At 40.0% G+C, this 71,573-nt stretch overlaps 5 protein-coding genes, 1 long non-coding RNA gene and 1 pseudogene across 6 annotated transcripts in view; all 7 read right to left on the bottom strand.

Annotated features, from left to right (window-relative positions):
- Window positions 1–585: 585 nt before the first annotated feature.
- On the bottom strand, window positions 586–7,166 carry LOC146522381 (uncharacterized). The gene is made up of 10 exons (XM_085140914.1): window positions 5,850–7,166; window positions 5,685–5,726; window positions 5,095–5,386; window positions 4,868–5,004; window positions 4,377–4,671; window positions 4,037–4,188; window positions 3,656–3,953; window positions 3,368–3,513; window positions 2,855–3,110; window positions 586–2,220 (listed from the first exon to the last, which is right to left on the bottom strand). The coding sequence occupies exons 1-10, from the start codon at window positions 5,878–5,880 to the stop codon at window positions 1,902–1,904; spliced, it is 1,968 nt and encodes a 655-aa protein (XP_084997040.1). The 5' UTR covers window positions 5,881–7,166; the 3' UTR covers window positions 586–1,901.
- A 7,259-nt stretch (window positions 7,167–14,425) lies between these two features.
- On the bottom strand, window positions 14,426–16,536 carry LOC146522380 (C-type lectin Cal-like). The gene is made up of 5 exons (XM_085141061.1): window positions 16,312–16,536; window positions 16,043–16,188; window positions 15,581–15,827; window positions 14,601–14,779; window positions 14,426–14,521 (listed from the first exon to the last, which is right to left on the bottom strand). Exons 2-5 carry the CDS (start codon window positions 16,179–16,181, stop codon window positions 14,460–14,462), a joined length of 627 nt encoding a protein of 208 aa, XP_084997187.1. The 5' UTR covers window positions 16,182–16,188; window positions 16,312–16,536; the 3' UTR covers window positions 14,426–14,459.
- Window positions 16,534–19,241, bottom strand: LOC146522379 (fucolectin-like). Its single transcript, XM_085147936.1, has 6 exons — window positions 19,211–19,241; window positions 18,638–18,712; window positions 18,186–18,392; window positions 17,042–17,336; window positions 16,684–16,835; window positions 16,534–16,596 (listed from the first exon to the last, which is right to left on the bottom strand). The coding sequence occupies exons 1-6, from the start codon at window positions 19,239–19,241 to the stop codon at window positions 16,571–16,573; spliced, it is 786 nt and encodes a 261-aa protein (XP_085004062.1). The 3' UTR covers window positions 16,534–16,570.
- A 2,639-nt stretch (window positions 19,242–21,880) lies between these two features.
- Window positions 21,881–31,038, bottom strand: LOC146522378 (uncharacterized; the record flags this gene model as incomplete). The annotated part of the gene is made up of 9 exons (XM_085141063.1): window positions 21,881–23,659; window positions 23,734–23,912; window positions 24,996–25,242; window positions 25,517–25,662; window positions 28,198–28,495; window positions 28,584–28,735; window positions 29,084–29,378; window positions 30,491–30,627; window positions 30,728–31,038. Coding segments are annotated over 9 exons (1,827 nt in total), but the record flags the coding sequence as incomplete, so codon positions are not given.
- Window positions 31,039–42,319: 11,281 nt separating this feature from the next.
- On the bottom strand, window positions 42,320–50,289 carry LOC146522377 (uncharacterized). Its single transcript, XR_014870725.1, has 3 exons — window positions 49,193–50,289; window positions 49,016–49,057; window positions 42,320–42,422 (listed from the first exon to the last, which is right to left on the bottom strand). It is a non-coding gene; the product is annotated as an uncharacterized LOC146522377 (long non-coding RNA).
- A 14,762-nt stretch (window positions 50,290–65,051) lies between these two features.
- On the bottom strand, window positions 65,052–67,258 carry LOC146522376 (uncharacterized; annotated as a pseudogene).
- Window positions 67,259–69,517: 2,259 nt separating this feature from the next.
- The window catches only part of LOC146522375 (uncharacterized), a 9,220-nt gene continuing 7,164 nt past the window's right edge, over window positions 69,518–71,573 (bottom strand). The window contains exons 8-9 of the mRNA XM_085140954.1: window positions 70,021–70,199; window positions 69,518–69,941 (exon numbers count right to left, since the gene is read on the bottom strand). Of these exons, the coding sequence (XP_084997080.1) occupies window positions 69,880–69,941; window positions 70,021–70,199 (241 nt within the window). The 3' untranslated portion in view covers window positions 69,518–69,879. The remainder of the gene's footprint in view (window positions 69,942–70,020; window positions 70,200–71,573) is intronic.

The raw sequence follows: 71,573 nt of genomic DNA, 5'->3' as shown, positions 1-71,573 counted from the left end.
CGAAACTCAACTTTACACTGATTCAACCTGTCCTAATTTTTTGGGTGTGTCTGTCCTTACTTGGTTTATATTAGACACTTGTCAACATGCTTCAGTTAACACATTACTCAGATATGAGAGTTGCACGCTCCCTGAAACTACAGGATTGTACCACACCTATAGGTGGATAGGATTGCAGGTTTTATACTGGTTTTCAAAAGATTGCAGGTTTTATAAAACAAACATTTCTCTAATCATTTCTGCCGTAGCACTAAATCTGTATATTACTAATCCTCTCTATTGATTATAGTTAAAATGGTTTGGAACAATAAATAATTTTGAAATAATTGGTTGGCCATCTGTCTTGTTTTTTATAGGAAATGCAGAGCATTTTTGAACTGAAATAAAATGAAATGTAAAAAATATAGTTTGAATATATGTAAATCAATTACCTGGCTTCAACACAAACATATTAGTTCATGTTAATTTGGTTCGATGTGAATACATTAGGTTGGTTAAATTTCAATATATTAGCTTGGTTCAATAATTAAAATATGGTATGTAAAAAAAAAAAAAAAAAAAAAAAAAAATCAATTTGGATCAATGCAAAATTTAAAGTTTCAGTCAAGTCTTGTAATATTGTTTATATCAACATAAAAGTATCAGGTCATATCAAGTGACTCAATTTGGATTCTATGAAGTCAAATATTTTGGATGTGACAATTGGACATCATTTTCTTTAAATTTGAATAGGGTTATTCTTTTTACAGTGTAAAGAAATGTAACAGAAACACGTGCCCTGTTGATCTACAATCACAATGTTCCCTTTGTGTAATCGTGTCCTTTTAGAACCGGGTCATTTCATTCCCAAGTCAACGCGTCACACAAGAACCAGTCATCAGAAAACAGATCAATCATCCAGGGTACCACAGCTCATTGCTGTTTCTCTGCAGAATGGATATTTTGCTTTTAAACATCGATATGTCCCATAATGCTGTTCTCACAGTTGGCTGCAGAAAAAAAATATTGTGCTGGGAAAAAACAAGGTTGCAGGTTTAGATTGTGAAAAACTGTTTTACTTAGAATTTAAATATGTTTTCCAACCCTGAAAATTTAACGTGTCTTGCTCCTGTTCATATAAAATTCTGAGGCTCAAACAGGCAAGAAAATACTTTGATTTAAAAAAACAAAAAACAAAGCTTTGGCTTGCCCCTTTTCACTTTGAGGCTTGTAACGCTGAACATATTCACAGTACAAAGACAAAACTTCCCATGACTTCATTTAAAGCACTAAAACTGTTATAGAAAATATTCTAATGTGAGCAAGTGGGAGTCGCTGATTTATTTACCCAGATGTTCCCTTAATGAGTATGAATATGAGTATTAAACCAAGCACTCACAAGAGAAAGCGTGTGCCCTGCATGTGTGCTATTTTAATATTTTAGCATATTAAGAGTCTCAATATTTTTTCCTCAAGGTCAATATTAAAATACGCAAACGTGTCTGTTGTTTTAATGAGAATTTTATTGCTTTGATGAATTTGTACATCAGTTCTGAATTGTTGAAGTGTGATCTGCATTTCATTGCTTTGGTCTTGACATAATACAGAACAAAGTTTAGCTTCCAACACATTTGTGTCCATAAATGCTTACACAATGAGACAATTCCTATAAGTCTGCCTCTGCACTTTAAATCAGACAATCAAGATGTAGCAGAGTTGATGTCTGTCAGCTCTCATTCAGGGGTTTTAACAGAAGTACTGCATTAACAGCTTTAGTCATGTTTTTAAAGTCAAATTCCCTTTCGTGCACACATTTCTTATGGAGCCTCAGCAAAGGATAGATTAAGAAATAAAGTTTCTAATCAAATCTATCTCTATCTTAAAAATATACATTTCAGCATACATGATGATATTCACCTTTACTATGAACGTGTGGCAATCGCGGTGCTGTCGAAGTAAACTCTTTGCACACCGTCCTGAGCACCTAAAGGGTTATGAGTTACAGTTAAATTAAGGCAATGCCCAGTAAATGCACGCACGCAACATTGTGGTGTAAGCAAACCTGATTGGCAGATGAAGTTGAGGCTCTCCTCACAGGGCTGGTCCTGCCACAGGAGGTGCTCTGTGCTGGTCATGCCCCCACAGGTGCTGGAGTAACAGTCTGAAACAAAATCCTGTGGCCAATTCAAGAAATTCATGGACTGTCCAGACATCCAGAACCACTGGTCTCCTCTGAGGGATCTGTTGAACAGAACAGATGAACAGATCTGAACAGATTTACATTTATCGAGATGTTGCTCTTTATGGAGCATATGGGTGTTTAAAAGCTGCTTGTTGAATTTCACATAAGCTGGATGATCCATATTTATCTTCTTGATGTTGTGTAGGCCTAAAAGAACAATGACAATCATTTTTTAAAAAAGAAAAAAACCTTGGTACAGCAGGTTTGTTGTGTTTACAGTGAAAGCTGTTTGCAAGGTGGCCTACTATTGCAGCAATGGCAGAAATGCAAATGAGAAAATGGAAGGACGCACAACGCAATGCAAAGATCTGCATCTGCATAATTTGATTTGCAAAGTTTGCAAATTGTCACAGACATCATGCGTCATAAGAGTACAGGGTAGTGCATCTGGCCTCTTAGTATTGTGCAGGAACCTTGAACGTAGATCACAAACCTTATTCATTAATTATGAAAAAAAAAATTGGTAGTTTTTGTGCAATTATACAGCACTTTTCCATTTGTTTGTTATTTTGTTTGTTTTAGAAGACATTTGCATTTTATCGCATCCAAACATACTTATGTTGTAGACCATCAGGACCAATTTGGGGGAACTGAATAGTTTGCGGACTACTGCAATAACTACTGTATCAGTACCTGCGCAGTCCCATCCAGACGTGGTCTGTGAGGGAGAAAGGAATGAGGCCCAGCAGCTGCTCCAACTCGCTTTGCTCCTGTTGGCTGTGAAGGCTGAGCAGGTCCCAGTAATAACGTCTACAGTACATCAGAGCATCGGACCAGCAGAGCCTCTCTCCCACCACCGTCACGTTCCTGCCACCAAGCTGCAGGCTCACAGGTGGAGGAGGGGTGGGGGGACGTGGAGGTGTCGGTGAAGGAATGATAACTTCAGGCACTGTAGTGATTTTTTTCTTTTAGTATTCGATTTGTTTAAGCCATATTTGGTGGTTATTGTTTTCCTTTTATTTCCCTTTTATTTTAACATGTTCCAATATTCTGTAGTAAAATTAGACACTGAAAGCTAAAAGTGCATGCAGTTAATTTGGTCCTATGTACCATGAGAAAAAGGAAAACAAAAGTAAAAATCCTACAATAATAATTCAAGGACACAAAACCTCCACAAGTTCTAGAAATAATATTCCAATACCCTACCAGATAGAGAAGCAAACACCTCCACTTCACACAAGGTCATATATCTCTTAGTTCCTGGTATGATCACAATGATGTAGCGACCTTCCATTTCATTACACTGGAATGTGTATGTTGGTGTACGCGCTAATGATTTGATCATGCCACAACTGATGGATGTAGAGAAACAAAAAAAACAGTGATCATTTAATCTATGTTTAAACATTAGTTTGTCATTTTTTTAAATAAGGAAAAAATATTTGAATTAATGTTTATGGAGATATTTTCTATTTATCAGAAATCAGATCTCACCTGGGGTTTTGGTTTCCATTTTGTTCCAGCGAGTTCCCGATCAGGATCTGCGCCCCAAGAATCCTTTCTATAACAGCATCCTGTCTGTTGATGATGGTGACAGCACTGACTTTATAGACAGCCAACAAGTCTACTCTCCACCAGGGATCCAGATCTTCTGAAGTATGTGTACAGCATCCTGAGTCCAAGTTTCCATTTCTGCACCCATCGACACCTTTTGAGGGCCCAAACACTGGCCCATACCAAGTTGATGACTGTGCTGTTTGTCTGCCTAAAGCCACGTTTGGAAGCGGTTCAACTAAAGTGTTAAAAAGAACAAGTATGAATGAGTACTTGGGAGGTGTCTTTCAGTAGATCAGATCCAGTCACTTAAAGCTCTACCTGCTGGGGCAGCATACACCTCCACTTCACACACGGTGAGAGTCTTCTTCTGTCCAGGAAGAAACACGTTCACAAAGCGACCCCCCATGCTGCCTCCGTCACAGCGGTATGTGTAGGTTTTACCCGCTTTGATATGTGAGATGGAAGCACACCTGACAGCAGAGAGTGTGGGGGGCAATATTACGTTAGTATTATGGGCCTCATGTTAAAAGGGAGGAAACATTGTGTCCTGAATGAGAATATCATATTTATGTAGTAATCTCTGAAGTATTTCTGTTCAACTTATTTAAAAAAAAAAGAAAAAAGAAAAGAAAAGAAAAAACAATAATCTAATCATTACCTGGGATTATTGTTTCCATTGTTCTCCAGTGAGTTTCCTATTCTGATCTCAGCTCCATCCAGTCTTTCAGCACAGCAGTCTCCTCTGTTGGTGACTTTTACAGCAGTGATTGTAAAGCTTCGCTGCAGGTCCACCCTCCACCAGGGGTTGGTCTCGTCTTCAGCCGTGTGGCTACAGAACCCATTGCTATAGAACGAGTTCCGTCTGCCATCGATGGCTTTGGACGCAGTGGCAACAGAGAGTGTAGATGACTGGGTAGCTTCTCCTTTGAGTGCCACATTGGGTAATGGGTATCCTTGAAGGAAAACCAAGAAGACAATAATTTCTTTTGGTTGGGCTCTGACAACCCTTATTGATAGATTTAAAAAAAAAAAAAAATCATTATAGTATTTTTAGTAATCAAAAACACACTGACATTAATGCCATCATTTGTTCTTTGACTCAGTAAATGGCAGTCTTTTTGCGTCAGCATCAGCATTGAAGGTATTTACCATAGTACACTTCAACCTCGCAGAGACTTAGGATCTTTGCACTTCCTAGTAGAAACACAGTGACGTAGCGTCCCTTCACAGAGTTACATGGAAAGTAAAACGCTTGTCCGTTGGGAATGTGAGAGATGACGGCACACCTGTGTATGAAACATTCAAATAGAAAAAGTATAAGAATGAAAAAAAGAATAGAATTCCTACTTATATGGTTATAAATGACAGTCTTTCACCTGATGCTTTCAGGGTCACTGATTGTTGTAGAATTTCCGATCCAGATTTCAGCACCATCCAGCCCATTTTCCAAATCCTGTCTATTGGTTATCATTACAGTCCCAATTGTATACACATTTACCAGGTCTACCCTCCACCAGGGATCAGATTCTGCATTGGTAAGTGTGCAAGACCCACTTTGATAGTTTGCGTCTCTGTTTCCATCAACTGCCTTACCAGCAATACCCACAGTGCCACTGGTTGAAGATTGGACAGCTTTTTGTTTCAGTGCCAGGTTGTAAAGGAGTTGACCTAAATGATTACAAAATATGTAAGTATTAATAAAAACAGAGAGGGACATATTTCTATTTTCACTGGGATAGAGCAAAAAATAAATAAATAAATAAATCAGAATCTTATTGATCTCAGCTGTTCCTGATAGAAACCCATGTTAAGTCTTTACTTTTTTTTAATTATGTAACTGTTCCACCATTGGATCTGCTTGTTTTTTTATCTTTATTTTTTTTAAAATTTCTAACCGGCATGTGGTAGTTTGCACAAGTTTGCACTTAGTAAATGTCGATTTTGTTGATCGCAGAAGAAAAATTACCTGCCAGTGTTCCAGATGTTAATGTTAACATGATGGAAATGCCTGTTGACATATATTTACAAGATGAAAAAACAGAATTATGTGTGAATGATGTGTACATACATGCCATCATCTTCATTTTAACTTTTTTGTTTAAGAGTTTAAGTTTAAGATACTTTAACTCACCAATGAAGCTCCAACTATGAGTCCCACTCATGGCTTTAGAAAGTATCCAAATCAAATCTATAATGGCATTAATTAAAACGCAGTAATTGCTGATACACCAACTGGCAGGTGGACTGACTCTCTGTTGTTTTCTTCTAAGCACTTCCCATCTTATACTATACTCCTCTATTGGTTTTGATATCCAAGAATATGCAAATTTTTAGTCAGTGATGTTTGCATGAATCATAACACACCCAAACAGAAATCTTCTTCGGACCAAAACTTTCACCTGCATGTTTCTGTCACATAGTGGGAATTTGTATTTATCTTGTATATTGTTTTTATTCTGATTTTGTCGTTTGTCATTTTATTTGCATGGTTTTAATCTGTTTCTATTGCATGGTTTTTAGTGTTTTATGTGACATAGTTTTTAATCTACTGTGGACTACACATGGGACAAATTAGCTGATAGGGACCACCTGCTGAGGCATGGGTGTATCCAGAGGTGGCCGATCAGCTGTGTAAAGACCTTTTAAAAGCAGGCTAGCTGAGCACTGAAGGAAAGAGGCCCCAGACTGGAAGGTTAATGCTAGATGGCCAGCGTGACACGTCGACCCAGTCCTGACTTCATGGAACGGCAACAGTAGGAGACAACGCGTGTGATTGGCAGCAGGGCAGAGGTTTATCTCTGTCTGCATTTGTGAGTAGGGTCTCTACTGTTGTTTACTGGGTGCAGCTGGGTTGGGAGAAGGTCGCCATGGCCATGAGCCAGGGCCACTTCTGGGACCATTGCTCTGGCCCCTATTTGTTACTTTACAGGACACCGATGCAAGGGGAGCTGTGGCGGTGGTCGCATGATGGATTCGGGTGCAGATCGCAAGCTGGGCTGGGATGTGATGGGCCAGTGGAAGGACAAGAAGATGGGAGGCTCTTTCTTGTCTGCCCAAAACGAGGCTGGCGTGGACTCCGCTCTAAACAAGGAATTCCTGGCCTGCTGATGGACCCATAATGAACATGTGGCATAATTATAGCAGGGGGGTAGTTTTAGAATTGTTTTATTTAGTTTTAGTAGATTGACAACATTTTATTGCGTACATTTTAAGGGTGTTTTTATTTGTGCTCCCTGGCCTAGTAATAAACTGTTTCTGTTCAGACCTGCTTCATCTCTGTGCCCGTAGTATCTGACTCGCTTGCCCCCCCCCCCCCTTGTTTTTTTAAAGAATCTTTCTTTTTAGCATGACATTCTGGTGCGACCACTTTAGTGTCCCCATTTGTTACAATTCAATGTTCAAATATTTATTAATTTTTTAAAGTTTTTTCCACTCGCCTTTTTACACATTTTAATTGCTAATATCACTACTTTCAAAGACACATAAGCTAAAAAATTACTGGGCTTGGCTTCTTTCCTATTGAATTATACATGCACAGGAGAGATAAGAACATTGATGGCCAAGGTGTGCTCATTCTCTTCTTAACCCCTCTCTCAACAAAGGCACATAAGCTTCACACACAACCTTCCTCTGTGTTTGACAGTTGATGTCACACACTGTGAAACTGTCCTTTCACTAGTTGACATCGTACAAAGATCCTGTATGATGAACCAAAGATTTCAAATTTTGATTCATCAGTCCATAATACCTTCTTCCAGTCTTCAGAAGTCCACTGGTGGCATTTCATGGCCCAGGAAAGCCTCTTTGCCTCTTCCTGTCAGTTGGCCCCAGTTTCTGAGTGCCGTTTGATGGTGAAGGAAACTGTATTCACTGACACCTTGACTTTCTTTGCAATTCCTCTATAGGAAATACCTACATGTTTAAGTGTCATGAAGGTCTGTCTCGCTTCCATTGTTAATTGCCGTTTTGAATCTCATTAAGGTAAATGATAAATGTTTGCATTATCAGTATACTTTTGCAGTGACTAAATTTAAATTATTAGATTAGATTATATATTCCACATACTAAAAGGAAATAGCATGAACTGCTCCTAATACTAACTGGGTATCTTTACAAAAATGAAAGCAAAAGCAAAAATGAAAAATGATACTAAACCTTGGCCCCAAACAAGTGTCGTAAAAGCAGAACAAAAACAGAACAGAATCTCACACTGAAAATTACGGAGCCCCGCAAGGGACATGGGAGAAAAAAAAATTAAGATGAACTTTTGCCTGATCTCGCAAAGGTAACTCGGGATCTCGCAAAACTTTTGTGAGATCTCGCAAAGGTAACTCGGGATCTCGCAAAAGTTGAATTCCAACAATGGTGGCAGCTACTTAGTTGTAATATCGCTCTTTCTGGGTCACAAAATAAACTTTTAAGATATTTTGAGGCATGAATGTAGCTGTGTAAACGTCAAATATCTGCTCAGTTTACAAGACATCACATATTTGCAAAAGTGCTCCGACGTTTTCAGAGACGTCTGACACCCACCACCTCTAAGCTAACAGGAGGTCGAAACGTACTACTGCCGGGGGGAACACTGCTCTCCCGGCATATTGTGCGTCGACCTCCCGGTCGGCTTCATACGGAGCCCTGCAAGGGACATGTGAGAAAAAAAATTACATTGAACTTTTGTGAGATCTTGCAAAACTAACTTGGAATCTCGCAAAACAAACTCGGGATCTTGCAAAACTTGATTTCCAACAATGGTGGCAGCTACTTAGTTGAAATATCACTCTTTCTGGGTCACAAAATTAACTTTTAAGATATTTTGAGGCGTGAATGTAGCTGTGTAAATGTCAAATATCTGCTTGGTTTACAAGACATCACATATTTGCAAACGTGCTCCGACGTTTTCGGAGATGTCTGACAGCCACCATCTCGAAGCTAATGGCCGGGGGGAACACTGCTCTCCCGGCACATCGTGCCTCGACCTCCTGGTCGGCTTCGAGCTGCGCCGCATTCTCTTCGGAGAATGCGGCTAAAACTTTTGCGACATCTCGCAAAATTTTTGTGAGATCCCAAGTGTGTTTTGCGAGATCTCGCAAAAGTCCGTCTTCATTTTTTTTTCGCCCATGTCCCTTGCGGGGCTTCATAGCTTCGAGTTGGCGGCCTAAATTTTGGCGGGTAAAAATTTTGCGAGATCCCGAGTTACCTTTGCAAGGTCTCGCAAAAGTTTTGCGAGATCCCAAGTTTGTTTTGCAAGATCTCACAAAGGCTCATCTTAATTATTTTTTTCTCCCATGTCCCTTGCGGGGTTCCGTAGAAAATAAGGAAATTGGGTGGTTGTTAAATTCTACAAGTCTAACTTGTAATTTGAACAAAAATAATTTCATGTTTCTATCATAAACGTAATTAAATCATGTAGGATCTGCATAAAATTCAACAACTTAATTTGTTCTTGTTGAGATTACATGATAGGATTTAGTAAGAGTGGTTAGTTGCTGGACATCTTTTTAATGTGTGGTTAATTTTTTCAAAGCTAAAACTTATTTACCCTCTGTCAGACAACAGGTCTGACATGATTTTTTTAAATATTGTGTCAGAGAGAAATTAGTAATTACAGGCATGTGTGTTGTATGCTATATTGTCCAAAAATGAAAATTAACATGTTCACACTTTCATCACTGTCCTTGTTTATTAATTTTTTTCCCTTCCACCGCCTGACAATTTTCTCAGTCGAAGTCAGCAGCTCTCTGCCAGCACTATACACAGTGCAGGTAGAGCACCAGTTTCCCCTCCTGAGACGCCTGACGGTTTGCCAGAATCTCTTCGAGGCAGTCCGCCAGTCTTTTTCCATGGCCTCTCCGAACTCCTCCCACACCCGGATTTTTGCTTCAGCAACTGCCCGAGCTGCATTCCGCTTGGCCTGTCGATACCTGTCGGCTGCCTCTGGAGTCCCACAGCTAACCAAGCCCGATAGGACTCCTTCTTCAGCCTGGTGGCTCCCTTCACCTCTGTTGTCCACCATTTGGTTTGGGGATTACCACCATTGCAGGCACCAACCACATTGCGGCCGCAGCTCAGTGCAGCAGCTTTGGCAATGGAGACGCTGAACATGGTCCATTCGGACTCAATGTCCCCAGTCTCCCTCGGAATGCTGTTGAAACTCTGCTGGAGGTGTGTGTTGAAGATCTTGCGGACTGGGGCCTCTGCTAGGTGTTCCCAGAACACCCTCACTACGCGTTTAGGTGCACCGGGTCTGTACAGCGTCCTCCCCCGCCACCTGATCCAACTCACCACCAGGTGGTGATCAGTTGAAAGCTCAGCCCCTCTCTTTACCCGATGTCCAGAACATATGGTCGCAGGTCTGGTGATACGATTACAAAATCGATCATCGACCTGTGGCCTAGAGCGTCCTGGTGCCACGTGCACTTATGGACACTCTTATTAGAGATGGCACGATACCACTTTTTTATGTCCGATACCGATACCGATATCATAAATTTGGATATCTGCCGATACCGATATGAATCCGATATAGTGTGTTTTTTAATCAATAAAACTGTTTTTTTAATATCTTGCTGCTTTTTATATAAGTTCATACTCAAGTTAAAAAACAACAACAACACTAAAGCTATTATGTTATACCTGTATGTAAAAAAAAAACAAAAAACAAAAAAACACACACACTGCACCCAAAATATTTCATAGTTCAGCAACACTGATCAATCTAATAAAGTTAAACCTACTCCATCCTCCCTATTCTGGTATTTTAAAGAGTACTTAGCAGAAATATTAAGCAACCTAACTAATAGGGTTGCAAACTCCCAGCAAAAGAATATAGGGAACCACCCTCTTCCTCATGATGCTTAATCAATGTAATCAACTTTAATTTGATGCAGGGTGAAAAAATTCACATTCTTTTTCAAGAATAATTAAATAGATTCAACATCTTTCTTCAACAGAATTGCAAAATTCACAGATGGTACTTTCCCAAAGGAAAAAGTACTACAGCTTACTAGGGTATATTAGACTTAACAGTTACTATATACAGTAATGGACTTCTATACATTTTACATCAGATTAAAACTTTGGGTGTAAGATTCAGATAATTATTAAATAATTAAAAGCTAGATATTTTAAATGAGAATAAGAAAGAAACGTATGTCTTTGTGCCCCCCTTTTCCCTGTTAATGCCCTATCGGCCCCCCTGGCTAAACTTTGCTAGATCCGCCCCTGCACAGTTACCAGCCGTCAGCTACGTAGAAAAAGATCCTGGTCTAGAAAGTAATATTAAATAAATTCTAACAACAGCTTATCAAGCTTAATAGTGCTGCTGTTGTTCAGCTGCTGGTTTCCTCTTTCTGGTGCAAAGTGGGCCAAAAACAAAGAAGAGAGACTGACTCGCAACAGAAAAGCCGATCAGCTGATCATTAAGCAGTTTCACAATTGAAGTAGCAGCAGGAGAGAGAGAGAAGAGGCAGTTGCTCTATATATCGGTTGTTAAGCTTAACGCGGGAATGCTTTACAAACATTCAGAGATGAACTTACACACTTGCTTTACTTCTCTCTGAGATAACTTCCTTGGAGATGAAATGTTTGCTAGCAGGCTACAAATACACACAGCCGCTCTATCACGTGACCACACTGCTCCGACGTGCTACGGTTATGAGCCAAGTTACGCCGTGTGCTTTTTTGATATTTAATGGATCAGATTACATTTTTTATTTCTCTCCGATATCCGATCCAGTAATTTAGGTCAGTATCAGACCGATACCGATACGTAATATCGGATCGGTCCATCTCTAACTCTTATATTCGAATTCGAACAAGGTGTTCGTTATGGAGAAGTCCAATAACAAAACACCGCTCGGGTTCAGATCAGGGAGGCCGTTCCTCCCAATCACGCCCCTCCAGGTCTCGCTGTCATTACCCACGTGAGCATTGAAGTTTCCCAGCAGGACAACAGAGTCTCCAGGTGAAGCCTGAACCTTCCAGCACCCCCCCCCCCCCCCCCAGGGACTCTAAGAGGGGGGTACTCTGAACTGCCACTTGGCGCATAAGCGCAGATGGTGTTCCCCGACCCTAGGCGCAGGGAACAAACCCTCTCATCCACCGGGAAAAACCCCAACGTACCAGCAGCAAGCTGAGGGGATATTAGAATACCCACCCCAGCCCGCCGCCTCTCACCAGGGGCAACTCCAGACTGAGACAGAGTCCAGCCCCTCTCCAGCAGACTGGTTCCAGAGCCCAACCCATGTGTAGAGGTTAGCCCAACTATATCTAGCCGGTACCTCTCAACCTCACACACTAACTCAGGCTCCTTCCCCACCAGAGAGGTGACATTCCATGTCCCTATTGTCAGTCTTGGCAGCCGGGGATCAGTCCACCATGGCCTCCGCTCCTGCTGCTGCTGTCTGGCACACAATGCACCCGAACCCTATGGCGCTTCCTGCGGGTGGTGGGCCTGCGGGACGATGGGCCCATGTCTCCTCTTGGGGCTGTGCCAGGCCGGGCCCCATGGACTAAGGCCCGGCCACCAGACGCTCGCCTTCAGGCACCCTCCCCGGGCCTGGCTCCAGGACGAGGCCCCGGTAACCCTATCCTGGGCAGGGTAAACTATTCCCTCGATGTTTTCTTCATAAGGGTCTTCTGAATCGCTCTTTGTCTGGTCCCTCACCCAGGACCAATTTGCCATGGGAGACCCTACCAGGGGGCAAAAGCCCCCAGACAACATAGCCCCTGGGATCCCTGGGACACACCAACCCCTCCACCACGATAAGGTAGCGATTCACAGAGAGGAATCACTACGTTATCAGGTGGTCAGGCGGTGGAAGGAATACTTCGAGGACCTCCTTAATCCCACTGGCATGTCTTCCGAGGAGGAAGCAGAGTCTGGGGATGAGGGTAAAGACCCACCAATTTCTGGGGGCAAGGTCACTGAGGCAGTTAAACAACTCCTTGGTGGCAGAGCCCCTGGCGTTGATGAGGTCCGCCCTGAGTTCCTGAAGGCTCTGGACGTTGTAGGGCTGTCCTGGTTGACACGCCTCTACAATGTTGCATGGAGATCAGGGGCAGTACCCCTGGACTGGCAGACCGGGGTGGTGGTCCCCATCTTTAAGAAGGGAGACCGGAGGTTGTGTTCCAACTACAGGGGGATCACACTCCTCAGCCTCCCTGGGAAAGTTATGCCAGGGTGCTGGAAAGGAGAGTTCGTCCGGTAGTCGAACCTCGGATACAGGAGGAACAATGCGGTTTTCGTCCTGGTCGCGGAACACTGGACCAGCTCTTTTTCCTCTTGAGGATACTTGAGGGTGCATGGGAGTTTGCCCAACCAGTCTACATGTGTTTTGTGGACTTGGAGAAGGCATTCGACCGTGTCCCTCGGGGTGTCCTGTGGGAGGTGCTGCGGGAGTATGGGGTGTCTGGCCCATTGCTACGAGCCATTCGATCCCTATACAACCGTTGCAAGAGCTTGGTTCGCATTGCCGGCAATAAGTCGGACTCGTTCCCGGTGGGTGATGGGCTCCGCCAGGGCTGCCCTTTGTCACTGGTTCTGTTCATAATTTTTATGGACAGGATTTCTAGGCGCAGCCAAGTGGCGGAGGGCTTTCACTTTGGTGGCCTCAGAATCTCATCTCTGCTTTTCGCAGATGATGTGGTTCTGTTGGCTTCATCGGGTGAAGGCCTCCAGCTCGCACTGGAACAGTTTGTAGCCGAGTGTGAAGCAGCAGGAATGAGGATCAGTACCTCCAAATCTGAGGCCATGGTTCTCAGCTGGAAAAGGGTGGAGTGTCCACTCCGGGTCGGGGATGAGTTCCTGCCCCAAGTGGAGGAGTTGAAGTATCTCGGGGTCTTGTTCGCGAGTGATGAGAGAAGGGAGCCGGAGATCAACAGACGGATTGGTGCTGCAGCTGCAGTGATGCGGACGCTGCGCCAGTCCGTTGTGGTGAAGAGGGAGCTAAGTGTAAAAGCGAAGCTCTCAATGTGTGTGGGTAGTGACCGAAAGAACGAGATCGCAGATACAAGAAATGAGCTTCCTCCGAAGGGTGGCTGGCCTCTCCCTTAGAGATAGGGTGAGAAGTTCGGCCATCCGCGAGGGGCTCAGAGTAGAGCTGCTGCTCCTCCACATCGAAAGGAGCCAGCTGAGGTGGTTCAGGCATCTGACAAGGATGCCTCCTGGGTGAGGTGTTCCGGGCATGTCCCACCGGGAGGAGGCCCCGAGGCAGACCCAGGACAAGCTGGAGAGATTATATCTCTCGGCTGGCCTGGGAACGCCTTGGTGTTCCCCCGGATAAGCTGGAGGAGGTGGCTGGGGAGAGGGAGGTCTGGGCTTCTCTGCTTAGGCTGCTGCCCCCGCGACCCGGCCCCGGATAAAGCGGATGAAGATGGATGGATGGATGTTTATTAATCCAAACTTTATTACCACATTTCATCATTACAGTCTTTGCCATAACTTTAGAGACATTATTATAGTCATTTATTGCTTTATATAATGCAGAGGAACAACTTCACGTGTTTTGTGTAAATACAATTGCTATGATTGCTATGAGCATTACTACAAACTAGACAGGAAACATTTTAAAGACAAATCATTTATTCATGACTTTAACTTATGAAAAAAATAAATGTGATGTTTTATGCAAATACTGAATTTTTCTAAGAATGGTTTAAAGGAGTGCAAAACAAATTCAAATGAAAACTATTTCTAACAAAAAAAACATGCATCACAGTTTATACAGTGTCATCGATTTTCCTATGGACTTGTTGGATCCTTGGTGCTGGAGAAATAAACTCTCTGCACGCCATCGTCAGCACCTGAAAGAACATGAGGAAAAGTTCAACTAAAGCAATGCACAATAAAAGCACACAAGCCTTAATGTGGTGTAAGTAAAACCTGATTGGCAAATGAAGTTGAGGTTCTCCTCACAGGGCTGGTCCTGCCAGAGGAAATGGTCCGTGCTGGCCACGCCTCCACAGGTGCTGGAGTAGCTGTCAGGAACAAAATCTTGTGGAAAATATAAGAAATTCATGGAATATCCAGACATCCAGAACCACTCCTCTGCTCTGAGGGATCTGTTGTAGAGAAAGTATAACAAACAGGTGTAAACTGATTGGAAAATGCAGCTATTGACATTTAACGTAAGCTCAATGATTGATAGTTATCTTAAAAATAACAAAATATGTTAAATATACTGGAAAATATTTGAATTTGATCATTTTTGCTTAAATGAACAGAAAATCCAAATGTAGTTTAGATTTTTGTGTTTTTGGATTAAACAATGTGGATTAAATGAACTGCCCCCTTCATGAGACAGCAGGTTTGTTTTTGCTCAGCAAACACAGCAATGCAAATGAGAAAACACAACAACACAAAGCATCTAACTTAAAGATCTGCATCTTCCAAGAATATTTCCTGAATTCAGATCATTAAGAGGCGGGGCATCTGACATGTTGCAGCAGTTTAAATTTACATAATATGCCTTCTTTATTGACTGTGAAAACCTGTATCCCCTATGACACACCATTTGTATAAATGATCAGAAAACAAGTAAATATTTTCTTGATTGGATTTTTTCTTTTTCGTGGTCATTGTGTTGTCAGAAGTTTTTTCTTCTTTGAACCATTTGTAGTTATTTTTATTCACTTTGTACATTGTTTGCATTTCTTTCTTGTTTATATTGTTGTTCCTTTGTTATTTGATTTGGTTGTTTCTTCTATTTCTTAGTTGTCATTTGATATTTATGTCTAGTTCTTTAATAAATTTTTCCATTTCACTTGTGATTGAAGAGAAGCACCATCTCATTTATATTATGTTATCCTGATTCATTGATCTGTAGATGTACATCAACTAAATGTATCTATAGCTATCAGTACCTGCGCAGTCCCAGCCAGACGTGGTCTGTGAGAGAGAAAGGAATGAGGCCCAGCAGCTGCTCCAACTCGCTTTGCTCCTGTTTGCTGTGAAGGCTGAGCAGGTCCCAGTAATAACGTCTACAGTACATCAGAGCATCGGTCCAGCAGAGCCTCTCTCCCACCACCGTCACATTCCTGCCACCAAGCTGCAGGCTCACAGGTGGAGGAGGAGGTGGAGGAGTTGGTGAAGGAGTAACAGCTTCTGGAACTACAAGGAAGTACTTTGTTTCAGGATTCTGTTTGTTTAAGCCATATTTGGTTGTTATTGTTTTCCTTTCATTTTAACATGTTCCATTAAAATATTCTGTAGTTTAATGGTAAATACAAGAAAAACAAAACAAAACAACAGTATAGATCTTACAATAATAATTTAAGCACACAAAACCACAACAATTTCTAAAAAATAGCACAACAATACCCTACCTGATAGAGAAGCAAACACCTCCACTTCACACAGGGTTGTGTAAGTCTTTTTTCCTGGTATGATCACAATGATGTAGCGACCTTCCATTTCATTACACTGGATTGTGTATGTTGGTGTACCATCTAATGATTTGATCATGCCACAACTGATGGATGTAGAGAAAATTTTAAAAAGTTTCAGTGTAACTCTTTTAAATATAATGTTCAGTTTTTTAATAAGGAAAAAATGTTTATGGAGAAATGCATATTTATCAGAAATCAGATCTCACCTGGGGTTGTGGTTACCATTTTGTTCCAGCGAGTTCCCAATCAGGATCTGTGCCCCAAGAATCCTTGGAATATAACCATCCTGTCTGTTGATGATGGTGACAGCACTGACTTTATAGACAGCCAACAAGTCTACTCTCCACCAGGGACCCAGATCTTGATCATTGTGTGTACAGCATCCTGAGTCCAAGTTTCCATTTCTGCACCCATCAACACCTTTTGAGGGCCCATACCAAGTTGATGACTGTACTGTTTGTTTGTTTAAGCCACGTTTGGAAGCGGTTCAACTAAATTGTTGAAAAGAAGAAACAAGTATGAATCAGTATCAGGCAGATGTGTTTCAGTAGATCAGATCCAGTCGCTTAAAGCTCTACCTGCTGGGGCAGCATACACCTCCACTTCACACAGGGTGAGAGTCTTCTTCTGTCCAGGAAGAAACATGTTCACAAAACGACCCTCCATGCTGCCTCCATCACACCGGTATGTGTAGGTTTTACCCGCTTTGATATGTGAGATGGAAGCACACCTGACAGCAGAGAGTGTGGGGGCAGTATTATGTTAGTATTATGGACTTCATGTTAAGGAGAAAGTAACATCAAGTAATTAACTAGTCCTGTGGTCGATAATATGTATATTGTAATTGCTGAAACATTGCTGTTCAAGTTATTCTAAAATAAAACAAAAAAAGAAGAAAATCATAATGAACACTGACTGATATAAATTCATCATTACCTGGGATTATTGTTTCCATTGTTCTCCAGTGAGTGTCCTATTCTGATCTCAGCTCCATCCAGTCTTTCAGCACAGCAGTCTCCTCTGTTGGTGACTTTTACAGCGGTGATTGTAAAGCTTCGCTGCAGGTCCACCCTCCACCAGGGGTTGGTCTCGTCTTCAGCCGTGTGGCTACAGAACCCATTGCTATAGAACGAGTTCCGACTGCCATCGATGGCTTTGGACGCAGTGGCAACAGAGAGTGTAGATGACTGGGTAGCTTCTCCTTTGAGTGCCACATTGGGTAATGGGTATCCTTGAAGGGTATCCTGATTTATATAATAAAAACACAAAGAATAATTGCATGTCACAGTCCTGGGTTATTTTGACCCAGCGTTCTTAGGTTTCTTGTGTTTTTCTACTTTTTTAGTTCATGATTTATTCCATGGTTCCTAAGTTGTTTATTTCACTGGATTCCGCCTTGTGTCTCTGCCCTCTGTCTCCCCATGTGTCTGTGTTTATATTGTTGTGTGAGCTCTCGTGCCGTGGTTCGTGTTTCATTCTGTTATGTTTTCCATGTTTACCCAGTGTCTCATGTCTGCACACTCCCTTGTGTTTCTCAGTGTTCCCTTCAGTCTGCATCTCTGTATATTTCCTGTTTTACTCTGAAGGTCTGTGTCTCATGTTAGTGTATTCTGTTTTGCTTCCTTGTCTCGTTGTGCCCAATCAGTTCCACTGGGGTTGTCACCTGTTCCTTGTTCCCTCGTGTTCCTGTCTGTGTATTTATATTGTGTGTCATCTCGTCCTCGTTTCTGGTTCGTCTGTGTTTTTTCCCTGCCTCATTCTGTGTCATCTTCCCGCATCTCCCTGCATCCCGGTTTCAGTTCAGTGTTTTGTTTGTTTCTCCCAGTATAAATTTCTTTGTTTCTGTTTCTCGCCTGCTAAGTTTTTGTTTGTTTCACTTACCAGTTTAATAAAGCTCACCTGCATCTGAAGCTGCCTGCGTCTTGCGTCCTAACTTTCAACCTCCACTCATCTGCCATGGCAGACATGACATTGTAATGTTGTTAGAAATTAAAAACACCCTGACATGAAAGCTGTCATTTCTTCTTTGACTCAGTAAATTGCAGTTTTATGTATCAGCATCAGAATTGAAGGTATTTACCGTAATACACTTCAACCTCACAGAGACTCAGGACCTTTGCACTTCCTGGTACAAACACAGTGACGTAGCGTCCCTTCACAGAGTTACATGGAAAATAAAACGCTTGTCCCTTGGGAATGTGAGATGATGGCACACCTGTGTATGAAACATTTAAAGAAAAAGTAAAGAATAAATATAAATAAGTCCTATTGATATGATAAATAATGACTTGTGGTTATAAATCAAGCTCTGTCACCTGATGCTTTCAGAGTCACTGATTGCTGTAGAATATCGGATCCAGATTTCGGCACCATCCAGCCCATTTTTCAATTCCTGTCTATTGGTTATCATTACAGTCCCAATTGTATACACATTTACCAGGTCTACTCTCCACCAGGGATCAGATTCTACATTGGTAAGTGTGCAAGACCCTCTTTCATAGCTTGCATCTCTGTTTCCATCAACTGCCTTACCAGCAATACCCACAGTGCCACTGGTTGAAGATTGGACAGCTTTTTGTTTCAGTGCCAGATTGTAAAGAAGTTGACCTAAATGATTAAAAAAAAATTATTAATGAAAACATAGAGGGCTATTTTTACATTTTTGCTCGGAATAAGCAATATACATATAAAGATATAGATACAGATAAATCAAGGTCCAGTGTCAAATTAATAGTTATTATATTTGTATTTGCCTGCACTGAGACGGATTCATTTTATTAAGAATGAAACTTTGCTCAATTATTGGCTGTGCTTTCTAAATAAAAATCTTTATTTTTTTAATTTTTGCAAACTTGTGATAGTTTGCACTTAATAAATGTGGACGAGAATGTTGTGATTGCAGAAGAAAAGTTTACCTGCCAGTGTTCCAGATGTTAATGTTAACATGATGGAAATGCCTGTTAACATACAGACATTTAAAAGATATTTTTTTAAAAAAAAAGGAGTTATTTTTTTGAATGATCTCACTGATGTGTACATTAAATTCCATCATCTTCATTTTAACTTTATTTTTTCTTAAAGAAAGTTTAAGATACTTTAACTTACCAATGAAGCTCCAACTATGAGTCCCACTCATGGCTTAAGAAAGTATCCAAGTCAAATGTATTATGGCATTAATGAAACGCAGTAATTTGCAGGTAGACTGACTTGCTGTCTCTGTGATTTTCTTCTAATCACTACCAGTCTCATGCTTTACTCCTGCATTTGTTTCATTTCACTGATCATTACATTCAAAGGCACATAATCTTACCTCAAAATCAATCAGCCAGATTGAAGATGATGACACTTACATTTCTCAAGTGTAATATTTAATTTCAACACTAAGGGCTCTGACACAAACAGAGATACCTTTTATACATTTAATATATTGCTGAATTTACAACAAAAAATGTGGAGGGATATATAATAAAGTAATAAGCACACATAGTGTATAAAACTTAAGTTACTATGACTATGTGTAATGAACCAATCAGCAGCATTTTAAACAGGGATCAGAAGTACAGCTGTATATGAGTCCAACTCTGCAGTTACAGTTTTCCACAGCATCGTTTACATCAGGGGTGTCAAACATGTCCTGGGGGCCAGAACTGACCCGACAGAGACTCCAATCTGGTCTGCTGGATGGTTTTGGAAAATGTGCAGGGCATACATTTGTGGACTTCTTATAAGTGTACAACTTTTCCTGCTGATAAAAAGCTCCTCAAGAGCCATTTATAAGTTTTCATCAGTCAAATAAAGATATAAGGTTTCATACATACAGGAGATCTAGGCAGTGAGCTACAAGAGATTTTTCTGTACTTTTACACACTTGTCATGTAGAAAAACTGAAATGTGCTGTTGAAATTGCATTTTTACAATATTTAAGTATGTATAATAATAATATACATGCGTTTAACATGATATAAGCCCAGTCAGATCACAAGAGGATGTTTAGGTTCACTTCACAGGGAACAAAATCTTGTGGCCAATTTAAGAATTTAAAATAAAAACATCAAAATAGATTTAAACTGAATGAAAATGTTGCCATTGATGTACTACTGGCACCACCTGTTTATACTGAGTTTCATATATGCTACATGGTTAATAATTAGCTTTAAAATAATAATATGTTTTACTATTTTTTTAATAATTTGGTCAGAAAGACACTGAAAAGACATCTTTCTAACTCTGAAAGCTGAAGGTTGGCTTTTCCACATGAATCGTTCAGTCCAAACTGAGTTAAAAAAAAAAAAAAAAGAAAAGAAAAGAAAAATTTCACTACAAATAAAATTGGGATTTTATCATTTTTGCTTATCTGAACAAAAATCTGAATTAAATTTCTTTTACGTCATCTTTGTGGATTAAATGATGTAGATAAAATACCTGCCCCGCTAATGTCACAGCAAGTTTGTTGTGTTTTCAGTCAAAACTAAAAAACAAACACACCTGTCTGGAGAAGGCAGCAATGCAAATGAGAAAACACAACAACACCTGACTTAAGATCTGCATCTTCTGAGAATATTTGCTAAATTCAAATCATTAAGAGGCATCTGACCTCTCAGTAGTTTGCATCTGTTCAAAATTACGTCAAAATCAGTTTGCCTTTTACACTGACTTTAAATTAATAATATTTGTAAAATAATATTTGTTAAACTTTTTTAGTGCATGTAGTGAAATGGGTTCATATAAAAATGTTTTTGTAAAAACTATACTTTAAAATACTTGAATAATATCAACATTTAGCAATAAATCAAAACTAAAAATTGGATGTGTTAATTAAATATTTTGCAAGATTTTACAGTTTTACCCCCAGAGTCACCTCAGTATACATAAGGAAAAACTGTTTGCAACACGTCTAGTCATGCCTGTCTGGAAATGCTAGCAATGCAAATGAAAGAAAAAAAACAAGGACACAGCCTGTGAGTTAAAGACTATATCTTTTGAGAAAATCTTCATTTGCAAAATTCAAATCATCACTGTGTATGAAATGAGAGCAGGGAAGGGCCTCTTTCTATTTTGCATAAACATAAACTGAGTAAATGAGCCTTCTTTATGAAGTAGTACATGGGAACACAAACTTTATTTCAGTCTAAATATTTATTCTAATGAATATGTTTGGCTTGAAACACAATCATAGAAAAAGAGACTTTAAAAAAAGAGACTTTAAAAAACAACAACAAAACAAAACTATTATAAATTCCAGTAGATTTTCTTAGTGTACAGGCTGTGATCAAATGACCTGTGCTGTGCTCTGAGGTTTAATGCTCTTTGTTAATTTATAAAACTAAATTCAACAAGATGCAACCTGATGTCTTGGCTAATATCCATCCTGTATACTCAGAGTACATTCATACTAGACTGTTTAAAGTTGATGTAAAGGTGGAATTCAGTGAATGAGTCTAATCATTGTCAGCTAAAATTCATATTAAATCCATCACAGTACAGCAAACTAACCTGTTTATTCTGCACTAAACTGCAGAGTATTTTCATGCAACCTTTAAATAACACAATACGTTAGTACATTGTTAGTATGGTTTGTTTTGCTGGACATTTTACAATACCTGACTTAAAATTGAGGAGTTAAATGTAGGCTTTAAATTTCCAGTTTCCAGTTGTGATACAAATGCACCCAAACAGTTTGTGTTTTTGTTGATGTTTGTAGAGTTGATAGAAACATTGAACTCAAAATTACCCGCCACTTCTCACTCCTCTTCTATAGGGCTAGCTAGATTCTGAAGTAGTTGTGCCATAAAAATCAAAAATAAAACAAAACAGAACAAGCAAACAACAACAAAAAACAACCCAAACCCCACCGGCCCATTTTCACCCCTGACTGTGACTATGACTATGGTACTATAAATTATTCAGAAGTTACATGGTTGTGCCTCTTTCTTCTCTTCGTATGCAATAAGCACTGGTGGCTCAAACCAATTCCCACATAGCAAAATTGGTATGGTCTGGATCTGGCCCACACAATGTGCTTACCCATGGCCCACATACCGCAAAGAATGACGGCCCTTTGGTGGCCCAGATCTGGTTTGCCAGAGGTGCACAAGCACAAGGCCAGTTGCAGACACACTGGTGGTCCTGTGCTGGCCCATGTGTGGACCTCTGGCAAACCTGATCTGGGCCACCAAAGGGCCGTCACTCTTTATGGTATGTGGGCCATGTGCAAGTTGTGTGCAGCCACGGGCCAGTTGCTGACACACTGCTGGCCGAGAACAGTTTCAGCTTTTGCCCGGATGTCAGCCTAATGTGTACCTTAATCAAGCTATGTAATAGAAACATGTGCCAGAACATAATAGTGCAAACGTAACAAGATGATACTCTGTCCAGACAGTGAATGGCCTGATTACTGCAAATGCTCTACACAACATGGCACATACTCCTAATCACACACTTTTTCTAGACTGAGTGCTTCTTAACTACATTCACACACATTGACACTAATGACATGCAGACTGGAGGAGCCAGGAATCAAACCACTAACCTTCCCATCACTAGGTGACCTGCTCTACCTCCTGAGCTACAGCTGCCCAGTGGTAAAAATGAGTAAACCCTCACTAGGTTTTGGATAAAGTGTAAACACACAAACCTGTCAAACCTGCATTTGAAACATTGGCTACCATAGCAGTATAGTATTGCAACATGGCATTTGGGTTTTCTAACTAAAATAGGAAAATAGGAACATAAACAGTGCCTCATTGCCAGACCTGGCCAACATCTGGTTGACATACACTCTGCCATGACACCAGTCTGTCAGAAGTGCCAGCTTGATGCAAGATCCCGGCCAGGCCTGCTTTGTATGGGGCTGGGCCACATAAACCAAACCATAATTGGGCCAGATATGACATGCCATCATGCATAGACAGTGCCATCTATGCCAGGCCTGGCCCATATCTGGATGACATACGTCTTATCATGCCAGAAGTCAGCCAGCAGTGCCGGCTTGATACCAGATCTGTGCCAGACCTGCTTGTTATGTGGGAATGTGTGTGTAGTGTTAAAAAGTGCTTAAAAATGTGTGCTCTTTTCTACACGTAAACTGTTTGATATTATAATATTTCATAATTCAGAGAATTTGTACTTCAGTTTTGGCTTTATCAAGACATTTCATCACTACAGTCATAACTTTAGAGCTAGTTATTATAGGCACATATTTCCATATATAATGTAAAGGAGTAAGCTCACTTGCTTTGCATAGATACAATTACTACAAATGCTATGAGCGTTACTATGAATCAGAAAGGAAAAATCTACAAAGAAATTATTTATATATGACTTCAACTTAGTGTTTCATCAGGATTGGCGATATGAAAAAGAAAACAAGGTGTGTTGTGCACTTACTGAATTTTTGGCAAAATTGTTTTAAAGGAGTACAAAACAGGTTTTAAGTCATAACTATTTCTAACAAAAACTATGTATCACAGTTTATACTGTGTCATCTTGGTTCCTATGGACTTGTTGGATCCTTGGTGCTGTAGAAATGAACTCTCTGCACAGCATCGTCAGCACCTGAAAGGACATGAGTTACAGTTAAAGTAATGCACAATAATTGCATACAAGCCTTAACATGGTGCAAGTAAAACCTGATTGGCAGATGAAGTTGAGGTTCTCCTCACAGGGCTGGTCCTGCCAGAGGAAGTTATCCATGCTGGCCACGCCTCCACAGGTGCTGGAGTAGCTGTCAGGAACAAAATCTTGTGGCCAATTTAAGAAATTCATGGAATATCCAGACATCCAGAACCACTCGTCTGCTCTGAGGGATCTGTTGAAGAGAAAGTAATGGACAGATGTAAACTGACTGGAAATGCTTCTGTAGAATAGGGAGCACTTGTTTACATTGAGTTTGACAAAAGCTACATGATTGACATTTATCTTTAAAATAACAATTTATATTAATATTTTTTAAATAATCTAGTCAGAAAGACACAAAGACACAAATCTTTTTTTAAGCTGAATGTTGGCCTTTCCAGTGTAATTTTCAAAATTTTCAAAAGTCTTGTTTGTTGATTAAATAATACAGAATAAATAAACTGCCCTTCTTGTGTTACAGCAGTTGTGTTGGTGTCTGGGACAGGCAGCAATGCAAATGAGAAAACACAAGAACACAAAGCATTTGATTTAAAGATCTTCATTTTCTAAGAATATTTCCTAAATTCAAATCATTAAGGTGGGCCATCTGACCTCTTGGTATTTTGCAGCAGTGTAAAATTAAGTCATAGGTCAGCTTTACTGACAGTAAAAAGATAGCCTCTATGATCATCAATTAAAAAAATGATCACAAAATGGGTAAATATTTTCCTTTTTTGCAGGCATTTTGGGGTAGAGCAGGGCATCTACTTATCGTACAGTCGGTGGTTTGATCCCTGGCTCCCTCTGGTCTGCATGCCGAATATCCTTGGGCAAGATATTAATCCTAAATTGCCCTTTGATACACCCAGCAGATTATGGATGTGAGTTAGTAAGCACAATCATAGAAGAAAGTGCTTGGGTGAGTGTAGCATGCTGTGTAAAGCACGTTGAATACTTCAGGAGAATAAAAAAGTGCTGTATAAGAATCAGTCCATTTGTCAGAAAGGGTTTCTTCTTTGAACCACTTGTAGAGATTTTCATCCACTTCGTACGTTGTTTGCATTTCTTTCTGGCTTTTCCTGTTGTTTCTTTCTCCATTTATTTGGTTGTTTCTTCTGTTTCTTTGTTCTCATTTGATATTTATGTCTAGTTCTTTAATAGATTTTTTTTATTACACTTGTGATTGGAGAGCTCCACCATCTCATTTATATTTTGTCATGCTGATTCACTGATCTGTAGATGTACATCAACTAAATGTATCTATAGCTATCAGTACCTGCGCAGTCCCAGCCAGACGTGGTCTGTGAGAGAGAAAGGAACAAGACCCAGCAGCTGCTCCAACTCGCTTTGCTCCTGTTTGCTGTGAAGGCTGAGCAGGTCCCAGTAATAACGTCTACAGTACATCAGAGCATCGGACCAGCAGAGCCTCTCTCCCACCACCGTCACGTTCCTGCCACCAAGCTGCAGGCTCACAGGTGGAGGAGGGGTGGGAGGAGGTGGAGGAGTCGTAATAACGTCCGGCACTGTAGTGAAGAAATTTTTTCTTAGTATTCGGTTTGTTTAAGCCATATTTGGTGGTTATTGTTTTCCTTTTATTTTAATATGTTAAATTACAATAGTCTGTAGTGAAATTAGACACTGAAAGCTAAAGAGCAAAGTGCATTAAATTAATCTGGTCCTATTTAATAGCAAATATGAGAAAAAGGCAAAACAATAGAAAATTTTACAATGATAATTTTAGCACACACTACTACCTAAGAACTAAGAACTTCTAGAACTAACACCCCCAAACCCTACCAGATAGAGAAGCAAACACCTCCACTTCACACAGGGTTGTGTAAGTCTTTTTTCCTGGTATGATCACAATGATGTAGCGACCTTCCATTTCATTACACTGGAATGTGTATGTTGGTGTACCATCTAATGATGTGATTATGCCACAACTGATGGATTGAGAGAGAAAAAAAGATGAAAAATGGTGGCTTTCTTTAATTAATGAATTTGTATACACACACACACACACACACACACACACACACACACACAATATATATATATATATATATATATATATATATATATATATATATATATATATATATATATATCACACAATGTGTATGCTATTGCTATTTATTGTGGTTAAACCTTTCAAGGACAAAAACATAAATAAAATTAAAGCCATAAAGCCATGGCACCACTTTGCTGTCATTCCAGACCTCAAAAATGTCTGGAATGACAGGTAAGCGGTGCAATGGTTAGCACTGTTGCCTCACAGCAAGAAGGTCCAGAGTTGAAATCCACAATATGACAGAGTTTGCAGTGGGTTTTGTTTGGATACTCTGCTTTCCACACACAAATAAAAGTCATGCAGTTATTGGAGTTAGGTTAATTGGTGATTCCAAATTATCCATAAATAAATCTTTTTGTGTTAGCAATGTGATAGACGGGCCACCTGTCCAGGGTGTACCTCTGGCCCTATCTCATCTGGGATAGGCCCCAGCCCACCACAACCATGATTAAAATAAATGGATGTATGGAGTGGAAATTCTTATACAGCCATACAATTTATGTGTTGTATGACTCTAGACTTTTCGAACAAGCCAAAAAAAAAAGACTTTTAGAATAAACTTAAAATAATTATGGAAAGCATTTCCACATTAAAACATGACTTTCCTTTAGTAATGAGTTGCTTTGTGGGGTTAACGTAATTTGCATGGGTTGGATCAGTTCGGTTGAATTAAGTTGGACTCAACTGCTGTAAGTAAGTTGATTCATCATTATTATTTAAGTTGGTCCAACTCAAGTATATTAAGTTGGAACAACAGAATTAAAACAATTTAATTACTTGGAAATTCTTTCCATTATTTTTATTATGTCATTAAAGATTTATTTTTTTCCTCCTCCATGGAGGAGAAATTTTGTTTTATTAGTTTTAATCTTTTAACTTTATGCATCAAGCAAAAATTATATATGCAACATTCTCTGACTGGAAGAAATTAGTTTACATTTAAACCTATTTTCTGCACATTCCTGCACAAAAAGTAAAATAGTTTTTTTTTGTTTACACTCAGTTTCAAAATATATGCAAGCAAAACACAGCAGAAAATAAATAAAATCAAAGACTCAGCAGTCCTGTTGCTCTATTTTCACCTGTATAGCAGGCGGATGTTTGCCCTGGTGCAGGTGTGCCGCAGCAGTCAGTGGAAGAATCCGCAAGTTTGTCTGTGAATTTCCCATTACGTGGTAGCGCACTTGGTGCTTGCTCGGAAGTTTGGGGGTTTTTTTCGCTGTAAAAATAAGTTTTCTTTCCACGTAGTGAACAACGGACGCTAATGTTTTTGGCACTTTTTACAACTCAAAGTAAGGTCAGTACTTCCACGCTGCACGGTCATACTCTCTACCGCACTCGATATATTATCCTTTGTTGATCTGCACACAGCTGTTGCCACGAATTATGTCGCTTACGTCATTGTCATGAGACACTCTTGCAAAAAAAAAATCACGGTTTTAGTAACGCAGTAATGCAGCATGCTTACGGGAAAGTAACGGTAATCTAATTACCGTTTTTTCTTCAAAAATCCTGCTTGATGAAGCAAATATTTAAAATTTTGATTCTTCAGTCCATAATATCTTCTTCCAGTCTTCGGTAGACCAGTGGTGGTGTTCCATGGCCTGGGCAAGCCTCTTTGTCTTATTCTGACATCTTAGTAACTTGTCCTGTCAAACCTTTAAATCAAAGTCTTCTTTTCACAGTTGAAACTGAGACTTGCTTGCTAAAACCACTATTAAGCTTTGTTTGATGCTGTTGTCCTGTGAGCTGCCCATCACGCGAGCTGTTAACTGTCAGAAACTTGTCCTCTGTGGGTCTGCCAGACATCTTCCTGTCAGAGTTTGCCCCAGCTTCTGAGTGTCTTTTGATAGTGAAGGAAACTGTACTCAATGCCACCTTGACATTCTCTGTAGGTGAGACCTACATTATTAAATATTATGATGGTCTGTCTCTCTTTTACTGTTAAGTGTCTTTTTCTCGCCATTTTTGTAGCCACACACTACTTTGTGCACAATAATACTGTTTAACTGATCCTCAAAAGGGTATGGTACCACAGCATGTTCCAACACTGCTTTTATGCAGACAAAGAGAGTTGTAAGTAATCCAGAAAAGTTGGAAAACCTGTAGGAATTAGTATCACCATTCAAGGCTTTAATCAACCTCCATTTCTGCAGAACAGTTTTAAATTGGTAGCATATTTTGTGTTCCCTGAAAAAGGCCTTTTTGTATGATTCTGTATGATTATTTTTCAGTTTTGCGTTTCATCAGTTACCTTCGTACAAAGGTATTTATTGGACTTAAACAACTTGAATTGAAACAAATAACTAGAAATGTTTGTAGCATATATATATGTTTCTTAATTAGGAAAAAGAATTAACTTGATGTTTATGGAGAAATGTTGTATTAGTCGGAAATCAGATCTCACCTGGGGTTTTGGTTTCCATTTTGTTCCAGCGAGTTCCCGATCAGGATCTGTGCCCCAAGAATCCTTGGAATATAACCATCCTGTCTGTTGATGATGGTGACAGCACTGACTTTATAGACAGCCAACAAGTCTACTCTCCACCAGGGACCCAGATCTTGATCATTGTGTGTACAGCATCCTGAGTCCAAGTTTCCATTTTTGCACCCATCCACACCTTTTGAGGGCCCAAACACTGGCCCATACCAAGTTGATGACTGTGCTGTTTGTCTGCCTAAGGCCACGTTTGGAAGCGGTTCAACTAAAGTGTTAAAAAGAACAACAAGTATGAATGAGTACTTGGGAGGTGTCTTTTTCTGTAGATCAGATCCAGTCACTTAAAGCTCTACCTGCTGGGGCAGCATACACCTCCACTTCACACAGGGTGAGAGTCTTCTTCTGTCCAGGAAGAAACACGTTCACAAAGCGACCCTCCATGCTGCCTCCATCACACTGGTATGTGTAGATTTTACCCGCATTGATACGTGAGATGGAAGCACACCTGACAGCAGAGAGTGTGGGGGCAGTATTATGTTAGTATTGTGGACTTCATGTTAAGGAGGTAGCATAGAGTCCTGAACTAGAAGAGCAATAATCAGCATGTGGTGGATAATATGTAGACTCTAATCTCTGAAACATTTGCTTGTTTGTTTTATTTTTGATTCAGTAAAAGGAATAGATGTTACAATCCCTGATCATGAATTGCATGGAGTCCTGAACTAGAGCAGCATGTGGTGGATAATATTTATGTTGTAATCTCTGAAATATTTCTGTTCAAATTAATGTAAAATAAAACAAATAAATAAACAAAAATCATAATGAACATTGACTGATATAAATTCATCATTACCTGGGATTATTGTTTCCATTGTTCTCCAGTGAGTTTCCTATTCTGATCTCAGCTCCATCCAGTCTTTCAGCACAGCAGTCTCCTCTGTTGGTGACTTTTACAGCAGTGATTGTAAAGCTTCGCTGCAGGTCCACCCTCCACCAGGGGTTGGTCTCGTCTTCAGCCGTGTGGCTACAGAACCCATTGCTATAGAACGAGTTCCGTCTGCCATCGATGGCTTTGGACGCAGTGGCAACAGAGAGTGTAGATGACTGGGTAGCTTCTCCTTTGAGTGCCACATTGGGTAATGGGTATCCTTGAAGGAAAACCAAGAAGACAATAATTTCTTTTGGTTGGGCTCTGACACCCAGTGGCAGTTTTTGAAATGGGCAACATGGGCGGTTGTCAAGGGCAAAAATTAATAATCCGACATATTTAGTACAAGTAATATTAGTATGAGCAATGGTTATGAACCAGCCAGCAGTATTTTAAACAGAAATCAGAGGTACAGTTGTATATGAGTCCAAGTCAGTGCATTATCAGAACGGAGTTTTTAAAAAAGACAAACATGTTTTTTGTGCAGTTGCAGAGTTTTCCACCTGTGGCAGTTATTGATATGGGCGACATCGGTGGGAGCCCGGAGCAGTATTGTGGTGGGGGTGGCATCATGGCATTAACAACAAAAAAAAGTTGCTCGTACGCATGCTTCCCCAATATCATGCCATTGCATTTTGGCGTGGTGAGCCTGGTGCACCTGCTGCTTGCTACACATGGAGGAGAGGGGCGGGGCGATGAGGATTCTCTGGCTGGCCCGAGCGCCATCTCTTTCACCATCTTACAATGCTGTGATTGCAGCGATTCCCCAACTCTCTCTGAATGGTACTCATGGCCATTGATCAGTGGTCTTTGATCAATGAGTTTTGATCATTGGTTTTTTAATGGTCATGAGGATTTGCATATTAATGATCAAGGAACTGATCTCCCAGGACAGTGTTCCTTCAGTGGGCTAGTTTCAGTCATTGTGCAAATGTACTATTTATAAGATTGGGGAAACCTGCAGTCAGCTGAGACTGAACAAGTTACTTGGATGAGTGACAAAATGTTTCTCCCACTGAAAATGTTATGTCCAGATGAACAGAATCAACTTCTAGGGGGGTTCGTTTGTTAGCAATTTGGCTATGATAGTAAACAGTAGACAGACAGTAGACACAGATGTGGTTTATTGAATCTTTTGGACTGTGTTCAATATAATATTAATTACATATTAATTGGAAAAGGTGTATTGTTGATTTGTCTGCTTTTCTCAAAGGGGGGCGGTAGAGGGAGGGTTCGCCCAGGGCACAAAACGGGTCAGGACCACCCCTGGTCACACCTTTTACTGATATAAATAAAAAATAAAGAATTAAATAAAGAATTGAAGGTATTTACCATAGTACACTTCAACCTCGCAGAGACTTAGGACCTTTGCACTTCCTGGTAGAAACACAGTGACGTAGCGTCCCTTCACAGAGTTACATGGAAAATAAAACGCTTGTCCCTTGGGAATGTGAGAGATGATGGCACACCTATGTATGAAACATTTAAAGAAAAAGTAAAGAATAAATATAAATAAGTCCTATTGATATGATAAATAATGACTTATGGTTATAAATCAAGCTCTGTCACCTGATGCTTTCAGGTTCACTGATTGTTGTTGAATTTCCGATCCAGATTTCGGCACCATCCAGCCCATTTTCCAATTCCTGTCTATTGGTTATCATTACAGTCCCAATTGTATACACATTTACCAGGTCTACTCTCCACCAGGGATCAGATTCTGCATTGGTAAGTGTGCAAGACCCACTTTGATAGTTTGCGTCTCTTTTTCCATCAACTGCCTTACCAGCAATACCCACAGTGCCACTGGTTGAAGATTGGACAGCTGTTTTTTTCAGTGCCAGGTTGTAAAGAAGTTGACCTAAATGATTTTTAAAAAGTGATTATTAATGAAAACAAAGTTACATATTTAAATTTTCTTTTTGGATTGAGCAAGAAATGAAATATAAATCCAGGTCAAGTGTCAAATTAGGAGTTCTTATATTTGTATTTGTGGAGGTTTGCAACAGGCAATTTACTACATATTGCAATGTATGTAGAGTCACAATAGCAGCTCCTAGTTCACCCCTGATGTGTTTGCAAAAGTTTCTTCTAGTAGTGTTAATTTATTTTGAATGAAGAGTGGAGAGGTTATTAGAACAATTGACTAATTAATTTGAGTTAATGGCTCAAATATGTGTGTACAGTATAGACCTTGCATGTCCGCCTTATATCAGCCCGAAAAGTATTTCTGCCCTTTCTGATTTCAGTTACATGTTTTGTGCCATCAAATAAAATGTAACAATAGACAAAAATAATGAGTAAATACAAGAAACTGTTTATTTAGCTAAGAATTAATTCATTAGGAGAAAAGAAGCTAACTAAATCTACCTGGCCTTGTGCCTAAAAGTCATGGCTCTTCCTTGTTCAGTCATGAGTTAACTTCGATCAACTATAAACTGTACGAAGCTGAGTTTAATGTCAATGGAATGGTTCTTATATAAAGCTTTTCTACTCTTCAGAGCACTTACTGTTGGCTAGCCAACAGAAAATACTCCAAGAGTACATATGCATTCATCTGCATGTCAAAAAAGAACCCAGAATGACATACAAAGAACTGCAGGTTTCATTTGTTTCAGTTAAGGTCAGATTTTGTGATTCATCAATAAGAAAAAGACTGAAAAAAATGCCATCTATGGGAGACTGCAAGGAGAAAACCACTGCTGACCAAAAATAACACAAAGTCTCCTCTCACATTTGCCAGTAAACAGGCCACTTCAGTTTTGCTCTTTCGTGTGATAATGTACCTTCTCCTTGCATCCAGTTAACTCAGCAGCCTGTGAGTTACTTGTAACTGCTAACTCCGATGAAAATAAAAAAAAAGCTAACTTAAATAGTACTGTAGAAATCAAAATAATGTATTTCAAGAACAGTTGTTATCAATCTGTCACGGCGAGTGAGCCGTGTGAAAATAATAAAGGAGGATCCAATCGCAGGTAGTAGTGGAGGAGTGAAGGTGGTTTATTGAACACAATGCACCAGTGGAAAAATGGAAACAGAGATCACACTAAACTATTCTGGAGACAACTAAACTACTGAATACGAACCGGAACTCAAACGTGAAGCAAGGTGGACGACGGTACAAGATGGTGACAGCAGGGAAACACACAGATGAAGCAGGGTGGATACACAAACGGACCAGCAACTACAAACACAGAAGACACAACTTAAATACACTTAGAGAACCACAGGGAGATTACACACAGGTGGGGGACACAGCTGGGAGTCATTAACCAGACGAGAGGTAAAACTGAACACACTCACATGAGACGCAGACCTTCACAATAAAACAGGAACAAGAAACCATCACACTAAGACGCAGACTCGACATTGAGAGACAGACAGAAAATGACACATGGAACTAGACAGTTCTAAGCAGACACAACCGAAGAACAAATCCTAAACACAAATAAACAGAAACATGAAACTCTAATAATAAACATCATCATCATCATCATCATCATAAACACAACAAGAGAACAAGAAAACAATCCCCGATGTAAAATTAAACCAAAACATAATAAACTCAAAATACTGGGTAGAAACTGACCCAGAACCGTGACACAATCTCACCGTTGTGTGAATGGTCAGTCACATATTTTCAGGAAGTTTTGGATAGCTTTTTTTTCTTTATAAATTTAAAATGTTCAAAACTGCAATTTATATTTACTATGTTTATTTTTGCCTAATATAAAAATTTGTTTGAGGATTTAAAAAATGTGTAAATATGTGCAAAAATATAAGAAAAGCTAATGAAATATTTGTGTTTTGTGTTTCTCAGTTACAACTAAAATCAGTGTCCAGTGAGTAGGGACAGGTAGTGTCACAGTATAAGACACAATTTCTTATTTTATGTATTATAAGCAGTGTTGGGCAAGTTACTTAAAAGTAATTAATTATAGTTACTAGTTACTTCTTCAAAAAAGTAACTGAGTAAGTACTGAGTTACAAGATTCTAAAAGTAATTATTAACTTGAAAAGTAACTATTGCGTTACTTTAAAAAAAAAATGTTTACCCTCTGGGGTCCAGGGTATAATTGTTCATTTTTTACTACTTTTGATTTTCTCTCTAAATTTCACATTTAAATATTATTTACTTTGTCTTGTTTGGTATCATCCTTTTCAGTACAACCTCATGTGTCTGAAATTACAGTTATGTTTCCATTTTGACATACTGTATTAACACAATTGATCTAAAATCAGACAAAAAACATAAAATCCAAGTAGAAAGTTATATTTTTTACTGTAACAAGCACAAACATGTTTACTGAATTATATTTCATAACTTTAAATGCAAATATAAATTGTCAATTTTACAATAATATGGACAAGTTTTGCAAACAACAAAGTTATTTGCAGCCATTTACCTTTTACCTCTGTTTTTATAACCATTTCAAACTATTTACAGAACAATCAGCTGTTCTGCATTCAATAAGATGCCACACAAATTATTTGTGCCACTCCAAAAATTTCTGTCCACTATAAAGGAGAACATCACACCTGATACCTGCAGGTCTGACAGCAGCAGGTGTATCACTCATTTTTTTACCTATAGACAGCAGTCACCTCATTTTTCTAACACACAACACAGAACTATCCACAACACTACACAAGACAGCACATTAAATACACACTCCAAACACACATCTCAAAACTCTCTCTCTTTTTCTGCTCTCTCTCTCACACTCTCTCTCGCCGTCACTCCTAAAACATCCCCCTCTTTCTAAACAACCAAATGTCATGTTGCCATATACTTTTTTGATTGGTCGATATGGTGCATTTTTCCACCGACACGAAAGGCCTGATTTTTGTTTTGTGTTTTTATTTTTTGGTCATAAGCAGTGAGATCTTGCTAGCGCGGTCCTTAGACGTTAAACGTGAACGAAACTATTCAGGAAAAAACGCCGCGTATACATTGTTTATCATGACTCTGGTTTTACGTGGCCAATCAACACAATTTAAAAACTGGTATATATCACCTTGTTGGTTTGTCATCTTAAAGTGGTCATGCGATTGGCTTACTACGACTACTTTATTCTTCCTCCGTCAAACAGCAGCACTCATGCGATTGTTTTCCCCGATTGTTTGTTGTGCCAAAAAGCTGCCAGAAATGAGTGCTTTAAGCTAATACATAACATAATAAAAGTTTGTTGTATTAAAGAGTGACTCCTCCAATAGGTCATATTGACTTTAATAAATCCCTGTAGCATTGTAAAGCGTGAAAAAAGTAATGCACACAGTTACATATGTGACAGAGTAACTTATGTGTTTTGGCCATGATCTGATTGTAAAATCATTTTTTATTTTATTTAATTTTATTAGGCCTTATTAGGAATTAAGCATGCATTTCTTCTGAGCTGTCAAATTTATCAAGAGAACAGATTTGTCAGTCAACAGGAACTCAAAGAGTCTCCAGCAATTTCCAACAGATTAAAAAATACAGATTTTTATTCAGCTGCATCTTATTCATCCCTGTTGGTGAAACGGCTTCATTTTATTACGAGTGTAACTTTGCTCCATCATTAGCTGTGCTTTTCAAAATCAAATTTATTTATTTATTTATTTTTATTTTCTTTGTTCAGTCACTGACATGTGGTAGTTTGAACTTAGTAAATATGTACCAGAATGTTCTGATCGTAGAAGAAAAGTTTACCTGCCAGTGTTCCAGATGTTAATGTTAACATGATGAAAATGCCTGTTGACATATAGACATTAAAACATTTAAATAACTGAATTATTTTTAAATGATCTCACTGATGTGTACATAAATGCAATCATCTTTTATTATTTTATTTTATTATTTATTTTAACTTTGTTTCTTTTTTTTAAAGAAAATTTAAGATATTTTAACTTACCAATGAAGCTCCAAATATGAGTCCCACTCATGGCTTTAGAAAGTATCCAAGTCAAATGTATTATGGCATTAATTACAACACAGTAATTACTGATACACCAACTGGCAGCTAAACTGGCTTACTACCAGTCTCATATTAAACTCCTTAACTTGTTTTGGTCACCAAGAATATGCAAATTTTTAGTCAGTAATGTTTGCATGAATGACAACACACCCAAACTGACATCTTCTTCTTCAGACTAAATCCTTCCACTGCATGTTTCTACGATTTAATGTTTAAATATTTTATTTTATTTGTTATATTTTTTCACTCGCCTTATTTAACATTTTAATTGCTTTCATCGATCACTACTTTCAAAGACACATAAGCTAAAAATCTACTGGACCTGGCTTCTCTCCTATTGAATTATACATGCACAGGAGAGATAAGAAAGTTGATGGCCAAGGTGTGCTCATTCTCTTCCTAACCCCTCTCTTAATTATTAGAACAAAACTACCATCAGCTCAGACTACTCCTGTAATTAAAGGTTAAATTGTGGACATTCTATTCTCAACCGTTTGTGTGACATTAAAGGTAAAAACATGACGAAAAATCCATCTGACATGGTCCCAGTTTCCCCAGTAGGTACTCTCCTTTTTATCTGTGAATAAACCCTCTAATTCTTAGATGCGAGTCCCACTTCTGAGTCCTGCTCACCTGCTCTAGACATGACACCATTTTAGTTTGAATAAGCCCCTAACCCAACTGGTTCCATCTAGTGATGTGCAGGTTGATACTGAGATATCGATTCCTCCGATACCAGTCATTTATGTTCTAGAATCGATTCTCATATTAAACTAGAAAGTGCATTTTCTGAAGAAACTGCAGTGTGAATGCTTGAATCTGAATGTATGCACTGAAATGAATTAATTACTGAATATTAAGCTAAAAATGTTGAATGAGCTGGAAAATACAGAGTTTTTAACCTGAAAACCAAAGTGCAGAACTGCTAAAAGCTGACATTTACACAGAAGAAGTTGGAAAATAGCTGAAAATGTTTTAAATGTGAATTAGAAAAACCTAAGAAATGAGAAAATAAAATTTAGAGTCAGAAAACATCTGAATGAATATTAAAAGTTCATATTCTTTGAATCACCGAATGACTAAAATGTGATCCCTCCACTTGGATCCACACAGTTTTAAAGGTTTACATCTCTGAGCTTTGAAAGACACGTTGTTGGAAAGAGAAGAACGATGGCTACGTTTTGAGGGTAAAATGATGGCTGTAGAGCAAACACTGTGGACACAGCAGCAGTTGAAAGAGAAGTGTTTAAGATGAATCTTGGCAGAGTGAGAGAGAGCTCGTTAAGCAGGCAGGTGTGAGCCTGGTTGCTATAGTGACTGCACCCAATGGCTCCATACACACGCACACAGACATGTACCTCACTTCTGCTGCTTAAAATGAACAGAAACATCAGCCCGAAACAAATCGTTCCCTAATGAAAAGTACATGTCGTATTGACAAAATTCTTTCACTGTGAGCGGCAGCAATATCTAGTCTACTGAATTCTCAGTTTTCATGCCTGTGGAGTTTATTATATGGACGTGGTGACAGTGTAAAGACAGCCTGTACTTCTGATTTTCAAACGAGCTTTCTGAGTCATTTTAACATTAGAGTCTATGGAAGAGTTGGAGGGAGGAGGCTGTGCATTGGTGACAATTATGAAAGAACCATAACACCTATTACAATAACAAACACAATGGATGAAAGAGGACAGTGATGGCTACGTTTTGAGGGTAAAATGATGGCGGTAGAGCAAACGCTGCGGACACAGCAGCAGTTTTAAGAAAAGATTTTAAGATTAATTCCCCCCCTCCTCTCACTCTAGCGCCAACATTCCGTCCCATACACACCCATTATAAACTCTGAAACGGCTGAAAAAAGGGATGAAACTTAAACTGGAACTGAAGAAAAAGTATAATAGATCTTGAAAAGATAAATACAAGCAAGCATTCACACTAATAAAATAGAAGAATAAAGATTAGAAGAACAATACTGTGAATGCTTTTCAAGCATTCACACTAAATATCGATATTTTAGTAATTTGGGGTAAATTTGTAGTTTATCATTAACATGAACAGAGTGGAAAGAAACTATAACATTCGGATTGTCTACATTGGAAGGAACTACTTCCTCTTCCGCCTTTCATAGTCATGTGTGAAATAGGGCTGTATAAATGGAGTCATGTGCGGACGTATTTTACATCCACAAACACCAAGACACGGTTTGCGATACATGTGGCAAGACAGTGAGGTGTTGTGGCAACACCACTAACCTCGTCAAACACCTCACATTAATACATGTAACAGAATATGATGAGCTTATGTTGAGATGAACTGAAGAAGAGGAGAGGAGAGGGGTAGGTGCTGCTAGGGCGATACAGATGTCTCTCACAAATCCTTTAGTCCTTTAGTGCTGCAGCCAGGCAACATGCTCAAATGGCTTCAGTTTTTTTTTTTTTATTTCTATATGATAATTATTATATTATTAAGTGATAAGAACAAGTAATCTGATGTCCTCTAATCATTATGAAACTATAATTTGAGATACAATAAAAGATACAGTTAAAAAAAAAGTTTTTGTACAAAGTATCGGTATAGGATCAGTATCGTCGATAATACCCTGAATCTTACTTGGTATCGGATTGGAAAGGAAATCAGTGGTATCGCACATCACTAGTTCCATCTGAACTTTGTATTGCCTGCTAGGTAACACTCATAGGATCAGGGATTAGGACTTTTTAAACAGAGAGCTGATCCAGACTTACTGTATTGGGGCCCAGTTCCCACCAGATGTGGTACCTTCTAATGATTCAATAATGGCACACCAGATGGATTTAGAGAAACAAAGAAAATTATGCAATTTTGGTTTTTCTCATTCATATTCAAAACTCAAATTAAAAAAAAGAAATCAAAACTATTTGTTTCTGTTTAAATAAGTGATAAATATTTAGGCCAATGTTTATAAAATATATAATCTATCCATAAATGTCAGAAATTATATCTCACAGTGCGTTTTGGTTGCCATTTTTGCTCAAGTGAGTTCCTGATTAGGATCTGTGACCCCCAAAATAATTTCCATTAAACCATCTGGTATGTTGATGACACTGACTTTATAAACAGCTAACAAGTCTGTTCTCCACCAGGGAGCCAGATCTTCGGCAGTATAAGTATAGTGTCCTCTCTCTGGAGAGCCCATAGAATGGCCTATAGCACTGTTTAAAGACACATTCTAAAGCAGTTCCACAAGATTGTAGAAAGGTTTGAAAAGGCACGAATCAGTATTTGGCACGTGTGTTACAGTAAATAAAAAGATTCTTGGGGCACAGATCCTGATCGGGATCAGTGCTAGCACTACTGCTGTGATTCAGCAGTGCTATCCACTGAGCCATGCTATTACTAGGATGACATTTATTCATATTATTGCTATAAAAATGACATCATTAAATACATTTTAAGATATTTTTCACATACCAGTGAAGTGCCCCATACTCATATTTGCCTCCAAACATTGCCTCCAATCATATGACCCCCCAGGTTACACAAGCTGTTTGTTCTCGTGTCTGTGCCCTCCGATGCCTTCCCCAAACCACAGCTCAGTCCATGTTTAAGCCATTTGCCTTTATCTCTGTCAGTGCGCCCCAGGGTGGCTGTGGTTACATTGTAGCTTACCATCACCAGTGTGTGAATGTGTGCGTGAATGGGTGGATGACTGGATATGTAAAGCGCTTTGGGGTCCTTAGGGACTAGTAAAGCGCTATATAAATACAGGCCATTTACCATTTTTACCATTTTATCTACTAAAAAACGCTGTCAAAGCTAAAATGAGGACAAGGGCCAAGCTAGTGCAATATTTATTATATTAAATTAAACACAGCGATTAGTGATACACTTTAAATGACAGGCAGACCTTCTTGTTACTTCTGTAGTTTTCTTATGAGGATTACCAATCACATACTGGACTCCTTTATTTGTTTTGATTCATGAGCACACTCACATTCATGACACATGTATGTTTAAGCAGATTGCTTCCACAAACAAACAAAAAGGTTCAGATCAATAGTTTTAAAACCTTTCTACCACCAGCATACATCATATCCCGTATCTGTTGGACTCACCCAGACGTCTATACACCTTTAGGCCTGGAAGGCTCTTTACCTTCTTACCATCAGTCTAAGACTTCTGCATTTGGAAGACTTCAATTAACTTTTTTTTTTCACTGTATTGTTAGCGCTGCAGACAAGAACCAAGATGGGGGGTACATTAGTGATGCAAGTTGATGTTATTTATTCAAACCTTTCACCATCGTGTTAGTACTGTAAATTGATTTGATTTACTGTAATTATTTGTCCTTATTTTGATATATATCTATATCTATATACAGTGGGGCAAAAAAGTATTTAGTCAGCCACCGATTGTGCAAGTTCCCCCACTTAAAATGATGACAGAGGTCAGTAATTTGCACCAGAGGTACACTTCAACTGTGAGAGACAGAATGTGAAAAAAAAAATCCATGAATTCACATGGTAGGATTTGTAAAGAATTTATTCGTAAATCAGGGTGGAAAATAAGTATTTGGTCACCTTAAACAAGGAAAATCCCTGGCTCTCACAGACCTGTAACGTCTTCTGTAAGAAGCTTTTCTGTCCCCCACTTGTTACCTGTATGAATGGCACCTGTTTGACCTCATCATCTGTATAAAAGACACCTGTCCACAGTCTCAACCAGTCAGACTCCAAACTCCGCCATGGCCAAGACCAAAGAGCTTTCGAAGGACACCAGGAAAAGAATTGTAGACCTGCACCAGACTGGGAAGAGTGAATCTACAATAGGCAAGCAGCTTGGTGTGAAAAAATCAACTGTGGGAGCAATCATCAGAAAATGGAAGACATACAAGACCACTGATAATCTCCCTCGATCTGGGGCTCCACGCAAGATCTCATCCCGTGGGGTCAAAATGATCATGAGAACGGTGAGCAAAGATCCCAGAACCACACGGGGGGACCTGGTGAATGACCTGCAGAGAGCTGGGACCAAAGTAACAAAGGTCACCATCAGTAACACACTACAACGGCAGGGAATCAAATCCCGCAGTGCCAGACGTTTTCCGCTGCTAAAGCCAGTGCATGTCCAGGCCCGTCTGAAGTTTGCCAGAGAGCACATGGATGATACAGCAGAGGATTGGGAGAATGTCGTGTGGTCAGATGAAACCAAAGTAGAACTTTTTGGTATAAACTCAACTCGTCGTGTTTGGAGGAAGAAGAATACTGAGTTGCATCCCAAGAACACCATACCTACTGTGAAGCATGGGGGTGGAAACATCATGCTATGGGGCTGTTTTTCTGCCAAGGGGACAGGACGACTGATCCGTGTTAAGGACAGAATGAATGGGGCCAAGTATCGTGAGATTTTGAGCCAAAACCTCCTTCCATCAGTGAGAACTTTGAAGATGAAACGAGGCTGGGTCTTCCAACATGACAATGATCCAAAACACACCGCCCGGGCAACAAAGGAGTGGCTCCGTAAGAAGCATTTGAAAGTCCTGGAGTGGCCTAGCCAGTCTCCAGACCTCAACCCCATAGAAAATCTGTGGCGGGAGTTGAAAGTCTGTGTTGCTCGGCGACAGCCCCAAAACATCACTGCTCTTGAGAAGATCTGCATGGAGGAATGGGCCAAAATACCAGCTACTGTGTGTGCAAACCTGGTAAAGACCTATAGTAAACGTTTGACCTCTGTTATTGCCAACAAAGGTTATGTTACAAAGTATTGAGTTGTATTTTTGTTATTGACCAAATACTTATTTTCCACCCTGATTTACGAATAAATTCTTTACAAATCCTACCATGTGAATTCATGGATTTTTTTTCACATTCTGTCTCTCACAGTTGAAGTGTACCTCTGGTGCAAATTACTGACCTCTGTCATCATTTTAAGTGGGGGAACTTGCACAATCGGTGGCTGACTAAATACTTTTTTGCCCCACTGTATATATATATATATATATATATATATATATATACACACACACACACATCAATCCATTAAATCCATCTTATCAATGTTAAACAAAACACATTCACATTACAATTTGTCACAAACTAATCTTTATTGCACATAACAACAGCCCCTTACATTTTTTCCAACCCAGGTGATCATAGAAGAGAAAACAAGAGTAAGTTCATCACTTTGGTCCATACTACAGATACTATAGTGTACTATACTATAACGTAGACCTAATTTTTGCAGGCATTTATTGTTATATATAATGCAAAGGAATAAGCTCACCTGCTTTTTATAAATATAATTATAATAATTCCCATGAGCAATAGTACAAACCAAGCAGCAAAAGTCTAGACAGAAATTATTTACACATGACTTCAACTTGATGTGTTGTCATCAGGATTGGCGATATGAAAAAGATAAACAGTGTTCTATGCAGTTACAGAATTTTTGCCAGAATTTAAAAGAGTGCAAAACAAATTCAAATATAAACTATTTCTATGCATCACAGTTTATACTGTGTCATCTCCTTTATGGATTTGTTGGATCCTTGGTGCTGGAGAAATAAACTCTCTGCACAGCATCATCAGAACCTGAAAGGACATGAGTTACATTTAAATTAAGGCAATGCACAAGGGTTGCACACAAGCCTTAACATGGTGTAAGTAAAACCTGATTGGCAGATGAAGTTGAGGTTCTCCCCACAGGGCTGGTCCTGCCAGAGGAAGTGGTCCGTGCTGGCCACGCCTCCACAGGTGCTGGAGTAGCTGTCAGGAACAAAATCTTGGGGCCAATTTAAGAAATTCATGGAATATCCAGACATCCAGAACCACTCGTCTCCTCTGAGGGATCTGTTGGACAGAGAAAAATATATGAACAGATTTAAACTGAATGGATAAACTGCTATTGATAGAGCATAGGCAGCACTTGTTTACATTGAGTTTCACAAAAGCTACATGATTGATATTTATCTTTAAAATAACAATATATATTACTAATTTGTATGGTCAGGAAGACACTAAATACATTTTGTTATTCTGCAAGCTCAAGGCTGGCCTTTCCGGTATAACACTTCAGTCCAAACGGAGTAAAAAAAAAAAACAAAATAAGAAGAATTTCACTACAAAAAAATGTAAAAAAAAGTGTACAAATCAATCCATAGAAATTTCTTTCAAATTTCTTGTGGATTAAATAATGTCAATTAAATTTCTGCCACCCTTATGTTAGAGCATCTCTGTTTCCATCAACTGCTCTACCAGCAGTGCCCCAGGGGCCACTGGTTGAAGATTGGACAGCTGTTTTTTTCAAGGCCAGGTTGTAAAGAAGTTGACCTAAATGAAAAAAAAAAAACTATTAATCAAAACAGAGGGCATTATTGTTATTTTCTTCTTGAATTGAGCATAAAATAAAATATATCCATGTCGAGTGTCAAATTAGGAGTTCTTATATTTGTATTTGTGGTGGTTTGCAATAGGCAATTTACTGTATATTGCACTGAATGTACAGTCACAAAAGCAGCTCGTAGTTTGACCTGATGTGTTTGTGATCATTTCTTCTAGGAGCGGTAATTACGATGTGTTCACACCGAACGTGATAGACGAGACCAGAGCGGCAGGTTTACATGTAAAGTCAATGGAGAAGCGCAATGATGTGCGATCGCGGATCCCGCGAAAATTCAGAAGCAGATTTGCATGGCGACAACGCGTCAAACGCTCATCAAAGCAGAGCGTCTGGTGCGTTTGACTCGCCAATAAATATATGTGCGTCAGTTTTTGTGTTGCATCTTGTGCATTCGTGCGTATCGCGTCTATCGTGGCTCTGACCTAGGTCAAAGGGGCAGGTCCAGCCAAAGCCCTTCATACTTCATTCAATATGGAAGAAAGGTTAATCAACGCCATAGCAAACCACCCAGAGCTGTACAACACCAGCTGCTTTCTGTACCAAGACAGGAATAAAAAGGACCGAGCTTGGAGGAAGATATGTGAAGAGATCGGGCAACCTGGTAAGTTCATTCATTTCTCTTTTTAATTTTTTGACTGACCCGGGGAAGCCGCACAAATGCTAGCAAGCCCACCTACTGTCTATTTTCCCACTAATGTACAAATACCTTTCTGCTTTTATGTTGTCATATAGGAATATATGTTATTGTTCATTAATAAACAGAACACAGTGGTCTGTTCATCCGTCACTGCCTCGCTTTTTTAAAAATTATTTTCTTCTTCTTTTTTTTATTGCACCGTACAGCATTGCATTCTGCAGCCCAAATGACAAATCTCCTCCTTGCCGTGTCTCCTGCGCTTGCCAAATTTATCATGTTTGGTTTTGATAACCATCACGTCCAATAGAAAAAAACAGCACAAAAACACTCATAACTATGACCCTCATTCGGAAATAGACACCTGCACCAGGAGGGAAAAAGCCGCACAAAAGTGGCAGGCATGTGAAGACAAAACGCGCCATAATAATACTTTTACGTTTTGCAATCTACAAAGGTTTGCACTTTGAGAATCAACTTGTGAGAACTGTGACTAATCTTCATGTGTGTGTGAAAAAAAGTGTATAAAGTGCGTGGCGAGGGGCTAGTTATTCTGAGAACCCCTGCTGCAATAAATGAGGGACCACTGTATATACTTTCTCTATGACTATTGTATTCAACCTGTTAACATTTAATATTGTCTTGATAGAACCAACTGATTCTGCAGCAGAGCATCCCCTGTTGCTTCTCCAGTCCCTGGTCCCTGAGCTCCTGCTGCTGCACCCACAGGTATGTAATTGTAGCATCAGATGTACAGCAAGCACTGATAGCTTTTTACTTGGTGGGATTCCCTTGTGATCACTTTTACTAAATATCTACAACCAATCTGATTATGTCCTGGTTTTTTTTTTTTCAATGTTGAAAATGAAAATCTAGTAGCAGCCTTCTCATTTCTTTGTGTTTTGTGCTGTGTTTTACAGGCCCACAGAGGAGGACAGCTCCAAGACGGACCAGGGACAGGTCCCAGGACGGTCAATCGGCTGTGGCCACGCCAGTCTCCAACAGAGCATTTCCTCCTCAGCCTTGTTCCTGCTCTGGAGAGCATGCCGCCTCAGACGAGAGAATTTGTCAAATTTCAAATTTATAAATTCGTTTTTGAAAACAGCACAGCTGTGTTAAATTTGGAAACATTGGACCCTAGCAATCAGTAGTTTTCTGATGAGGCAGCCGGTTCTCCAGGGCAGAAACAATGTTCTTATTTTTCTCCTCCTTCTCCCTGAGGCTCTTCCACTTTAAGCTTTTTATCCCTGTCTCTCTGTAAAGAGTTATATTTTATATATTTATGTTTAATGCTATTCTCTTTGAGAATTTTAATATTATTTGAAATAAATTTTTGTAATGACTATGTCTCAGTTCTACTACACAGCAAATGTTGGCACACAACTTGTCACATGTGGAATTAACTTCATAATATACTGATGAAAAAATATACTACTATATAGGAACATAGTGAAGACCAATTATTTAAGAGAATAAAGACATGTTAGTTTATTTTGGAGTAGAGCTCCATTTATTAAGAAAAAAAAAGGTTTGTGGGTGGCTCAGAGCCGTTGTGGGGCAGTCACTGGGACTTCAAATGGGTTGTTCTTTTGGCTGCCAAGGCACTGCTGCCTCCACCGAGAAGTGGGCCATGAACTTCTCCCTCACCAGGACAGCCTCTCTGGAGGAGCTGTTGGCTGCTACATGACCCAGGCCTGTTTTGGAAAATTAACCTGTGATAAGACAGCATATCAAGATAGAATTGTTATTGTCATATAACTAAAGATGAACCAAACTGTTCACAATTTTATCTAACTCTGTTTTGAAAAGGCTGGTGACCCCTGCTATAGAGTCTGACAGCTGCAGGGATTATGTACTGGTATATCTATATCAGAATTACACCAGGTCTAAATTAAAAAAAAAAAAAAAAAAAAAAAAGGAGTGAGTATCACTAAAAGGATTACCCACAGTGGGCCTCATACCACAGTTTGATATCAGCAAACATCGACAACATATATTGATATGACACCACAGCCATGCTATCATTGCAAACACTGACAACAGCTTAAATCGAAATAAATCCGGACTTGATGAGACCTTTTGAGTATTACTACAAATATTATAAACAGTCGTCTCCATACCACAGTTTGCTATCAGTAAACACTGACGGCATTCACCAATAGCATACCACAGCCATGTTTTAAGTGTATAAACGGAATACATCAATAAAGGTATCAATAAAGGACTACCGTATTAAACACTTTTACTAACCGCAGGCAGATGGACAGGCGCTCTGCAGGTGGGATTGAGCGCCTGTAGTTGGTGTCTGTAGTTGGTGCTTGGACCAACACGGGACAGCAGGTCCTCAAACTGGGCAAGGGAAAGGCGGTGGTACCGCTGAAAGCAGCCGTCATCCAGGAGTTTCACCACTTGCTCCCGGAGCAAGTGGTGAAACTCACCAAACTGCTCACGCTTTGGGAGGACCTGATGGACCCAGGTGCGGTGAGGACGCCTTTTACACCGCTGCTCTGCTCTCCATAGTAAATAGAGAAGGGAGACTCTCTCTGAAAATGCCAGCTCGACAGCTGCCATCTTGCAAACATACCGTCTGGCGCAACTTCCTCCCACATTTCCGGTTCACGCGCGTCAAAATTGCATACTTTGACGTGCAAATAATTCGCGTTGGACACACGTCGAGGTGCAAATGTGCACGCGTCAAATTACGTGCGTCTGGCGCGTTTTGGTCGCGTCTATCGCGCTTGGTGTGAACACACTGCGATAATGGTGTGAAAAGCATTTGTCTCCTGATTTCATATTTTTTGTATAATAATCTAAATTATATGTGTTGTATCATCAAACAAATTCTAATAACAGACATAGAATATCAAGTAAATGCAAAAAGCAATTTAGTTAGTTCCTTTCATTTATTAAGACACGTGTCGAACTCAAGGCCCGCGGGCCACATCTGGCCTGGCGGACAATTTTATCTGGCCCCCAAGATCATTTTATTTAGATTCATTATTATTGTTATGCATGGCCTGCAGTGGTGTGTCCAGCGGGGTGGCCTGGGGGGGGACAACCAACCAGACTGCCCACCCCAGGTGCCACCCTGACGCTAAAATAATAAAATTCAATCAAATATCAAATGTACGATTATGTTCTCACAGTGAATGCAGCATTGGCTTCTGCACTATGCGCATCACGTTAGCAAAGAAAGGAGAGCCAAGCACGAAAGACGGCACCGCAGAAAACAATTTTTTGGTGAAAGACAATGAGGAGAGAATAAATGTAAGTAATATTAAATTTGTTGAGTTTAGTAAACTTTGGTGAAATTAGAATACCAAGGAAAAAATAACACGTAAAGAATTATTGCAACCGTCAAATATTTCAGACAGTAGGCTACTGGGGGGAGCTAACATAAGAGTTATGAGTTATAAGATATAATCCAAGTCGTAGCATTGCTGTATGGAGCTGCAGATTTGGTTGCAGGTTAATACTGGCAGTGTCACCATGCCAGCTGACTGTATTTCATCATCAGCCAGTGTTGTTCTTTATACATCAAGATTATCTCATTACTTATCCTATCTGCCAGCTCCATGTTATGAATAGAGTGTAAATCACCCCAACTCTACCAACCAGTAGAGATAAAAGAATAGGAAGAATGAAAAGATCTCAAAATATTGAGAATTTCTTCCTGAAGAAGGCTAAAATACAACCAGAAGCAGAGAGCAATGTCAGGGAAAGGTGGACTGAGCAGCAGTCATCATTGTCATTGAGTTCTACAAATGAAGGTATGTGTGAAAATGAATAAGGAAAATGCAAGGAAGGGATGTTTATATTGTCAATTGTTCAACCGATCCATAGGGGACGAATCCTAATATTTGGGAATAAATAATTAACTAAGCAAATATATGTATTGTGGCACATAATTAGAAAGTAAAACAAAATCCTTCTTTAAATAACATGTTTTTTTTAATGATCCACCTATTCTAAATCACTGATAATATTTGATGAAGCATAGAGTAGGTACTTATAAATGTTTACTTTCAAAACATAAAGATTTTTACAACTGCTGCTGTTTACGAATGTTTTTGTACTTCTTGTCTTCCTAACATGTAACACACTCTTATTAAAAGTTCAAATGGTAAATGGCCTGTATTTGTATAGCGCTTTTACTAGTCCCGCCTAGGGACCCCAAAGCGCTTTTTACACGTCCAGTCATCCACCCATTCACTCTCACATTCACACACTGGTGGAGGCAAGCTACAGTTGTAGCCACAGCTGGGGCAGACTGACAGAAGCGAGGCTGCCATATCGCGCCATCGGCCCTTCTGGCCAACACCAGTAGGCGGTAGGTGAAGTGTCTTGCCCAAGGACACAACGACCGAGACTGTCCGAGCCGGGGCTCGAACCGGCAACCTTCCGATTACAAGGCGAACTCCCAACTCTTGAGCCACGATCGCCCCAGAGGTTTATTTTTGCACAATTTATACTGAAAACACTATCAAAAGAATATGGGCTCAAAATGTGGTCATAAATGTTTTGTACTTGTAAATCAGGATTTGTATGTGTAAAATAGATTTGTGTGTGTGTAAAAAAGATTGCCGACATTCCTTATCATACATGTCCGTTGGCTGAGTTGGGGAAAAGTTCTCAATAGAGTTTTTGAGCTCAGCAAAATCTGTCAGTTCATGGACATGGCATGTATGATGCGGTGAAGGCATTTCAAGTGAAGCTGTCACAAATGCACCAGTACAACTTGCCTCACTTTCCCTGTTGCCAAGTAATGTTGAAGCAAGTCAGTGCAACAGTGCTCCCAAATGCGCACTTTGCTGATAAACTGAGCGCACTCAGTTTGCGGCGCTTTGGTGACTTTGAAGCAAAAAAATTAGAATTTCGAGCTGCATTACAAACCATTTACAGTTGATGTGGAAACTGTACCTGTGCAGATTCAGATTGAGCTGCATTCTAATGGGACACTCAAGGGAAAGTACGACACTGAATGGCCCGCAGAGTTCATCAGTTATATTCCTGAAGCAATGCCCCCGGCTCGAACCTTGTGTATGTTTTCATTTATTTTTTCTGGGGTTTTTGGCAGCATGTTCATATTTCTAACTTGCATAATTTTGACAGGATATATTTTTTATGGAGAGCAAAATATTTAAAGTTAAAGCTTATTTTTTTAAGTTTATTTACTCTGGAATTATATTCCTGTCTGTATTCATATTTATGTTTACAAAAACATTGTTTTAGTGTGTTCAATAAATGTTTATCTTGTCTGGCCTGCGACCTAAAGTGTGCCTTGAGGTTTGGCCCCCTGTGCAATTGAGTTTGACACCTCTGTATTAAGAGAACACTCTCTGTGTGAAAAGTAATGGCTCTTCCTTCGACAGTCATGAATTAACTTCAATTAACTGCACACTGTAGAAACTTAAGTTCAGTATCAGTGGACACACTCAGACCTGAGCACTGCCAGACCTGCTGAATCATGAAATCACTTAAAAAGAAGCTGTCTGACAAAGTGAAGCAGGCTAAAAGATCAAACAAAGTATCATCACGGATATCAGTCCGACTCCAACAGTGGAATGGTTTGTAGGCCTTTTCTAGAACCATGCATTCGTTCTGAGCTGTCAGATTTATCAGGATTAATTTGCCCTTTTATTAAAAATAAATAAATAAATATGGATTTTCATTCAGCTTCATCTTATTGATCTCAACTGCCATGCACTAAGACAGTTTCATGTTGGTTTGAAGGTAACTTGCTCCAGCACTTGGCTGTGCTTTGAGTTTTGATTTGATTTGTGATTCTCTTGGTACAATCCATTGGTTGTCATTGAAATCAGCTTTTTAATATTCTTTTTTTTCCAGTTCTCACCATATGCTAAGTTTGTAATTACTAAAAGGTGTTACCTGCCAGTGCTCCAGATGTTAATGTTAACATGATGGAAATTCCTGTTAACGTATAGAGATTGAAAATATTTAAAAAACTGAATTATTATTTTGAATTGTTTTAGTGATGTGTGAATTAAATGCCATCTATTGTCATTTTACCTTTTTTTATAGACAGTTTAAGAAAATTTAACTTACCAGTGAAGCTCCATATATGACTGCCCCTCATGGTTATGGGAAGTATCCAAGTCAAATTAATTCTGACATTACATATACTAATTAATGGTACACTCCAGCTGGTAGCTAGATTGACTTAGTGCCTCTGTAGCTTTCTACTAAGCTCTCATAATCACACCCTTATTTGTTGAGATAAAAAAAAAAAAATGCAAATTTTAGTCACTAAAGTTTGCATGAACAAAAAACACACCCAGATTGATATCTGCTGCTTCTTCTGTTCTGCAAAGGTTAGCAAGACTGGCTACAGAATTTCAAGGTCAATCCACTAATTTCACACACAACTAGGCCTGCATCATAAATCGAAAATCTATTGTCAGTGCGATATCAGCCTGTGCGATCGGCCCATCGCAAAAGATGGCATAAACTGCGATAATTGGGTACCTCAAAATGTTTACACATGTGCTTTAAAGAATTTACCAATCAAAGAAACCCCTTTACACATTTGACCAGTCAAATAGAGCCCTTCACAGCATTAACCAATCAAATGGATTAGAGGCCCGTCTCCCACGTAGATGGGGAGCGAACAATGCTGCAGCAACGAGTCAGAGTTGTAATGGCTGAGAGCAAGACGCATGATGAGAGCACTACTGACTATGAACTTGTGTCTAAAAAAAATAGTACCTCACTTATTTGGAGGTACTTTGGATTTGATAAAGACAACTTTCTCCAAACACAGGTACTCTGCAAAACTTGCCAAACACTCGTGGCAACCACCAGAGGAAACACGACTAATCTCCACCATCATCTTCAATACAACCAGAGAGAACTGTTTGAATAGTTCCAGAAAGACAGGGCTAGCCAAACAAAGGTTGCTAATGTTAAGACAAAGAGCACAGCAGTCCAACAGCCGTCTCTGTATCAGAGTTTTTCAAGTGGAACTTGACACACAAGACACTGTGTATTTCCCAGACTCTCACACTAGTGAAAATATAGCCCATGTATTACGTGAGGTGCTAGCCAGCTGGGATCTTAAAGAAGTCCGACAAGTGTGCATCACCACAGACAACGGTGCCAATGTTGTGAGAGCCACGGAGCTAAACAACTGGGTCAGACTTCAGTGTTTTGGACACAGTTTTATTCAAGGCAAAATGTTTTTTAACTATGAAAATGTGATGTACGTTACTATCAAATAATTTTTATTAGCTTCAATTTATGTAATGACAATATTGATAAGGATAATGTTACTTTTTTTAGACAACTTTAGTTATACATTTCAATTAGTTTTTACAAACAGGTTTTAAACAGGACTGTTTTTTTTGTTCCCTCTTCTTTCTCCAGAAAATTCTGTCAAAGATGATGCCCACAATGCCCAAGCCATTGGACTTTGAAAAACGTTTTTGCCACAGCTGGAAAGCAAAGATGGCTCTGAAAAAAGCTGAAGCAGAAGCTTAACCTGCCAGAAGCAGAAGCTTAACCTGCCAGAGCACATGTAAAACCGGTCCTTCATCTGATGAAGACGTTGGTGCTTGCAGAGAAGTAAGAAGACAGTGATTTGACAAAATAAATTAAGAAGAAAATCCTTGACTACCTGATTACTAAGTATGAAAATCCAGAAACCCAGGAACTTCTGGACATGGCGTGCTTCATGGATCCCAGATTTAAAGTCAACTACATCAGCACTGATCGACTCTCAGACATCAAGACCAGAGTGATGTCAGAAATGGAAGCAGTGGCAGAGAAGGTATTCATGCATGCTTATATATAAAACCTTTCAATTCATATTCAAAATGTTTACTTTTCCTGTATCCTGCTCTCTGTTCCAGGAGAGAAGCTCCGCTGAACCAGAGGCCCAGACAAATGATCCACCCAATCCTCCCCTGAAGAAGGCAAAAAAGTCACGGGGCAGTTTCTTCAAGGCATCTCCAATCCCTGCTTCCTCTTTTATGCATGTTTCACAAGCTGTTGAAGCTGAGCTTAGCAGCCACTTGCTATCAATGGCCATAGACAGTAAGGAAGACCTCTTGGCATGGTGGTATCTCTGCATACCTGCAAGTAGCTCACCTTCAGAGAGACTTTTTTAGTACATCAGGAAACATAGTAACATGTCAGCGCACATGTTTAAAACCTTGAAAAGTAAACATTTTGGTTTTTCTTACCAAGAACTTGCCATAAAAAACATCCACTCAGGAAGGATGAATGCAAGATAAGGAAACCATTTTTTTTTTCAAAAAAGTACAAACATACACTACCTACATTGTTCTTAATTGTTGATAATATTAGTCTTGGCCAGTACTACCACAAAGGTAGACAATTGTTCTTTGGTCTGTTTCCACAGCAAACAAGTTCTTACCTATAGTTTAATCTAGTAAAGTTTCCTCTCCAGTTTTGACTTACATCATAACTACTTGGTGAGTGGTAAAATGATGAACAACTGCATTGAGATAATTTGCAGTATAATTTAAGTTATGTTTATTTAAAACTAATTATAGACAACGGAAAGGATGTCTTTCAGAATTCAAGCCTCAGAATTTTTTTTATGTTTCAATGCTAAAGAGCACTTTGTTGTTACACTGCTAATAAAGCAGCTTTCTTTAAATAAAACTGTTGCAGTAAAACAGAAATTATATATTTGGGGGTTTTTTTGTTTGTTTTTTTGCTATTTATTTTATCGCAAGTCATATTGTTATCACAATATTGATCACAGTAATCGCACATTGCAGGTTTTCCTAATATCGTGCAGCCCTACACACAACCATATCCGCTGCTGTTTAAATGCAAACTTTATTACCTTTTAAAAACATCCATTTGTGTTGTTGCATTTCTCAAGTGTAATCTACATTTTAATGTTAAAGCCTCTAACACAACAAGAGATACCCGTTAATAATGTGATATATTGCTGAATATAGCAATGTATTACATTTGCTGCGGAGGGATATTTAACTTACTAATAAGCACACATATTTAGTACAAGTAAAATTACTATGAGCAAGAGTTATGAACCAGACAAACATGTTTTTTGTGCAGAAGAGTTTACATAATTATAGGAGTGCAAAAAAGTTCTTCTAAATAAAACTAAGCATTCCATTGTTACTATGTCATTCTCCTTTACTATTTACTTTATGCATTCTTGGTGCTGTAGAAGTATACTCTTTGCACGTCAGCCACAGCATCTGAAGGGAAAAAGAGGTAAAGGAATTAGGTAGGCAATGTTTGTACAATACTTGCACACATGCATTAACATGATGTACTGTAAGCCCAGCCAGACCGGCAGATGATGTTGAGGTACTTTCCACAGAATTGGTCCTGCCAGATGAAGTGTTCTCTACCTTTTACTATACAGAACCCCATAAAGGACAATTAGGATAAGGGGATAAACGTTTTTAAAGTGGTGGGTAATTTCAAGTGCAATGTTTTTACAGCTCTTAAAATATCAGCAGACTTTACTGAATGTGCATTTTGTTGCACAGTGTGTCGCTAGTTAATTGTACAGCTGCTGTATTTCACAGGGAGATTAAAGAATGAAAGCCAAATTCACTCAGAGAGGGAAAACGTCAGAAGAAAATTGTATATAATGTGATCAGCTTCATGAAATGTGTTCTTTTATTGATCACCAAGCAAATGTCTACGTGACTTTTGACATGAACTCTTGTGTGATAAACAACTAACAGCTTCCTCTTTCTGTAAGAACATGCAGACTTAGAAAAGGGGAACCTCAGCTCTGAGTTCTTAGAATAACTCTGTTATCTTTGTACACACACACACACAGACACAAGCTTGTATAAATAAAGAACGCAGACAGTGGTACAGCGCGAGTCTGGAGTACAAGCGCTCTATGACCGTCCTCGCGAGTAAAGACAACTGCAGTGTTTGTGTTTTCTAACTCAGGTGTCTCAGCTGAAGAACTGTGGGGTGATTCTTAGAATTCCCCTGTCAACAGGCCAGGAGAGGGCGATTAGAGTTTTTATTTAACGTAAGGACTGCTCAGTGCTGTTTGATAAACTGGAAACCCAAAGATATTTTTAAATATTTTGAAACATCCTGCAAAACAAACAAAGGTATAGTGACTTTGTCTTATTTAACGTTTGCATGAAAAACCTCGCTTTTTAGTGCAGGATAAACAAATCCCTTTTCTGTACTGTGATGGATTTAAAATAAAGAAAGGTGTGTTGGACTGATGTCATGGTTTTGATGTTCATGGTCAGTGGTAGGTTATATTAACAGTAGTAAAGATTAATATGACTTTTAGCTAATGATGTTTAGGTTCATACACTGAATTCCACCTTTACACCAGCATTATACGGTCTAGTATAACAATAATATGACCCATATACAGTCAGTGTAGAGGATGGAAATCAACTGAGACAACTGAAAAATCACTTTTTCCTCTCATTTTACTGATTCAAGGTAAATTCATTCATTACAACTACAACCTAGACTTTTAAAATATTTTATATTCTCATGAATAAAATTGTATTACATTAATATAGCACAAGTTTCAGTTACTTTTGCAAAAAATAGCTGATAGAAACGTCATCAAGAGCTACATTTTTAACTTTAAATATATTTAAGATCCTGTACTTTCTCACTTTTAATTTAGAGGTTGATTCAATACTTCAACTTTTACCAATCGTATATTTTAAAACAAGTACCTGTACTTCTACTTAAGTACAGACTGTACTTTTGCTACCTCTGGTCCTGAAGTACTCAGTGTTGTTTTGTCTCCTTTTCATTTTCTCTTTTTTTGGTGTGTGTGACTCGTTTTACTTTCTGTTCCTTTGTTTCCATTGTGATTGTCTGCTCTGCCCTCATTGTCTTTAGCTGTCATTTTTTTCACCTGTGTGTCACTCTTTTCATTATCTCAGATAGCTCTCATTGTATTTATAGAACTGTCTTATAAAGATGTCTTTTACTTGTCATTTATCATCCATACACATATTCCAATGAACCTCTTAATTTGTCACTTTAAAACCCATGTTGAACAACAGTCTCACGTCAGGCAAGAAAGACAAGTACAACCAGGTGAATCACCACTGAGCCTCACCTAACCGTTTGGGTGTGTTAGTAGTTGCTAATCAAACTGAAACCCTGAAACTGTGCAATAATTGTGCCTTATTCACACTGTTAGGCTATATTTATAATTTCGAGGATTTCACCAAACACTAATAAGAGAAGGTTAATGTGCTTGCAAAAACAAAAACACTCCTTGTATATATTATTTTGTATTACTGTTTTGTTTGTTCAGTTCTGAATTTCCCAATCCTAATCAACAATTCATCACTGGGGTCTTTAAAATAATAAAAAAATAACTTTATAACTAAATATGTACGTCATATATACATCTTCTAAAGAATCTGAAAAAATATGATATATATTATCAAGGACTGCAAGTTCACATATTTGTATACCCACTATTACTGTGAGCATGAAGTCTAAATGTATAATGATGAAAGATTTTCCCACTGCTGTCTAGGAGCTTAGCTAAACAAATAAACATTTAAGTGTAAAGAGTAAAGTAACTTTGGACTTGAGGCATGCTTGGGGGAACAAAAATACACCCTCAGCACACCATCCTCAGCAGCTGACGGAATATGCGGTAAACTGATTAAGGTATTGTAAAACATATGCACACATGCATCATTTTAGTGCAAGCAAAACCTGATTGGCAGGTGAAGTTGAGGTTCTCCTCACAGGGCTAGTCCTGCCAGAGCAAGTTATCTGTGCTGGCCATGCCTCCACAGGTACTGGAGTAGTTGTCAGGAACAAAATCCTGTGGCCAATTTAAGAAATCCATGGACTGTCCAGACAGCCAGAACCACTCGTCTGCTCTGAGGGATCTGTTCCTTTCTAGATAATTCCTTGTTAATCAACACAGGAGGTTAAATAACTAACCTTTATGTTAAAGCAGGTTTATCACATTTTCAGTGAAAGCTGTTTACAAAGTGTCTATTGTGGCCTTTTCCTGTGTGGTAAGGGCCACAATGCAAATGAGAAGATACAAGAGCACATAGCTTGTGACTTAAAGACCTTGTCTACTAAGAATGTTTTGACTTGCAAAATTCACTGTTCATGAGAAGAGAGTTGGGTAGTGCCTTTCAGTATCTCCCAGAATCCTGAACCTAGATCGTGAGCCTTCCTATTTAACTACTAAACAAATCAACGTTGGGACCTATCCGGTTGGTGTTGCCTGAATAGGGAAAGTATTCATGGATGTGTATGTGGGAATGGCAGTAATACAAATAGGAAAGGACAAGGACGTGCGACATTTGACATAGAGACATGTTTCTTAAAGGAATATATTTGCAAAATTTGTACTGACAGCCATGAATTAAAAAAAAGAGAGAAGTGCAAGGCACAAGACTTTTCACTTTGCAGTAGAAGCTTGGATGTAGAACTTTAACCTCATTTATGGAAAAAAGGGTGTCTTTTTTGTTTTGTGTTTTTATTTCTAATTTTTAATAATGAAAAAAGGTTTTAGAAACAATGTAAAACTTTTTTTAGAAGATATATTGAAAATTCCACATTTGTAGCTCTCAAAAAAAAGTCAACGTGGCAAATGTAAGGGCACATGCATGCAGATGGTCGTAGCTGCCATCTAGTGCCTCAAGTGGCCTGTCTGGGTAAGGCGAGAGGAAATCAAATCAAATAGAAGTCAGAGAACCCCTGCGTGCGCTCTGGTGTGGATGTGTGGAGCCGAGGAGAGGAGAAGTAGCCATCTCCCGCGTGTTGCCACGGCTAGCCACATTAAGAAAGCCTCACATTTCGACTGAGCCCAAAAGGGGTATCCCTGAGGTCAGTGAAGCAGAAGTCGCGACTGCAGCAAGCTGAGACGGAGTTTCGCTCTGTGTGCGAAGCTTGGCTTGTGTAGCCGCGAGCCGCAACTGGTGTTGCTGCAGGCCACCGTCGAGGTAGATAGCGTTGGGACTGGGGAGTTGGAGCGAGAGCTAACTCCAGCTGCGCTTTTCTTTAAGACCCTCCACCGTTTCCTGGGGATGCCAAGGGGACCATTAGTCGCCAACATACTCGCAAAGACCGTTGGTGGAAAAATTCCCCTCAGAGTGATGAATACAAGTAGGAAAGCTTGTAGGGGGCAGAGCTGGGATCAGTTGGAGGCGGCACAGAAAGATGACCCCATTGTTGGGCCGGTTTACCAAGTGGTTGAGAAGGGCACTGGAATAAGCCATGCTGAACTGTGCATGTCAACACCTGGTACAAAGCGACTTTACCATCAGCTTTACCGCCTTAGGCTTTATAAAGGTGTGCTGTATAGGCATGTTAGAGACCCCCGTGATGGGGAAGAGATCAGGCAGCTCATTGTCCCAGAGACCTTGCAACATAAAGTATATGAAAGCCAACATAAGCATGGGGGACATTTCAGTACAAAGAGTACCGTCAGAATGATGAGGAGGAGCTATTACTGGCCCACAATGAGCAAAGATGTGCGGGGCTGGGTCAGCAATCACCACAAGAACCTAAGGCCAGCTGTAGAGGTAGCAGACTCAGCTGCACAGGGTGCCTCCAAGAAAGGGAAGAGAATCTATGATCGAAAGTGCCACGGCGCTCTGCTCCGGTCAGGTGACCAGGTTCTGTTGGTGGTGAAGCAGAACCACCCTGACATTCCTGTGTTCACAATCAAACCAGAGAGAGGTGGCTCAGTGAAGGTCGTACATAGAGATCAGCTCAAGTTGTGCGCTTTTTGTCCCCTTTCTTTCGGCGTGGTCTGTGGTGCCGTGTGGACGCACCTGCACGGCATCTGCAGATCACCCCCACGGTGTTAAAACTCAGGGGTTAGTGTTTTTGTGGTGTGATGCAAATCAATAAAATGGCTCAAAACTGTGACCCGTGGACTCGCCATGCCTTATTCACACCACACTGGTGCCGAAACCCAGGACGCAGCACGACGGGTGCACGCCAGTGCCTGGAAAGGGGGGGAGCTGGCCCAGATCATAGACGAAATGGTGGCCATCCAGTGGAAGCAGGCGTCGCCAGCAGGAAGAGCTGCGGGACCAGACCAAGATCACTTAAAAAGGATTGGGGGTCTGGCGGCACTGCTCTGGGCCTGCGCCACCCCCACAGGGGTGTCCCGGCGGTGGTGAAGCAATGGAGGAGCCGCGTGAGGCACTTCAGCAGCTGGAGGTGGTAGACAAGGGACGGTCCACGCCGGCCGGAGGAGTGGGAGCAACCGGCAGAAGGGCTGCTCCTGCCGGGAGCGGTGGAGGAGCTGCTCCAGTCGGAGGTGGCGCTCCTTGTAATTTTGCTTGACTTCCCTTGTCTCCTCCTCTGTGATTTTTTTCAGGTGTGTCTTGTTCACCCCAGTTGTTTCCACTTCCAGACGTTTAAAGTGCTAGTGTGTTTCTAAATAATTTAAAGGCTTTAGTAAGTTTATACTTTTAAGTTTTCCGTTTTGAACCTTTTGTTTCACCTTTTTAGAATTCCTAAAATGTAAATTAATAGCTCACTTTGACATTAAAATGGTCTGCCAACGCATGGCTGCATTTGGGTCCTCCTTTTTATGATCTAAAGCATTAATAGGTTTTTTCAAAATGGATCACAGACAGGTTTTTTTGATAGTAGCTAGCTGGTATCCCTGTCAAAGGGTAATTTAAGTGCCATGTTGGGGACAATACATGTCTTGTAAACTTTGAACTCTCGCTATTCTGAAATGACTTTCACAATAAAAGTAGTCTAATACAAATTCTCATCATTATCTGTGGTTGTTGTTTCCATTGTTCTCCAGCACTCTGGCATAGACCTTCCCATGGAGGCTGAGGAGTGTGATTCCCCAATAGTTGGAACACACCCTCTGGTCCCCTTTCTTAAAGATGGAAACCACCACCCCAGTCTGCCAATACAGGAGTACCTCCCCTGATCTCCATGCAACATTGTAGAGGCGTGTCAACCAAGACAGCTTCCAGAGCCTTCAGGAACTCGGGGCTGACCTCATCCACCCTAGGGGCTCTGCAACAAAGGAGTTGTTTAACTGCCTCAGTGACCTCGCCCCTGAAAATTGGCAGGTTATTCCCCTCATCCCCAGACTCTGCTTCCTCCACAGAAGACCTGCCAGTGGGATTAAGGAGGTCCTTAAAGTATTCCTTCCACCGCCCGACAATTTTCTCAGTCGAAGTCAGCAGTGCTACACCCACGCTATACACAGTGCAGGTAGCACACCACTTTCCCCCCCTGAGTCACCTGAAGGTTTGCCAGAACCTCTTCAAGGTAGTCCAAAAATGTTTTTCCATGGTCTCTCCACCACTCCTCCCACACCCGAGTTTTTGCTTCAGCCACTACCTGCGCCGCGTTCCACTTGGCCTGTTGGTACTATATCAGCTGCCTCCGAAGTCCCACAGACTAACCAAACCCGATAGGTCTCCTTCTTCAACCTGGTGGCTCCCCTCACCTCTGGTGTCCACCATTTGGTTCAGGGGTTACCACCACAACAGGCGCCAACCACCGTGTGGCTGCAACTTAGGGCAATGGCTTGAGCAATACAGATGCTGAACATGGTCCATTCAGACTCAGTGTCCCTGATCTCCCTCAGAATGCTGTTGAAGCTCTGCCGGAGGTGTACGTTGAAGATCTCGCGGACTGGGGCCTCTGCTAGGTGTTTCCAGCACACCCTCACTACACGTTTACAACCCTAAGAAAGATAATCACTGTAAAATGCATGCACTGTATTTTGTGATAATCACAATGACCCCCAAATTAAACCTTGATTTGTTTGTTCTTTGGTATTTGATGTGGTTACCCTAAAGCGTGTCTGCTGGTAAAGTAAAAATTAAGGCTTCAGACTTGGAATTCTGTGAACTACCAAACGTCTGTAACACCAACAGACTGACTACCATAGTACACTTCAAGCTCACAGAGACTTAGGACTTTTTCACTTCCTGGTAGAAATACAGTGATTTAGCATCCCTCCATAGAACTACATGGAAAGTAGAATGTCTGTCGAGTTGGAATTTGAGAGATGACCGCGCAGCTGTGTTGGAAGGAATTGGAAAAAAAGAGAAGAAACAGAGAAACTAAATTTGTATGATAATGATTTTAGATTTATTATCTGGATATGGATCAAGCTTTTTTTACCTCATGCTTTCATGGTCACTGATCTCTGATGAATTTCCAATCCAGATTTCAGCACCATCCAACCTGTTTTCCAGTTCCATTATATTGGTTATTATTACAGCACCAATTTTATAAACATTTACCAGGTCTACTCTCCTCCAAGGGTTGGATTCTACATTGGTAAGCGTGCAGGACTCACTTTGATAGCTTACATCTCTGTTTCCAATCAAATGCCTTGCCAGCAAGACCCACATTGCTGTTGATTGAAGATTGGACAGCTTTTTGTTTCAGTGCCGTGTTATAAAGGATGATCAATGATGTGACAAGATGGTGCCAGAGTATGCACGGCGACACGTCTGTCGACATTGTGTCCGTCAACTCTTGTAGCTTTGCTTTGGCTTCTGCTAGCTTTATCCTTTTCTATATTATCCCAAAATACCCTTGGTCTGCGTGTGTACAATCGCCAGCTACTTTGAAATGGTAAATGGCTTGTATTTGTATAGCGCTTTACTTAGTCCCTATAGACCCCAAAGCGCTTTACACTACATTCAGTCATCCACCCATTCACACACACACATTCACACACTGTTGATGGCAAGCTACATTGTAGCCACAGCTGCCTTGGGGCGCACTGACAGAGGCAAGGCTGCCGGGCACTGGTGCCACCGGGCCCTCTGGCCACCACCAGTAGGCAACGGGTGAAGTGTCTTACCCAAGGACACAACGACCGAGACTGTCGGAGCCGGGGCTCGAACCGGCAACCTTCCGATTACAAGATGAACTGCCAACTCTTGAGCCATGATCGCCCCACTTTCAGAAATCAAAGCATTGTATGATCTGGCTCTTAAACAAACGGAGACAGGAGATGATTATGGGCCTCCTCCACCACTTTTTGAGCCCCGTATTCCAGCCTATCTGTGCCGACACTTCCTGGAAGAAGCACTCGAGGAAACGATGAAAGCGAGCTGGTACACTCATCAAAGTCAGAGCTCTTCTCCGTGATTCCCGTGGAACTACTGGAAAAGCAGAGTTCATCTTTAGATGGATCCTGCCTGTTGTCCCTAGAGCTCCCACAACACCCCCACACTGAGCATTTTATTTCCCTAAGCGGCCTCGGACCCGTGGATGCGGTGTGGACCACAGAAATCCTTGCACACTTAACTGAGCCAGAGCATCAGATGTTAGGATCTACACCCTTCAAATGGCTCTACCTAATGTACAATCTTTAGCAAACAAGACGTTTTGTATTAAATTACTTCCTAAAGTCACAACAGCTGGACTTTCTATTTCTGACAGAAACATGGCTTCAACCCGGTGAGTCTGTAGCTTTTTTGGAACTGGTTCCTCCTGATTGCTCATTCTTCAGCCTCCCTCGATCCTCTGGTATGGGAGGAGGCTTAGCCACCGTGTTCAACGCATGATTTCATTGCCAACAAAAACTACAGCACGATTCATTTTCTAGTTTTGAACTCCAGCTGTTTGAGTTACACCTGAGCTCTGCTGCACCTTTGTTGTGTGCCCTCATATACCGCCCTCCCAAGTTTAATAAGGATTTTATTAAAAAGTTTTCAGATTTTATGGCTGGAATTGTTCTTAAATTTGACAATTTTTTAATCCTTGGTGATTTTAACATCCATGTCTGCTGTGACTCTAAACTTCTGGTCAAGGACTTTTTAAATATTATTGACTCTTTTTACTGATCCCACGCATGAAAAAGGTCACACACTAGACTTGGTGCTTTCCCACGGGCTGGATGTGTGCATCACGGAAATATCTGAGTTGCGCATCTCCGATCATTTTCCTGTGTTGTTCACTCTAATGCTGCCCTGCCCGATAGATAAGCCGTGCGCCCCAGCGCACAAAAAGCTAGCGCTTAATGCTCTAACAGCGCCCGCTTTTTCTGCTGCCTTTAGGGACTCTGGAACAATGAACTCCAACTGTAAAAGTGTCAAGGATGTTTTGGACATTCTTCATTCTACCTGCACTGATATTTTGTACTCGATTGCTCCATTTAGGACTGTGTGCGCCGAAAGGAGATGGAAAAAGGATAGATTGCACGTTTCTCTACAGATTTTAAGGTCTCGTCTTTCTGCTTACCAAGAAGCTGTAAAAACTGCAAAGACACAGTTTGTCTCAAACTTAGTGTCAGTAAACAGTCGCAGGCCTCAGGTACTTTTTAATGTCCTTAATCGTTTTCTTAGTCCACGTGATTATACCGGAGTCATTTTTTCACCAAGCATTTGTGATGATTTTTTAGCATTTTTTAACAACAAGGTTCTATCCATTAGGGCCCTTGTTTCGTCGACTGCTGCCTCAGATCCTAGTCTTTCTCCTATGTGCTCAGCTGTCTTAGAGCAGTTTGATCCTGTCTCCCTGAATGACTTGACTCTGGTAGTTTGTAACCTAAGATCATCACACTGCCCCGCTGATTGTCTCCCCCCAAGTTTGCTTAAAAACACTTTTAATACTGTTGGGCCTTTTATCCTGAGATTAATTAATATGTCCCTTGCTACAGGCTGTGTCTATCATCCTTTAAACAAGCTATAGTTCAGCCTCTTCTTAAAAAACATAACCTGGACCCAGCTGTTCTGTCTCATTACAGGCCAATCTCAAAACTTCCTTTTCTGTCTAAAGTTTTGGAGAAAGTGGTCTACTTACAGTTGCAGGCTCACCTTGATTTTAACATGATTTCTGAAAAATGTCAATCTGTTTTTTAATCATTATATAGCACTGAGACAGCACTTTTAAGGATTTTAATGATATTCTTTTAACTCTAGCAGCCCTGCTGCCATTTTATTGTTGGACCTGTCAGCAGCTTTTGACACAGTCGACCATGACATCCTGTTATCACGCTAGAATTTCATGGTGCCCTAAAGGGATCTGCCCTATAGTGTTTTCAGTCCTACTTGTGAGGAGGGTCTTAATATGGGCCCCCATAGCTCCAAAATAGCCCCTCTTAAATACGGTGTACCTACCTTGCGTCCTGCCCTTTTTGCACTGTATTTGTTGCCATTGTGTTCCATCTTCTCGTGGTACAAAATTTCATTCCACTGTTTCGCTGATGATTTGCAGATTTATCTGCCTTTAAAAGCAGGGTCAGACCATCCCCAGCTCTTATTACGCTGCCTTGATGACATCAAACAGTGGATGTCGTTAAACTTTCTAAAGATAACTGAAAATAAAACTGAAGTTGTCATTTTCGTTTACCTTGATGGTTCTTTTAAATTGAATAAGCCGGTGAGTGCAGTAGTCCAGTCCTGCTTCTTTCAGTTAAGACAGCTAGCCAAGGTAAAGCCATACCTCCCGGCTAACATCTTTGAACATGTTATTCACCTCTTCCTTACTTGCAGGTTGGACTACTGCAATTCATTGTATTTTGGTCTCGACCAGGCCTCCATTCATCGTCTTCAGATGGTCCAAAATGCAGCTGCTTGCCAGCTACTTGGTGCCAAACGGAGAGAGCACATAACCCCAGTTTTAGCTTCTCTACACTGGCTTCCTGTCTCCTACAGGATCCAATTTAAACCTTTACTTTTTGTTTTTAAGTCGCTTAATGCCCGAGCCCCTTCTTACCTGTCTGAGCTCCTTTCTGTTTATGCTCCTGGAAAAACCATGAGCTCTAGCTCAAAATTAATGCTATCCATTCCACAGACTAGTCTCAAATCTCGTGGCGATAGATCCTTCTCTGTGGCAGGTCCCAGACTTTGGAATAGTCTTAATTTATATTAGTTCTGCACAAACACTTAATCAATTTAAATCACTACTAAAGACACATTTCTATGCCCTGGCTTTTAACACACTATGACCCAAGCATTTTGGTCTTATTTTAATAGTCTTAGTTATTGTTTTAATTCTTTTATTGTCCTATCATTGTTTTATATTGTTATTATTGTTTTACATTGCCTCTTTTTAATTGCATTTTTATATTGTTAAGGACTTTGTGCAGCATTGTCTGTGTGGAAATGTGCTATATAAATACATTTGACCTTGACTTTGACCTTGACCTTAAAGAAGTTGACCTTAATGGCAAATAAATACATAAATAAATAGATAGAAATTATTTGTCCAAATCTCAGAGTGTCAGATTTAATAGCTGCTTGCACTAGCACAAAAGTGCCTGTTCACATGAACACTCCAAGGGTTAAATTACTTCTCCAAGTCCACAAAACACATGTAGATTGGTTGGGCAAACTCCCACACTTTGCCCTCTCAAATATTCAAATATATGGGCAAACACCCCACCCAAGGACTCTCTACTACTCTGAACTACAGTTTGATACAAACATGCAGATGTCAGGACCTGTTCTCTGACCTGAAGGCACAGAGAATAAAGCCTCTTGTTCACTGGGAAAAACTCCAGTGTACAGGTAGCAAGCCGGAGGGATACCAAGATACCCATTCCAGCCTTTCGCCTCTCACCAAGGGCAACTCCAGACTGGGGCAGAGTCCAGGCCCTCTGCAGTAGACTGGTTCCAGAACTCAAGCCATGTGTTGAGGTGAGCTGGACTATATCTAGCCATTACCTCTCAACCTCACACACTAGCCAGGCTCCTACCTCACCAGAGAGGTGATGTTCTATGTCCCAGTCGCCAGTTTTGGTAGCTGGAGATCGGCCTGCCAGGGTCTCCACCCTTGCCTGTTGTGTACACATAAGGGTCTTCTGAATTGCTCTTTGTGTAGCCCCTCACCCAGGACAAATTTGCCATGGTAAACCCTACCAGGCAGCAACAACTCCCTGACAACATAGCTGCTGGGATCCCTGGGACACGCACATCGTTGCAGCATGATAAGGTAGCGATGCACTGTACAAAAAAAATGTATATTGTATTTTATATGGAAATATAGTTGACTTCACATTCATATTTTTTAAATAAAGTATAATTTATATATAATTACAATTTAAAATGTATTTAGAAACATTGTTGTTAATAATAATTTAGCATTAAAAACACATAACACAAAGTTATATATTGCCACTAAAAGAGTTATAAAAAATTGCACTGTATATCTGTGGTTTCTGCAAAAAAAATATTAGTTAGGTTCTAAGGGGCTCGGTCACTCAGGCACAGCTGGCTGCCAGCGGAGCTCACGGGCACGTCACTGCAACCCCCCCTGGCTTCTGCTCCGCGGCTGCTGAGTGACCCCTCATCTGGGACTCTCCTCAGCTCTTTCTGGGACAGTGGCACGGCTGCCCCTCTGTTGGTCTTCCTTGGTCTCTTGTGTTCTGGGGGCCTCTGGATGTCTGGAGTTTTGATCTCCTCCATACCTGCTTCATGCCCTGGAGGACGTGGCAGTGGCTCCCCACACCCTCTAGCAGATCATTACATGAAGGAACCTTTTAAAAAAAAAAACAAGCGCGTCCATGCTCACAGGTGTACACAAGTGTGATCACACACACAAAACTACACCCTTTTTGGCTCCTACCTCAAAGCACACTGTGTGCTGTCGATCTTACGTGCTGCACAATAATGTTTAATATTTAGTATTTACTGTCATATTCCCATATATCATTGTGATGTTGTTTATTCTATTACTCTCATTTTCTTCTGCTTGTTTTCTTTTTTCTTTCTCAACAGGTGATCCAGGTGATCGATATATGTATTTTTTTTTCTGCTTATTCTGTTGGTTTTTGTTTTTTGCCCTTCTCCCCCGTCCCTCTTCTCAGCTGTTTTTCTTTCCCTCTTTCTTTCTCCCCTTCTTTCCCCCAGTCAAGTCTGTCCCGTATTCAGCAAGTGAAAATAAAATAAACAATAAAAGGTGAATCAAATGGACCATTACGGCAAAGCTGGGATGGTGTATTTGGTAAAGTAAATCAGTTGGGCATCATTCTTCGCATTTAGACAATAATTCTGATGGCAAAAGAGCCAAACAGGACAGGCAAAAAAAAAATAAAATAAAATAAGGAAAAAAATCTGTGAATCTGAAATCTGTGAAAGAGTTTTGTTTTCTCAGAAATGACATAGACATTAGTGATGTGAACATTAAGTAGCATCACAAGCGACAAAGGACCCATTACTATCAAATACTGTTCACAAATCTGTTTAAATCTGTGTTAGTGAGAACTTCTCGTTTGCTGAGATAATCCATCCCACCTCACAGGTGTGGCACATCAAGGTGCTGATTAGACAGCATGAATATTGCACAGGTGTACCTTAGACAGCCCACAATAAAAGGCCACTCGAAAATATGCAGTTTGATCACACAGCACAATGCTACAGATGTTGCAGCTTTTGAGGGAGAGTGCAATTGTGTGTGAATGTGAGAGTGAATGAATAGTGGAATTGTAAAGCGCTTTGGGTGCCTAGAAAAGCTCTATATAAATGCAATCCATTATTATTATTATTATTGGCATGCTGACTGCACGAATGTCTACCAGAACTATTGCCCATGAAATGAATGTTCATTTCTCTGACACAAGCCGTCTTCAAAGGCATTTCAGAGAATTTGGCAGTACATCCAACCAGCCTCACAATCGCAGACCACATGTAACCACACCAGCCCAGGACCTCCACATCAGCATGTTCACCTACAGGAAGGTCGATCAGGTGGAGACCAGCCACCCAGACAGCTGCAGCAACAATCGGTTTGCACAACCAAAAGATTTCTGCAAAAACTGTCAGAAACCGTCTCAGGGAAGCTCATCTGCATGCTTGTCATCCTCATCGGGGTCTGGACCTGACTACAGTTCGTCACTGTAACCAACTTGAGTGGGCAAATGCTCACATTTGATGGTGTCTGGCATGTTGGAGAGGTGCTCTGTTGATAGATGTTTTTACTGTTCAGGGAAGATGGCAGACAGCTTGTGTGGCGTCGTGTAGGTGAGCAGTTTGCTGACGTCAACATTGTGGATTGAGTGGCCCATGGTGGCGGTGGGGTTATGGACAATGAACACGAGTGCATTTTGTTGTTGGCATTTTGAATGCACAGAGATACCGTATTGAGATCTTGAGGACCATTGCTGTGTCATTTATCCATGACCATAACCTCATGTTACAGCATGATAATGCACGGCCCCATATTGCAAGGATCTGTACACAATTCCTTGGAAGCTGAAAACATCCCAATGTTGCATTGCCAGCATACTCACCAGACATGTCACCCATTGAGCATGTTTGGGACGCTCGGCTCGGCGTATATGTCAGTGTGTTCCAGTTCCTGCCAATATTCAGCAACTTTGCACAAGTATTGAAGAGGAGTGGACCAATATTCCACAGCCCACAAGCAACAACCTGATCAACTCCATGCCCATTGCACACCATTTGCCTCACACAGTACAACACATCTCCATTAGATGTGTTGCACTGTGTGAGGCAAATGGTGGCCACACCAGATACTGACTGGTTTTGCGACATCTGTAGCATTGTGCTGTGTGATCAAACTGCATATTTCAGAGTGGCCTACGTTCACAATGCAGGTGAAAGCACATCATCATTTTTGACCCTATGCGACACATATCCGATCATGGTATGACAGTTTGAACAACACAAATCCGATATTTTCAAATCTGATCTGGGTCACTTTCGTATGTGGTACTGAATCCGATACATATCTGATGTTTTAGAAAGCGAATGCTGTTTGAATGGTCATGTCACATGAAATCTGTCTTTTATGTCACTGACACAAGACAGACGCCAATTATCAGCTCCGGAGAAGCACCCGAGAAGACATTGTGAACACTTCCTGGCCATCCAGTGTAGATGTCAGTGAAACTGTTGGGAAGACAACATTGGAGAAACGTGAACATTTTATTTGTACTGTATAATCTGCAGATTCTGACAGAAATCTGCAACTATCCATTGAAGCACCGCTCCTCTCTAAAACAGCAATAATGATAATTATTAGGCCATATATAAATAACAAAATAACTTTATAACTTAAAGCAAAATTGGGAAACATAAAGTCTGAAACAAGTCTTTATATTAAGGGCCATCAGTCAAACAATACTGTTTGCTCTGGGTCTGAAGAGAGCGCGTTGTGTGTGACGTCTTCTTTTGCGCATGCGGGCACACTAGAGCGCGTTTGCTGTCACATTTTATATATAGTGTGAACAAGCAGACAAAGAAATCTGATTTGATCAAAAAATCGAAATTGAGCATTAAGACCTGCACTGTGAACGTAGCCTAAGGCACATATGTGCAATATTCATGCTGTCATGCTTGACATGCCACACCTGTGAGGTGGGACGGATTATCTCGGCAAAGGAGAAGTTCTCACTGACTCAGATTTAGACAGATTTGTGAACAATATTTGATAGTAATGGGTCCTTTGTGTCTATAGAAAATGTTTCAGATCTTTAAGTTCAGCTCATGAAAAATGGCATATAATGCGTTTATATTTTTGTTCAGTGTAATATATTAACCCTTTAAAGCCGGTGGGAGCGGGCACGCTCCGTTTTGCGTAACTATTTTTAAATCCCGGTAGCACTGCAACCACGTAAGCTAGCGCAATAATTTTTTTTGCATATGAAACCTGAGGAGTTGTACTTACATCTTATGCCATCAGCTTGTCCTAGGTCACAGTTTCCTTCCACATATAGCTTTGCAAAAACTGCATAAAAAGCACTTGCAGCAACAAAAACATAATATTCCAGAAACACGATTTGCCGATCCGATCAGCTGTTTGTAACACTTCCTACGTCCATCAGCGCAAACTATCGCATGTCCACCATGATCTGTCCGGACCCGGAAGTGACGTCATTTTGTGGAAATGTAGTTTTTTACCATCAGGGCCTTATGAGCCTATACTTGTGTTTTTAAAAGTTATGTTTGACTTTATGACTTTCTGTGTCGTTTCTGTGATGCTTAGGACTCATATTGCACTGCTGGAAATAGTTTATTTTGATGCATATGCTGCTTTTTTGCAAATTTGCACTATAATATTTATTTTCGTTTTTCCTGCAGTATATAAAAATTGGTGTATTTCAAAAATAAAACTATGAAGACACTTAAAATAAGTTTCCTGTGGTGGGAAACTATTTTGTGCAACTTTTTTGTATTTATAGTTTTGAGGGATAAGCCTCTTAAATTTCTCTAACTAGAAATATATGTTAAAAAAACAAAAACGATTTTAAATTATTTTGTAGTTTATTGCACTTTTTTGCAAGTTATGTAATTACTATGCACTTAATGCATACATATTATTAGATTTTGGGCTATAATGGTTGTATTGATGTATATCAACTTGAAATGCTCCCAAAAAAATGGCACTACAGTCTTAAAGGGTTAATGGCATGTTTTGTGCTATATCCACAACTGAAAACTAAGATTTTGATGTATATATATATATCATTGTATTTGTAATGTTGAGAACTTACAAATGTGTGTTCACACTAATACACAAACAATTTGAAAACATGTTTTTTGTTTGTTTTTTCTATCCCTTTTTAAATAAACTTTATCCCCAGATTGTTTTTAGCTTGTGAATCGGACAATTCCCCCCTTAAAAGAAGTCACACAAATATTTTGTTGTGTTAACAAGTATATGTCTTGATGCATGTGCAATCACCCGAGTTATTAAATCCCAAAAGGTTAATTCTGTTCATCTGGACGTAGTGTTTTCAGTGGGAGAAACATTTCGTCACTCATCCAAGTGACTTCTTCAGTCTCAGCTGACTGCAGGTTTCCCCAACCTTATAAACAGTAAATTTTCATAATGACTGAAACCAGCCCACTGAAGGAACAATGGGCTGGGAGGTCAGTTCCTTGATCATCAAAATTCTCCTGACTAATCATCAGCAAGCACTGATGGCTGATCATTGACCATTGCTCAATGGTCATGAGTACCATTCAGAGAGAGTTGGAGAATGGCTGCAATCACAGCATTGTATGATGGTGAAAGATGTACCCTTAGGCCCCCTCCTCGATTCAGAGATGGTCTTTCCCTTTTTACGTAAATGGCCTCCTTGACTCCCTTCTCAAACCAGCCTCCTCCCTGTCCGGGATACATCCTCATCATTGAAAAAGTGTCCACTGGCCTGTAGGTGTGGAGTCCTGGCCTGTCGAGTTAGCTCTCCTGTAATGTGCCATCCACACAACACAGAAGAACTGAGACTGAAGAAGTCACTTGGATGAGTGATGAAATGTTTCCTACTGGAACCACTACGTCCAGATGAACAGAATGAACTTTAGCAAGTATAATTAAGATTAAACAAAACAGTAAGGTTGGTTGAACAGAGACTATCTGCATATTTTGGAAATGTTTCTATCAGATAATTTCATAACATACAACTGTATCTGTTGCTTTAATGAATTTTTATTACTTTGATGACATTTGTAGTTTTACATTTCTCAGGTGTCATCTGCATTTCATCACTACGGCTTTCACAAAAGTGTAGAGTTACTTATATGGCTGAATTCACAACCCCTGCAAATGCAGAGGAGTACATTACAGGGTAATAAGCTCACACATTTTCCATAGGTACATTTGCTATGAGCATGAGTTATGAAATAGCCAGCAGCATTTTAAATAGAAATCAGTGCTATAGTAGCTACATGCAGTGCATCATAAAGTCAAAAAAAGGCAAACATGGTATTGTGTGCAGAAACGTCTTATAGTTTTTCTGTAGTATAATTTACAGAACTAAAGGAGTGCAAAAAGGTTTCAGATATATGTATTTGTATCCATTCCATCAGACAGTACATTGTTCTCCTTTACTAAGGACTTATAGGATCCTTGGTGCTGGAGAAATAAACTCTCTGCACAGCATCGTCAGCACCTGAAAGAACATGAGTTACAGTTAAATTAAGGCAATGTACGATAATTGCACACAAGCTTTAACGTGGTGTAAGTAAAACCTGATTGGCAGATGAAGTTGAGGTTCTCTCCACAGGGCTGGTCCTGCCAGAGGAAGTGCTCCGTGCTGGCCACGCCTCCACAGGTGCTGGAGTAGCTGTCAGGAACAAAATCTTGTGGCCAATTTAAGAAATGCATGGAATATCCAGACATCCAGAACCACTCGTCTGCTCTGAGGGATCTGATGAATCAGAAATGAGTTAAAATGTTTTTTTCAATCCAAACAAATACAAGGACGCACAACCTGAGACGTCATGACTTCATCTATAAAAAATGTCTGAATTTGCAAAATTCAAATTGTCACGGCATAGGAAAAGACAACAGGTTAGAGCATCAAGCATCTAGCTATTCTGCATGAGCTTAAACATGAATTATGACCCTGACTCTGAAACAAATCCGTCATTTGAAAATACATTAGCATATTGCTAGTGTTACACAAAATAGGTGAAGCGCATTTCACAGAAAATGTAAAATACACACACAAACATTTAATTGGAGCACCGAACACTATTTAAATTTAGAGCTTTAAAAACAGGTTTATATTGAAGGCTTTGCTGAAAGAAACAGAGCAACAAACAGAGAGTTTATTATAAATAGATTGCAATTATATAGGACTTCTCAACAAAAAACATAACAAAACAATACACACAAGCTCTTTTTCAAATCAATCTCACACCTCCTAATCATATATTTATGATTATTGAATATATAGTAGAAAAGATGGCGGTGCACAGTAGAGCACAAAGTATTATTTATTGTATTTTTTTTTATTACTATATATATATATAAATGGTAAATGGCCTGCATTTGTATAGCGCTTTTCTAGTCCCTAAGGACCCCAAAGCGCTTCACACTACATTCAGTCATTCACCCATTCACACACAGGCGATGGCAAGCTACATTGTAGCCACAGCTGCCCTGGGGCGCACTGACAGAGGCGAGGCTGCCGGACACTGGCACCACCGGGCCCTCTGACCACCACCAGTAGGCAAACATGAGGTTAGTATCTTGCCCAAGGATATTTGGCATGCAGCCAGGAGGCAGCCTGGGATCAAACCACCGACCTTCTGATTAGTGGCTGACCTGCTCTGCCACCTGAGCTACAGCCACCCCATATATATATATATTACTTACAAAAAAAAATCTGTTTCTTCATTATTTTGTTTCTTTTCACTCCGGGACTGTGTGTACATAATTTCATTCCAAATCATGTTAACATGTGATGCGAATGACAATAAAGCTCCTTGAATCCTTGAAATATTTTACAGCAAGCTTAGATCTGAGTAATAGAGCAGATTGGATCGATGCATTCTGTGTTTCTGTGAGTGAACTTGTAGTTGTTTGTGTTTTCAATTCCTGTTTTGATATCACTGTCGTTTTATGTTGAGATCTTGTTCTTGTGGTAGTATCTCGGTTCTGGTTCTTGTTTAATATTAAAGTTTTGGTGGCTGTTGGATTACTTCACTGAAGGTTTGTTGTGGTATTTAACACTGAGATGCTAGGACACAAGCCAAAATATAAAAAAAAATATATAAAAATATATATATTTAAAAGG

Source organism: Neolamprologus multifasciatus, chromosome 3 (assembly GCF_963576455.1).
Source record: "Neolamprologus multifasciatus chromosome 3, fNeoMul1.2, whole genome shotgun sequence".
NCBI classification, from domain to species: Eukaryota; Metazoa; Chordata; class Actinopteri; order Cichliformes; family Cichlidae; genus Neolamprologus; species Neolamprologus multifasciatus.
The sequence above is the reverse complement of the archived record's forward strand: the minus strand, read 5'-3'. Positions and strand labels throughout refer to the sequence as shown.

What these genes read in the sequence shown, in the direction of transcription:
- LOC146522381 (XM_085140914.1), bottom strand. Translation starts at nt 5,880, where the DNA reads ATGAGTGGGACTCATAGTTGGAGCTTCATTG. An exon ending in AATGGAAACCAAAACCCCAG is followed by an intron (nt 3,514 to 3,655) that starts GTGAGATCTGAT and finishes TACATCCATCAG; the next exon opens with TTGTGGCATGATCAAATCAT. An exon ending in GTCTGGATGGGACTGCGCAG is followed by an intron (nt 2,221 to 2,854) that starts GTACTGATACAG and finishes TCTGTTCAACAG; the next exon opens with ATCCCTCAGAGGAGACCAGT.
- LOC146522380 (XM_085141061.1), bottom strand. Translation starts at nt 16,181, where the DNA reads ATGATCAAATCATTAGATGGTACACCAACATACACAATCCAGTGTAAT. An exon ending in GGTGTTTGCTTCTCTATCAG is followed by an intron (nt 15,828 to 16,042) that starts GTAGGGTATTGT and finishes ACTTCCTTGTAG; the next exon opens with TTCCAGAAGCTGTTACTCCT. An exon ending in CAACTTCATTTGCCAATCAG is followed by an intron (nt 14,522 to 14,600) that starts GTTTTACTTACA and finishes ATGTTCTTTCAG; the next exon opens with GTGCTGACGATGGCGTGCAG.
- LOC146522379 (XM_085147936.1), bottom strand. Translation starts at nt 19,241, where the DNA reads ATGAGTGGGACTCATAGTTGGAGCTTCATTG. An exon ending in AATGGAAACAATAATCCCAG is followed by an intron (nt 16,836 to 17,041) that starts GTAATGATGAAT and finishes CTCTGCTGTCAG; the next exon opens with GTGTGCTTCCATCTCACATA. An exon ending in GGTGTATGCTGCCCCAGCAG is followed by an intron (nt 16,597 to 16,683) that starts GTAGAGCTTTAA and finishes TCAACAATTTAG; the next exon opens with TTGAACCGCTTCCAAACGTG.